A 72089-nucleotide genomic window follows, 5' to 3' on the forward strand; every position below is an offset into this window, starting at 1 on the left:
GATGGGTGGAAGAATTGCCACATGTCTTGTGGACATATCTAACTACACCATGAAGATCCACGGGAAAAACACCATTCTCTATGACTTATGGAGCCGAGACTGTAATTCCTCTAAAAACTGGGTTCCCAACACTAAGGACGAGCTCTTTCACTCCAGGCAGTAATGACAATTTATTGGAGAAAAGCCTAGACTTAGTTGAGGAACAGCGAGAGAATGCCCTGGTTCAGCTAGCTTATTATCAACACAAACTTAAGCAGGGTATGATTCCCATGTAAAGCTACGGACACTTGCACCTGGAGACTTGGTACTGAGGAAAGTTTTGGGCACTGCAAAGAACCCAGCATGGGGAAAACTGGGGCCCAACTGGGAATGACCTTATCGTATTACCTCAGTCGCGGGCATAAGGGCTTATAATTTTGAAAATCTAGATGAACATGTTGTACAACGTCCCTGGAATGTAAATAACCTACGAAGGTACTATTATTAAATGAAAGGCACTTCTGCCATTTTATTTTTATTGACACTGTATTGCGTTGATTATCATCTTTCTAAGTATCAAACTGAAGCTTGGTCATGCCTGGTTCTTGGACCACATACTTTGTCTAAATTGATATTTTATTAAGTGTTGAACAGAACCTCAGTTATGTCGGGTCCTCGGATCATCTACTTTGGGGAAATTAACAATTCAATTCATTTTTCTAAGTATCAAACTGAAGCTTGGTCATGCTTGGTCCTCGGACCACATACCTTGTCTAAATTGATATTTTTTAAAGTGTTGAACAGAATCTCAGTTATGTCTGGTCCTCGGATCATCTATTTTGGGGAAATTAACACTTCAATTCATTTTTCTAAGTATCAAACTGAAGCTTGGTCATGCCTGGTCCTCGGACCACATACCTTGTCTAAATTGATATTTTATTAAGTGTTGAACAGAACCTCAGTTATGTCTGGTCCTCGGATCATCTACTTTGGGGAAATTAACAATTCAATTCATTTTTCTAAGTATCAAACTGAAGCTTGGTCATGCCTGATTCTCGGACCACATACCTTGTCTAAATTGATATTTTATTAAGTGTTGAACAGAACCTCAGTTATGTCTGGTCCTCGGATCATCTACTTTGGAAAAATTAACACTTCAATTCATTTTTCTAAGTATCAAACTGAAGCTTGGTCATGCCTAGTCCTCGGACCACATATCTTGTCTAAATTGATATTTTATTAAGTGTTGAACAGAACCTCAATTATGTTTGGTCCTCGGATCATCTACTTTGGGGAAATTAACAATTCAATTCATTTTTCTAAGTATCAACTTGAAGCTTGGTCATGCTTGGTCCTCGGACCACATACCTTGTCTAAATTGATATTTTATTAAGTGTTGAACAGAGCCTCAGTTATGTCTAGTCCTCGGATTATCTATTTTGGGGAAATTAACACTTCAATTCATTTTTCTAAGTATTAAACTGAAGCTTGGTCATGCCTGGTCCTTAGACCACATACCTTGTCTAAATTGATAGTTTATTAAGTGTTGAATAGAACATCAGTTATGTCTGGTCATCAGATCATCTACTTTGGGGAAATTAACACTTCAATTCATTTTTCTAAGTATCAAACTGAAGCTTGGTCATGCCTGACTCCTCGGACCACATGCGTTGTATAAATTGATGTTCTTATTAAGTGTTGAACAGAACCTTAGTTACATTTAGTTCATGTATCTTATGTATGTTGATATTCTATTGATCAATGGTTATAATTTAATTATGATTGATCCTTGGCCTATTTATGTTTAACGTGAATCCAGGCCTAAGTTTGCCTTTCTGCTTGCAAAAATTGAAGACTCCCAAAAATAGTGATAAATGGATAGAAGCCCATAAGCATCACTTAAAGCATTTGTAAGTATATTGAACATATTTATTGCCTAATTCATTCCAGATTGCTTCCTTAGAATTGTTAATTAATTTATGAAAGGAAACAGACTATTGTTCTAGTGTGACAAACAAACTTCAAGTAAGATGAAAAGGATAACAGGTATAAATATAAAAAAAGGGTAGTAAATTTGAAATCTGTGGTAGAAATAACTTGGTCTTTTTCATTGATTTAAAATTCTTAAAAAGTACATTTGCTTGCAAGTTGTCAAAATTACAATTAGTAAAGATAAGGAGAAAAGCTGGAGAGAAGAGGAGCAATCATGGCTTCAGCTTTAACTTTAAAGGGCCTTTAGGATCTTTTAGAAGCTAAGGTTGCGCCGAGGAGTCAGCAGCTATCCCTTTGCCTTTCGGATCTTCCTTCAAGGTTACTGGAATTGTCGCTAAGACAAGCTCCATTGTTTAGTCAGTCTGTTTGTCCTTGGAAGATTCCTTGGGATCACTTGGAGGCTGTGTATCCTCAGGTGCCACCCCTTCTATTGGTTCAGCATGCTTTGGAAGCTGACTTTCAATAGAAACAGGGTCTTCAGCTACATCACCTTGTTTATCCTTAGCTCCTTGAATAACAGCACCATCCTTGATTTGGAGGGGGGCAGGGGCTCGAATTGCTGGGGGGAAGTAGACATTTTCTGCCTTCCAAAGGGTGGAAGAGGCATCAATCCCAGCTCGGGAAAGTGCCTCATTCCATACTTGAAGGCAGTAATGCCTACATACCTCGGGGACTTGAGCTTTGAAAGTTTCAGTGGTCTCTGCCACGCCGATCTCATAACCCTCTTGTTCAGCTTGGTCCTTTGCCTTCTCAGTCTCCTCTTTATCCTTGGTGGCCTCCTCTTTAGCCTTGATGGCCTCCTCCTTTGTCGTCTTAGACTCCTTTAAATCCCTTTTGAGATCCTCAATCAGCTTCTGTGCGGCAGCGAAGTTCTTATCGACTTGCCTAAGCTGTAGTCTTTGGTCCTCGGCCTGCTTCTCGGCTATTTTTAAAGCAGCATCCAAGCCGGACTTCTCACTCTATGCTTTGCCCAGATTAGCCGTGACCTCTTTTAGTTTCTTCTCTTGTAGGTCAAGGATCTTCTCGGTGTTGTTGCACCTTAATTCTTCAGCCTTGAAGGACTTGTACGTACTAATGACGATCTCCTCTGCCCTATGAGTAGACTGAACAACCTGTGCGTAGAAGATAACAAAGTAATAAAGCAAGGTTAAAATTTTCAAGTGTAACAGAAATGGAGGTAGACATAGCTTGGAGGAGATCCTTACCATAGCAAGTTCCTTCTTCAAAGTCATAAAGACATTCTGATCTCTCATTCTTCTGAGCTCACCCATGTCCTCGGGTAACAGTAAAGCTTGCTCCAGTGCGTCTGCTACGTAGGCGGCTGTTCCCTCATCAGAATTCCTGATGGATGTGTCAACAGTGATTGCATGGTCATCCATGGTCATCTCAAGGGCCCATATTGGGGCATGTACAGCCGCGTGAGACTCGGTCCGTCTATCTGACCTTGTCTGCATTGTACGGGCCTGTTTTCCTCATTTTTCAAGTTCAAGCTCCTTGGGAAGGGAGTCTTTCCCTCCCTTAATCACTTCTTTCTCTTTATGCTGATCCCTTTTTCTTTTGTGGTCAGCTTGGTTAGTGCGTTGAGATTAGATAGGAGGAGGAGGGAGCTTGGATTCAGGGAATTTCTCGACACCTTTATCTTTGGATTTGGTTTGAGGTACCTTAGGAAGCTCTTAGGTCCCCACTTGAGCTTCCAGTACATCCTTAAGACTCGGCTTTGGCTTGCGTTGGATACTTATGATATTAGATTGTTGGGTGGTGTCTTGTAGGATTGAGGAGGATGTGCCGAGGACAGTAACTTGGTCTTCAGGGGAATGAGGTTGATTGAAAACCTCGAACTCGTCCTCGGAATTAGATACTTCAAAAATCTCTTCTTCTTCCTTTATATTGGGTTGAGAAGAGGTTGCTTCGCCAGATGTGTGTTGAGTTGGAAGAGGGACTAGGGGAATACCGTCTGGTATGGGTTGTGGGGGTTGTACGGGATGTGTGGCAAATGTGCCTTGAGGAATAGGAGTTCCCTCAGGTAGCAGAAAACCCTCGACCGCAACGCTTATCCGGCATAGGCGCAGGTCCTTAGCTCTGATCACGCACTTCGGCGCTTGGAAAGCTTTAGAGATGGGTTCGTAGCTGAGGATTAGATGAGCTGCTCAGAGTTGGCCGTCTGAGTGCACAAATACTTCAGCCTACAATATTCTGTCTAATCTTGCGAAATCAACAAGATGAGGATGACAATCCGCTGCGTGTGGATCTACAAATCATTGAGAAGAAAAACAAGATTAGAATAAGTAAATGTTTTATACAAACCCAGGTTTAAAAAGAATGGTTATGAACAGTTCAACCAGATCCAAAACTTCACCTGGTATCCCCTCCCTTGTCGGACAAGGAACGCCATCATGCCAATCCCCTGATATGATTAGGAAGTCATTTTTCAAACCCTTGTTGGATTCAGGGAGGCATTGGATTAATCTAACTTCTGGATGCCTAGATTTTAGGTAATATCCACCTTGTTTCTTTAGGAAGTGGAGGTTATAAACCCAATTCTCATCATGATGGGTGAGTCCTAGGTCCATCTTTTCATTTAGGGCATCTATGGATCCCAAAATCCTAAACATGTTTGGGGCGCATTGGATAGGGGCTAATCTAAAGGCCCTAAGGTAATCCCTGGTAACGATCCTTATTGGGATTTTCATTCCTCCTTCTATGAACTCTATCATCGGGATTACTACCTCTCCCATTTGTCTTTTTTCATACCATTCCCCTTCCGAGCAGTATGTAACAGACACCCCCTGTGGAATTCTATACTTGACCTTAAATTGTTCTATTTTTTCCTGTGAATCTACTAATGATGCAAATCTACCCATTTGTGGGAGTAGGGTGTGGGTATGGTGGAAGAACTAAGAAAATAGACGAGCCGAGGAGAAAGAAACACGAGAAAAAGAGAGAAGAAAGAAAAATAATGAAAGATGGAGTCAGGGAGGACTTACTTTAAAAAATGAAAAAGTCACCTCGGCCTAGTTCTTTATAAAAGTGAGGGCGCGTGTAGATTGCAAAAGGTTGGCGAATACGTTGTATGAATGCAATAGTGTGTAAGAGAGTTTGAATTATTAGTATTTATATCAATGGGAATTACGAAGTGGGAAAATTCCCGCCTATGTCCCAATATAACCCTCATCTGTTAAAATCGTGACACGTTGCTGAGCGTGGGAGATAGGGAGACATCAGAATTCAATTTGGGGACACTCTGCATGCCGAAACGTCAGGGATGTGAGATGGGCAGTTCAAAGGTCGTCATCCCTGTCAGCAAAGATGTGTGGAGCACACAAATTAACAGTAACAGGTGTCGAGATCCTCCTTTCCTCCCAAGATAGCAAAATGAGTATCTCGAGGGGCTATTGTAGGGTCATTGGGCCCAGGAATATTTCTAGAGTGGCCCAAGAGTTTTTCTTTGTGCTAAAGGCCCAATCCGAGGACACTGAATGGTCCAAGAATGTATGAATGTCAACTCATAAAGCAATGCTAAATAGTAAAGAGGTAATGCCTGAACAAATATGTCCTAGTCCGAAGAAAATTATGTCCTCGGCTATACATAGCCGAGGTAGGAGAAGGGCTAGTTAACATCCACAAGTTATATTCTAGAAAATCCTATGGGTAAGGGTAAATATGGTAAATATGGAAGATAAGAAGAAGGGCGGTAGAATATCTAAGATAAAACTGTAACCACCGCCCCCGCATTGAATGCTCTGCAACTGCTATTCTGGCCGCATTAATGGGGAAGTGAGACCTGAGCATCAAATTTTAACCTGGTTCCTGTCTCCAAAGACTTCAGGGGAGGTGGATGAGATAAGTATCTGAACTAGCAACCTAACCCTAACGTGGAACATGAAGAAGAGGAGAAGGAGTGGATATAAAAGGAAGCAGGGACCTTCAGCAAAAGGGGGGAAAAACAGAGAAAAAACACTTTATACTTCACTATCCATAACTATATCCTATCTGAAGTAGAAATAATAGAAATCATCTTCGGCTGGTGTTCGAGGAGAGGATTCTTTCTTGTAAACAGTTCCTTGTCCTGTATCATTATGATTAAAGCCCATCATTTTTGTTATCTAACATCACTAGAACCTAGATTTCAAGCCCACTGCCATTTTTAATAACTCACATTTCTATACTTAAAAAAAAAAAATATACGTGAAAAATATATGAGGCTCCTTTTAATACGATTAGGTCAGTACCTCTATCTCTATTGTTGTGTTTTTGCCTCTTGTTTTGGTGTGGAGGTTTTGTTAACCAAACAAAGAAGTACTAATTATGGATGTCCATAGGAAAACAATAATATTTTGTGAAAGAGCATAGCCTCACAAGTCCTATATGGATCTACATAAGGAAGCAACTATAATGAATATCTGAGGATTTATTTGATTCTGCAAACCATTGGATAGCTTTTCGGAACTCAAGGGAGAAATAATTAATCAACCATAAGGAGAAAATTCAATGGATTCACAACCAAGTTAGTTCCAGTATGCTCTTCCAAAAAGGGGGAAAAAATTAGTTCTAGTCTAATTGAAAATGAACTTGTTCTTCTCATTCAAATACAAAATGAACTACTATTTCCAAGCACTTAGCCAAAGTTACTTGACCATTCTCACTAATTATCTACCTAAGATATTTTTCTCGTATAGTTTTTTTATTTCAAGTATAGAAATGCATGTGGGTTCCAATTAGCTCAATTTGTAAAGTCTCTGATGGTTGTATAAGAGATCTGGAATTCAATTCCTGCTTACATCAAAAACTGATTGGTGTTTTGGTCTGATGATAAAGAGAGCTATCATCAAGAGCAGACGTCATAGGTTAAAACTCTCTAAAAAAAGAAATGCAAGTTGTTAAAAATGGCAGTGTGCCCTTTAATCAACTGAAAGACAATAAATAAGGAGAGAGAGAGAGAGAGAGAGAGAGAGAGAGAGAGAGTGCTAGTATTAAGTACGAATAAGGTGGAAAGTAATAGCATTTATTGATATTGTTTTAGCCGTTAGATCTCTTAGAAATCTACGGTGTAAAAATGATGTAACTTTACAAGAGTTACACCACCCAATAACTTGATTTAGAATTCATATTTTGAAAATCTCACCGTTGAATTACATGTTCTATATGTCACTAACATTCATGCCAAATTTTATGTCAATTGGAAGCTATTTACCATTTGATCCATAAACTCATCTTTTATGCATTATTTTAAACTAAAAAAACTTGAATTTAAACAATTGATTGATGATATAAATATTAATTTTTGATCACCTTGAAATTTTGCAAGTATGGAGAATATACGAAGATAATGTAATCTAATGATATATTGTCAAAATTCGCATTTAATTAAAAAATATTGAGTGGTGTAACATTACTTAAAGTTACACTAGGTGTAACTTGAATCCAACCCTCTCTCTCTCTCTCTCTCTCTCTCTCTCTCTCTATATATATATATATATATATATATATATATATCATATTTTATTATTATCTTTAAAACACTTGTCTCTACTTCTCTCTTAGTACTATTACGAACACTTTCCTTTTTATATTTCTTCTTTATCTTATCAATGTTGAAGTCATCTCATTAGAATTAGTTAAACATCTCCAACTCATTCCGAACTTGACCTGCCCTGCATGGCTTTTCCTCACCTCGAAGAGGAGACAGGGCATGCACGGGACACTCATGATCCAATCCCCACCATGCTCCATTGCCATCCCTATGTAGTAGACACCAATGAAAAATTTCTCCAGTCAAATATAGGTTGTTTTATTAGTTATGTATGACTTATAAAGTTTAGGGCCTTCAGGGCTTGAAACAAGTATAGGCTGTTTTATTAGTTACGTATGACTTATAAAGTTTAGGGCCTTCAGGGTTTGAAATGATAATTTTATTATTAAGAAAAAAGAAGAACAAGAAGAAGAAGCAAGGTTTAATTTGTCACCATGGACAAATTATGGGCGTTTCCCCCCTAAGAGCATTCTCATCAGATGTTTCAAAAAAAATCTCATTTTGACACATCAAATACCTACTTTATCATTTTACCACATCATTTTACAATATTCCATTTATCAGATGTTTTATCCTTCAATTCTATACACTAAAATAATATTTACTACACATTAAAATAATATATTACTTCCTCCTATCATCATCATCATCATCATCAACAACAACAACAACAACGGCGGCACAACCACCACTGCCGCAACAACAGCCACAACCACCAACCCACATCCACGAAACCAAGCAAACCCACCACCGGCACAAACCCACTTCCACCAAATCAAACAAACCCACATCCCAAACCCACCACCGGCACAAACCCATTTCCACCACCAAATCAATCCCACATCCCAAATCCACCAAATCAATTATAAAATTAATTACAACGAGCAAGGATCGGACATACACCGAGACATTTTGGGTGGGTTTAATCGACGAGCTCTGCTTCAGATCGGCATGCTTCAATCGGCGAGCTGAGTTTCTGATCGGCGAGCTCTGCTTCAGATCGACGAGTCTGTCTAGCAAGTTCCTTTAATCGGAATCACCTTCTTCTTCGTGACAGGAAAAAAAAAAATAGAGAGAAGCGCAGAGAAAGGGAATGGAAAAAAGAAAAAAGGAAAAAAGGAAAAAAAAAAGAACCCGAAGCCATTGAAGAAGCTGGAGAAGAAAGAAGAAGAAAAAGGGAAGAGGGAGTGACTGAAAGAAGGAACAGGCAGAGGAAGAAAGAATGAAAAAGTAAGAGAGAAGGATGAAAAGTAATAAAAGAAGAGAGAGAAATGAATAAAAATGAATTTTTTTTAACACACCTGTCCGTACCGTTCCAAAGATGGAACAGTACTGTAGCATGTCTCAAATTTTTGAGACATTTGACACACCTGATAAAGCTCCGTTTTTGGTGTTTGATGTGCTAAATGTGTCATATTATAGCATTTAACACATTTAAGACACCTAATGAGAGTGCTCTAAAGACAAATTACTATTTATCTATATCATGTGTTTGACTTTTGATCACTTTACAATTTAGTACTAACAAACTTCGGATTGTTATAATTACACTTTTTAAGGTTTGGATTGAAATTAAATCACTAGGCTGCCGTCGAGAGATTCATTAACAATTCTAGGAACAAAAATTATGATAGTGCCAAACTATTTGAGTAAGTTGTAATTGGACGTTTTTCACAAAATGTAATTTTTGTAAGTTTGGACGAAACCATAACTATATGTTTTTTAATCCAGATTTTAGGGATTAAATGTAATAATTAAAAGTTTGTGAACTAAATTGTAAAGAGATAAATTTATGATAAAGAAGAGTGTTTGGGTGTACCTCTGCAAGAAGGATGTTGTGCATCTAAGTCTGGTCTCTTCAATTCTACTGCAACATGGAATAAATTGAATCCTAGGAAGCTGGCGGTCCCTTGGTAGAAATTGGTTTGGTTCCAAAGTGATGATGTTGAAAATCGTTAGTAAGCTGCACAATCCTTACATCCCAAACAACACCTGCACAATAAGAAAGAAAACCTTAAGAGAGTACTAGTGTAGTATTGGCCAAATACCCTCTGAAGGTTAACTCAGAAGAACTGTTACAACTCTAGAATGCTAGAGCTGGGATGAATTATGCGTACCTCGTTTTCTGAAGGTTTTGGCTTTTTTATAGTAGTAGGGAACCGACCTTGGTTCCTTGGTGAAGAAGAATATTTTCTTGTAGAGAAGATCTTCATAAATGTGCGTATTTTAAGGGATCCTTTTCCATATAGAGGCTCTACTGACTAGGGGTAATCATGGAGCACAAGTTATTGCCATTTGAAGTTCCTTGGGGACCAAATAAGCTACGTCATTGCCACGTGGCTTTTGCCACCGTCAGGCTTAACCTCTGTCTGAACTGTTATCCGTCTACTGCAGGTGACCATTCCCCACAGGCCATCCATTTACCTTTAATGTGCCATTGCTGTTTTATCTCTTTGTCCGTCGACCTATTGAAGCTAACCATGGTAGGTCTTGTAAATTTTGGCCGTCCACTTTAATTTTACCCTTTTCAGCTCCCCTTCACTCCATGGACCCGTTGCCTATTTTTGTATGGATCCATGGAGTGACGGTTTGCCCCTATCCTTGAGAAGCGTGTGTTGATTGACAGGCTAGCTTAGGGTCATTAATAAGGTAAGGACACGTGGCAAGCTCTTAGTAGTTGATTGCTTGGAAAAAAGCGTCCCTTCGTCTTCCGTCCCGTTCCCTCATTATATATGCTACTTGTCCCTTTCATTTTTACATTTCGAAAATTTTTTTCTGAGTAGAGTGCTACCGTCCACTCTTATTGAGTCGTCGCTTCGTCGACTTGGTGTCACCATTCTCTACAGTCTTCCCGTTGCCCTTCTTACGCCGTCAAGCTGTAAGTATTCTTCCTTTAATCTCAAGTTTTTTCTTTCTTTCATTTTATTCACCTGCTCGTCGTCTGTGTAGACCTATAGTCTTAGGATTCTTTCCTGTCACTTGTAGGTGTCATATGTCTAGTGAGGTGTTAAGTGGTCAATCGTTTGTCCGCTAAGGAGGAGGCTACGATGAGGTGTTTCCATCAACGAGGAAAGGGTTCCGTCAGCTAACTCACCTTCCATAATGAAGGATGAGGTGCAGGGCGAGGACGGGTAGAGTATGATTCAAATGACGATCTAGACGGTGTAGAGCCCTCAATTCAATCCATCATAGGCCCTGATGGATTTAGGGAATTTATCCTACTTCCCTTATGGACGATTAATGACTTCGTTTCCACCATCAAACAATCACACTTCAATACACTTAGGGAGAAATACCAGATACCCGACCACATACTCATCCGTCTACCCTTTAAGACTGAAAAATGTTACTATAGGGGTCTCGAAGACATCGGAATGTATGAACAAATGCTGAAAGCAGGGCTTCGTTTCCTATTGAGCGCTCATCACCGTCGTCTTCTCCAATACCTAGGACTGGCCGTCACACAGATCTCCCCAAATGCTTGGAGGGTCTTCCTGGGTGTGGAAATTTTGTACTGGGTGATGTCTAACGGGGTGCGCCGATTGACAGTAGAGGAGTTCTTCCATTGTTACCATTAGTCCAAGATGGCCCAATCGAAGGGTATGTACAGTTTCTTGCCGAGGAGTCCGTTGCTTAGGTTAGTATGCGAGATCCCGGACTCTAACAAGAACTGGAAGAGTCGATATTTTTTTCCTCCAAGGGGACAACTGGATGTGTCATCTCGACGACTAGGAGTACATGCCTGTGGACAAGACCTGGGGTATAATGCCCCGTCTGGTAGGTGTCTGTCCTTCTTAGGTTTAATTTTTCAATTTTTTAATTGTTTTAACCATCTCTTTTTGTGGCTAAGGACCGTCCACAGGTTAGCATTGAGCAGTTTGGTTTCTTGGAAAGAATCTTCACCACCAAGCTGTCGGATAGAACGTGGGTTAAGCTAGTTACTTTGGATACTCTCCACTAGTACTGTGATGGCCCTGAACCAACTACTGCTGCCCATCGATACCACGCACAAATTCGCCAACGTAAGTTCGTTGCCTACTATATATATATATATATATCTCTGTTTCCTACCAGCTCCCTTGATTCTTTCCAGTCCACTTTTATGCACAAATGGAAGATAGTGGGAGAAGAGCTTACATCAAGCAGCAAGCTGTTGCTAAGAAAACAGGAGGGGGGCCTTCCTCCTAAGACGGGCTAGGCTCACCCGTCCACCAAAAGACAGCCGTCCGAAAAATAGGACCATCATGCAAAGAAGCAAAAAGTGGTGATGAGGCTAGCTGCCGGGCAAAATTTTGGCGCGTTCAAGTTGCCCCCCAAGCTTGGCCTAGGGAAGGGTAAGGGCTTGATGGTTAGCCCATACCCCGTCAAGGAGAAACCTCCCATCCTTCTTCGCGAGGATTCTTAGTATGCCCTCAAGCAAATCACATCCATTATCAAGGACGAGGACAACGAGAACTTGGGCAACCATGCCACTGAAGCTATAAGGGAGACGGGTCTGTTCAACCTTGCACAGGTTTGTGTTCGTCCCAATACCTTTCCGTCGTATTTGTTTGTTACTTTCTTTATCTCATTTTGTTGTTGGTGCAGGGAGTCTTAATGATGAAGGGGTTGATGGAGCGTTGCCTTTCCCACAAGACGACATTGGATCGTGTTCGTACGTAGGTGAAAGCAATAAAGGAGGAGCTGACGGAGCCGAAGGCCTGGAAGGTTTGTCAGGAAGAGAAGCTCAAGGCGTCGGAGCAACTCTGGGGTGAGTTGGAGAGACAAGTGGAGGAGTTGGGAAATGTCCTAGAAGACAAAGAGGATAGTCTCCGTCAGGCAAAGATGGACACTATACAAGAGTATTGAGATTTTGATGCTCTTCTAAGCGAACTGGGCACATCCTTTGCTAACGATTTCGACAATTGCCTCTGTCAAGTCAAGGCTTCTTTCCCAAACTTGAATCTTTTGCATATTACCATAGATCCTGAAGGCCAGACTCCTGCCCACCCTGTTGACTCTGAAGGGATGGACGAGCTCTTTGGTGAAGACCCCAGTGAAGGCAATGCTCAAAAAGATAGTACAACAAAGTCCGTCGAGGATGGCACCTGTCAGCTCGAGGTCCAGATGCTTGATGATAAGGAAGAGGAAACCCTGTCGCCCCACAATAGTTATTTTTATTTTTACTTTTGTTCAAACTTGGAAACACTTGGGCGAACAGTACCTTTGTTTATCTATCGTCTGTCGTAGGCTTTTATGTAGACATTCCTTTATAACATTTTGGTTCTGTTTCATAATATACACCCGTCTACTTTGTGTTCGGCCTTATGTGAACTAAGCCAATCTATATATGTAATGGATCCATCCACCTTATGGATTTTGTGGATGAATTATTCTTTTGGGGTGATCTGTCCATTCTATGGACTTTGTGAATAAACTTCACACTTCTGGGGATGATCCGTCCGATTTGTTGTCTTAAAGAATAAATTTCATCCTTTTTAGGATGATCCGTCTAGTTTATGGGCTTACTGAATAAATTTCATCCTTCCTAGGATGATCCGTCCAGTTTATGGACTTACTAAATAAATTTCATCCTCCTTAGGATGATTCGTCTAGTTTATGGACTTAGTGAATAAATTTCATCCTTCTTAGGATGATCCGTCCAATTTATGGACTTGGAGAATTAATTCTGTGGAAAAACATTCAATGTGTTCTGAATAAACTCCTTTTATTATGATAGATATGCAAGTAGAATTTTGTTTATGAAAAATAAGAAAATTGCCCTTTGGGCTCTAGAAGTACTGTAGATAATAATAATAAAAACTAAAGGCATTAACTGGTAAAATGAACTGGAAATGAGGAGTGTCGTCGCTTGCACCCTTATATACTGGTAGTATTTCTTTAGGTGTTTCGCGTTCCAAGGATGCTGCAGCTTTTTTCCATCCAGTGTCTCGAGATAGTATGTGCTCTTCCTATGCCATGATGCGATCTTGTATAGTCCTTTCCAATTGGATCCTAATTTCCCATGAGAGGGGTCTTTAGTAGCCCCCGTTACCTTCCTCAAGATAAGGTCTCCTTCTTGGAAGTCCCTGTGTTTCACCCGAGGGTTATAGTGCCTGGCCATGAGGTTTTGGTATCATGCTAACCTTTTTTTAGCCATCACTCTGACCTCATCTACCAAATCAAGCTGTAGATGCATCGCCTCGTCATTCTTTTCCTCGTTGTGGTTCGCTACTCTATAGCTGGTAAGACCTACCTCAGCTGGGATGACTGCCTCACTGCCATATGCAAGTCGAAACGGTGTCTCTCTTGTAGGTGTCCTTGCCGTTGTCCTGTACACCTATAGTACGCTTGGTAACTCTTCCAGCTAGATACCCTTTGCCCCTTCGAGCTGAGTCTTGATGATTTTCAGCAAGGATCGGTTTGTGACCTCAACTTGTCCGTTGGCCTAAGGGTGTGCGGATGATGAATAGTAGTTCTTGATCCCAAGTTGTGAGCAGAAATCCCTGAATACGTAGTTATCGAACTGTTTCCTATTGTTTGAGACTAGGACCTTTAGGTATACTGTTCCTGCAAACGATGTTTCTCCATACAAAACTGCATACATTCTTCTCCGTGATGGTAGCCATGACTAGTAGGAATTTTAGCTACTTGACTGCTGTAGGAAACGGTCCCATGATATCAAGCCCCCATTGAGCAAAGGGCTATGGGGCCGTCAATGGGGTGAGTTCCTCCGTTAATTGCCTTATGAGGTTGCCAAACCTCTGACATTTGTCACATTTTCTGACATACGCTTAGGCATCCTTCTGCATAGTGGGCCAAAAGTATCCAGGCCTAATTAGCTTATGTACTAAGGATCGCGATCCCGAGTGGTGCCTGCATACTCCTTTTTGGACTTCTCTCATGACATAGTCCACTTCCTTGGGGATAAGGCACCTCAGGTAGGGGTGGGAGAAACCTCTTTTGTATAAAATATCTTTGTTCAGTATGAATCGTGCAGCATAGACTCTCAATTTCCTCGCAGCTCCTTTATCATCGGGCAACAAGCCGTCTTTTAGGTAGGAGATTATCGGTGTCGTACAGTTGTCCTCGATACCTATCTCCTGCACGCTGACTGTGTTTATTATTGGTGAGTTCTAAACAAAGAAGAGTACCTGACTGGGGAAAGTCATGTCATCTACTGATGCCACCTTGGCAAGACGGTTGGCTCGCTCATTCTTCTCCCTCAGGATTTGAACGAATTCGGCCTTGAGGTTGCGCATCCGATTCTTCACCTGTCCGAGGTACTCCTTCATCCATTCTCCTTGCATTCGTAACCACCGTTAATCTGACTGGTGACCACTTGGGAGTCACAATGCAATATCGCACCCGTGGTCCCTACCGCTTGCACGAGATCCAGTCCTGCTATCAACGCTTTGTACTTGACCTCATTGTTTGTTATGGGGAAGTCAAGTCGGACCATGCATTCGACCTCGTCTCCTTCTGGGCTGCGAAGTACTATATTGGCTCCTCCTACATGTTTATTTGTCGACCTGTCTGAGTGGATCATCCATTGTGGGCTCTGTTCTGCTCCCTATTCATCTGTGTGGGTGAACTCAGCAATGAAGTTGGCAATAACTTGCCATTTAATGGCCGTACGCAGATGATACTGTATGTCAGCTCGATCGCCCATAAGGCCATCCGTCCAGCTGCCTCTGGACTGCTCATTGCTCTCTGCAGGGGTTTTTATGTCAAGACAACTATAGTGTGGGCTTAGAAGTATGGCTTGAGCTTACGCGCTGCAGTTACCAACATGAAAGTGAGCTTCTCCTTACGTGGGTATCTTTCTTCTGCCCTTTGGAGTGCTTGGCCTGTGAAGTATACGGGTTTCTGAGCCCCGTCCCCCTGACTAGAGCTGTACTGATAGCAGTTGAGGAGATGGCTAAGTAGAGGAAGAGCTCCTCTCCTGGTCTGGGTGGGCTTAGCAAAGGTAGGGAAGAAAGGTAGGCCTTTAGATATTCAAGCGCTCGCTGACACTCGGTCGTCCATTCAAATGCCCTTTTTAATGTGCGGAAGAAGGGAAGACATTTATCCGTCGCTCTTGAAACAAATCTGTTCAGTGCAGCAATCTTACCATTCAAACTCTATACCTCCTTGGTAATTTTTGGTGGAGCTAACTCCATGATAGCCCGTACCTTGTCTGAGTTGACTTCAATACCCCTTTGGGATACCATGAATCCTAGGAACTTCCCTATCGTCACTCCAAATGTACACTTGTTTGGATTCAGCTTCATGTTGTAATGCCTAAGGGTCTCGAAAATCTCCTTTAGGTCATCTAGGTAGTTGTCCTCCCGTACGCTTTTTATCAGCATGTTGTCTACGTATACTTCGATGTTCCTCCCACTCTGGTGCGTAAACATCTTGTTCATAAGCCTTTGATATATCGCGCCTGCGTTCTTGAGGCCAAACGGCATCACCTTATAGTAGAAGAGACCCTGGCTTGTGACGAAGGAAGTCTTCTCCTGGTCAGCTTCGTACATCTTAATTTGGTTGTACCTAGAAAATGCGTCCATGAAACTCAGCAGTTGGAGTCTTACCGTTGAATCCACTAAGATATCAATCCTTGGGAGTGGGTAACTGTCCTTGGGGCATGCCCTGTTGAGGTCTGTGAAATCGACGCACATCCTCCACCTTCTGTTAGCTTTCTTGACCATCACCATGTTGGCCAGCCAATTGGGGTAGTACATTTCTCGTATAAATTTCGCTTCTTGAAGCTTGCGAACCTCCTCTGCTATGGCCCAGTCCCGTTCTTGAGCGAACACTCGTTTCTTCTGGCGGATGGGGGGGAAAGAGGGCGATATGTTCAGCTTGTGGACCATGACGGAAGGGTTGATTTCGAGCATGTCTTCATGGCTCAGGCAAAGACGTCCTAGTTTTCTCTTAGAAATGATATTAGGGCCTGATGAACTGGTGGGCTAGCAAGAGCACCTATCTTTGTCTTCCGCTCGGGTTTGGAGTCGTCAAAGAGCACCTCTTCTATCCTTTCTACTGGTTCTGCCACCATTCACTGTTCCTTTATGCACATTGTTGGTAAATGGTTGTCCATCTCTAGCATAGCGATATAACATTTGTGTGCCGCTACATGATCTCCCCGTACTTCTCCTACCCCATACTTGGTGGGGAACTTGATCATCAGGTGGTAAGTGGAGGTTACGGCCTCCCATGAATTGAGGGTAGGGCGGCCCAAAATGGCATTATAAGCAGACGAACAGTCTACAACCAGGAACGTAACATCCTTGGTGATCTGCTGGGGGTAATCGCCAACCGTGATAAACAAGGTAACTGCGCCTACTGGGTACACTCTTATTCCTCCGAACCCAATGAGTGGTGCGTTAGTTGGAATCAACCATTCTCTTCCAATCTTCATTTGCTGGAATGCTTGGTAGTAGAGTATATTGGCAGAGTTGCCGTTATCTACCAAAACCCTGTGAGTGTTGTAGTCCCCAATCTGTATACTCATAACAAGCGTGTCGTCATGCGAATGATGGAGACGTCGGGCGTCTTCCTCTAAGAACCCGATCACTGGGTTGTCGATGCGCACCATCTTCGAGACAAAACCAGTCAATTGGACGTTCTGAACCATCCGGAGGTACGTCTTGCGCGCCTTCTTGGTTGAACAGGAAGTCGTGGTGCCCCTATAATTATCCTTATGTCCCCTATGGGTGGTTTAGGGCGCTTATTTTCTCTCCGAGAGCCCTGCTCTTATGGCTGGTCCGCCTTCTCTTTGTTGATAAACCTTTGCAATTTCCCTTGCTTGATCAAGGCTTCTGTTTGTTGCTTCAAATCGTAGCATTCGGATGTATCATGGCCATGGTCTCGATGGAAGTGTTAGTATTTGTCCCTGGACCTCTTGTTGGGGTCACCTTTCAGCTTGCCAAGAAACGTCAATGATCCTTCGTCCTTGACCTTCATAAGTACCTGGTCGATGGGAACATTTAGTGGGGTGAAATTTGCAAACCTTGCCATGGGGGCCTTGGAGTGTCTATCCTCTCGTCCGTCTCCCGTCCTCATGGCCTTCCGTCCTCTTTCCTGTCTTGTTTCTTTCTGCCTTTCTCTTTTCCTAGGCTTTTCTTCTCGCGCGAGTAGCCCGTCTTCTGCGTTCATATATTTGGTAGCCCTGTAAAGTACGTCCGACATGGTCTTCGGGTCGTTTTTGTATAATGAAAACAAAAACTTACCCTTCCGTAGTCCATTGGTGAACGCTACGAGTATCTTATCGTTTGCTTCATTGATCGAGAGGGCCTCCTTGTTAAAGTGGGTGATATAAGACCTTAGCATCTCATCCTCTCGTTGCTTGATATTCATTAGGCACGTCGTCGGCTTCTTGTACTTGTGCCCCCCAATAAAGTGCGAGGCATACTCTTGCAAGACCTCTTAATGTTGTGGGAAAGGCCCGGCACATGATTTTGTTTGCTACACCTTGCAGGTGCATAAGGGTCTTGAACGTCTCCAACTGGTCTAACGGGTCCTTTGACCTGTCGTAGGCCTCTATTTGCGGCATGCGGAACTTTGGCGGGAGAGGGAACGAAGTAACGGGTGTAGTGAAGGGTGAATCCATCTGGTGCACAAGTTTGTCAAGATCACTCGATATCCATCCCCTGAGGGCGTTCATCATCAGATCCATCTATTCCCTCATCATCTACATATTTGCGACCAGGTTTGGTGGGGCGATATCTGTCGCAGTTGGCCTACTCATGACATTACTGCCATCCAGCCTTTCTCGATTCTGCCTATTGTTATTGTGCTGAAGGCTGTTGCCCTCCTGCTCCCTCTCTTGGTCTTGGGGTTCGAAGTTCCTTTGGCACAATTGTTCTTCCAAGTCATGGTTTTGTTTGGTAAGACGTTTAACCGCCACGGCGAGTGTCTGAACCTGTCTGTCAAGGGCTACGGCATGTGGTTCGTCTCCTTAGTTGTTGGTGTTGGTTGCCATTGAGCGAGTAAGCACCATGCAACTCTTTGTCTGAGAAGCAGCAACACAACTCACCTATGGTTCTTCCCCATAGACGGTGCCAATTGATGATATCGAAAATAGTTAGTAAGCTGCACGGTCCTTACGTCCCAAACAACACTTGCACAATAAGAAAGAAAACCTCAAGAGAGTACTGGTGTGGTAAATACCCTCCGAAGGTTAAGTCAGAAGAATTGTCACAACTCTAGAGTACTAGAGCTAGGATGAATTATGCATACCTCGTTTTCTGAAGGTTTTGGCCTTTTTTTTGTAGTATTGGGGAACCGACCTTGGTTCCTTGGCGAAGAGAAATATTTTCTTGTAGAGAATATCTTCATAAATGTGTGTATTTTAAAGGACCCTTTCCATATAGAGGCTCTACTGACTAGGGGTAATTGTGGAGCACAAGTTATTGCTATTTGAAGTTCCTTAGGGACCAAATAAGCTATGTCATTTTCATGTGGCTTTTTGCCACCATCAACCTTAACTTCCGTCTGAACTGTTATCTGTCTACTGCAGGTGACCATCCCCACAGGCCATCCGTCCACCTTTGATGCGCCGTTGCCATTTTATCTCTTTGTCCGTCGACCTATTGAAGCTAACCATGGTAGGTCTCATAAATTTTGGCCGTCCACTTTAATTTTACCCTATTCACAAAGCACTTCCAACTAGATATGGATTGATGAACTGGGTTATCTTTGTGTCTTTTGCAGAGGGTGTGTTGAATCTAGAGATCAATCCTTCTATTATTGTTCCTTCACTAAGAGAATTTTTATGTCATAATGTTTGGTCCCCTCCCCCTTGCCTGACATGGCCTAACCTGGTGAATGGAGCATCCAGCACCTCAAGGAAGAGAATTAATGGCTGTTAATCGTAAATTGGCTTGGTGGGCCTCTTTGTACAATATTTGGCTGCAAAGGAATGCGTCCACCCACAATGTGTGGATTCATATTAACTCAAATACAGAATAACAAAGATGTCAAAGCAAGAGCTGATTTTGCTTGTCGAGATACATTCACCCCCATTAACAAAATCATCTGCTCTAATTGGTGAATCTCTATTTCAATCCTCCAAACGAGCTAAGATTTGCTTAAAATTTGACTGCTGTGCTGATAAATGTTTGGTTGTATGCCTGTTGTTAATTGTACTTAATCAAGTAGGTTCCCCTAGTTTGTGGGTGAACTGTTGCTTGCCTTTTTGGCTGTTTGTTTTTTTGGTTCCCACCCTGCTTTTTTGTCAGGGTAGGCTAGGCTCTTTGTATTGGTTTGTTGGGTTCCTTAGGTACGGTTGTGTTGTAGTTTGCCATTGTTTTTGGCTGTGCAGTATTCTGTTCCTGCTGTGTGTTTTATGCAGAGCAGGTTTGTTTCCTGTGTGCACTAATACTATTTGCTGGATTATCAAAAAAAGCATATGAAATCCCTTAAATCCATGCTATCCGCACAAATAATTTATTAGAATAGAGTATTTTGATGAAGTGAGCTAACTTTTCCACATGCATCTCATGTAATTGGAAAGCCAAAAATTAACCACCAAATGTCACTTACAACAGAGAAGAGTGAGTAAAAATAACTACTAATATATATATATATATATATATATATATATATATTTTTTTTTTTTATAAAAAAAAACTACTGGTCTTTAACTGTAGGCTACACTGCAATGGCAGCAACCACACAGAAAGGATTACATAAGACTCAACAGGTATAGCTGATGACCTTTTTCTCCAAATTGTCAACTGAATATTTCATCTCATCAACCATCTGGGTGGACAGTTCTTCCTCTTTCATGTCTTCAATGATATCTTTAGCACTCAAGAAGCTCGGCTGATTTGTTGAAGACAGAAGCCTAGCCCACATTCTATCAGTTATCACAACATTGTTCTGCTTCTCAATAATCCGCTGCAGGCCAACAATAAGTAACCCAGTGTTAGGGGAAATAAGTGTTGCTACCATGAAAAGAATGTTGCAGTTATGGAGAGAGATTTCTATTCATTTTGTTCCGAATGCAAATTGAAAAATCAAAGGTTCCACCTAACTCAATTATTATACAACAGAAATGATGACCTTGCCATAACAAATGACAAGAAATTGACAAAGATTATTAGATGAAACATATATGATCTTTTAGATATAGGAAGAAATTTCATGATTACAATATGGTAGATTAGAGTATCATGTAAGAGAAAAGCTACAACCATGAAATATATCAAAAAGGGGAAGCATTATCGGATATAATTTAAGCAAGGGGAAGACTCACATAGAAGGGTATGTAAGAATGTCTTCCATTGACAGGCCCAACCGTGAATCCTGTATAGCCTGCCATTGCTCCATGAACAGCACTTTGAGCAAGAAGTGTGCAATATACATTGTCTGAGGCATTGCTTGGAATAGCTCTGATCATATAAGTAGGATCTGCCGAAGAAGTAATGATTTATGATATTAGAAAATTGTATTATAGGTAATATTCTACACAAAGTATAAGGAAGGCAATGCCAGCCAGAACATCTTATACTAGAAAATATTACTAACCTATATATTTGAGGTTTATGACCATCTTATTTTGTTTGGAAAAATGATCCTGCAAAACCAGTAATTAATTTAATCTAAGCGTATTTGCACAATAGAATCTCAAAGAAATACATACAATGCAAGAAAATTTACTTTAGATCCACACCTTAATTTTCTGCGATATCCAAAGCCCGACATCTTGGAGAAGCTTGTTTCCAGAAGCATCCTGCTTATCCAGGGATTGGATGCTCTCAGAAAGCAGATCCTGACCAGCGCCTTCAGCTATGACAAGAACCATATGCCCATTTTCTCTGAGCCGTTTCTCTATGAATTCAAAAAGTCCACCTGGGCCTTCAAGATAAAAGGGTGACTCAGGAATCAAACAACAATCCACGTCTCGGCTGGCAAGAGTAGCATGCATTGCAATGAACCCTGCACCATAGCTATGTAAACTTAGTACAGTCTCATGAAAATGAAATTCAATGGCTAATTCTATCAAGAAAGAGAAACACACACTATACAAGTATGCCAAGGAAACAATAAAGTGTTTGGGAAATTTAAAAAAAAAAAAAAAAAGATTTAACCATGGAAGAGCAAATCAAGAACCCCCGTCAATTTTCAATTTGTTTCCATGAAGAGTAAAGAAATCTTGCAATTTAACATCTGAATCAAGGTGCAGAAATTGATTGTTACATCTAAATAACATGACTGATTTCTTAATGATTACTATAGACTGATGGAAGTGAAGGCTACTCTAGTTAGGTGATGAATAGAGGATGGCAACATATACAAACAGAAAACTTACCACTGTAGCGACCCATTAGCTTCACAACCCCAATACCATTCTCAAAACTTTCAGATTCAACATGCGCTGCATTAATAGCACGCTGAGCCTCCTCAACAGCAGTGTCAAAGCCGAAGGACTTGTCAATAACCTATAGTAGCAAGAAATAGCATGCATTCAAATCTATAACTCTGGTAGTAATAGCTGCGGGATAATTAGCATTATATTTAACATAGCGAATCCAGCACTTTGGCAACCCAAGAGATATACCGGAATATCATTATCGATGGTTTTGGGGATTCCAGCGACTGCAACTTTGAGACCACGCCTTCTAATTTCCTGTGTGAATTAATAATCGTTTGCATAAGGTAATGGAAATCAGCTATACATCAAATGCACCTTGACCTTTTCTTTTTCTTCTCTTTTTTTTTTGGGGGGGGGGTGTCAAGAATCTCAAACAATTGAATAATTCATAAATGGATTTTTGTATTAGCAATTCTAAAAATGGAAAAATCACCTCAAATATGACAGATGCCCCTTTTTGAGTTCCATCTCCTCCAATTATGTAAACCTGAGATCCAGAGAGCTATAAATAAAATGCCCACAAATTTGAGAGGCACATGTAGGTCACACGAAATGCATATATCAAACTCTTAATTGGTGGTCAAACTAGATTAAAAACATAATATATACCTGGTTTATCCCCCGATCTTGAATGCTGTCAACTATCTTTGAGGTATCATGGCCACCTCGTGACGTCCCAAGGATAGTTCCACCTCGTTTATGGATATCATTCACAACCTTAGGAGTTAAAGGAACTGTATTTCGAGCATAAAAACCCCTGTATCCTCCCTAAAGAATCCATCAACTTCATTACTTATTGATGCCACCAAATTATGTAATTTGAAATCAATTAATACATTATTCAAGTGCTTCTAAAGGCAAAATGTTGACAAGATGAATTTACAAAATTGCGCGTCTTCCAAGCCAGGGAAGGCATTAAATTCATGTGGGCAATGAGAAGGCCACTGCATTTATTTATTTATTTATCTATTTATTTTTATTTAGGAAAAACAGCAAATTAACTCAAATGGCAATGATGCCCTGCACCAGCAGGGCACCACGTTGACCAATGTCATTAATACTACAATGAATTTTGAAACTATCTTTTTCCAACAAATATCCTGATTCATTTCTAGTTCTAGATATTAAATGCTTATGAGTGCACAATGAATGATTATATTATAATGAAGTACCACATGAGTGATTTATAGGAATCTAAATCTGCCAAACCACTGTAGGGGATTTATTGAAACCATTGAATTCGGAATATGGTAATGTAACTCCAGGTTGGGGAACTACTCCTTTGAAGGGTATCGCAACCGCATCTATCCTGCCATTACATTTAGGTGAGCCCACCAGTTGCTAGTATGAGCCTTTGTTCATTTCTCTAGTACCGGAATCAGACAATTCTAGAGGATTATAGAACGTGGCTACGAACCACGGTGCTGGGGGTTTGAATCCCTTCTCGACCAGACGAAGGAGATATTAATTCCATTCAGGCGGGTAAGGGCTTGGCTTGACCCCGTGTTCTCTCCTGGTTGGGTCGAAGGAGAAATAGACTGAGTTGTAAGGTAATTAGTCTCTCTTTCTTTGTTAATAGTAGTTTAGTGCAAAAAAGCCAAACTATCCCATCAGGAGAGAACTATGCAATAATGCTTGTATTAGCAGTTCCCTTAACATTAACTAGCCTAAGCAGACTTCTGGAAAGGAAAAATGTAAAAAGGGGCAATATATGTCAGCGAAATATACAAAATACCCCTCAGTTTTAAATCAGGGAAAAAGCTTGGTCGCTTTGGTTTTCATTTTATCCTACTGAATGCTAACTACATGAAAGGTATTTAACCTGTCCCCATTAATGTTGCAATCGTGACTGATTACAAATTCTTTATCAAGCAATTCAGGGCATTTTCTTTTCATTACCTCTGTGTGTGGGTGTGACTGTGTGTGTACCTGTGAGGGTTGGTGAGGGGGTTGCAATAAGATCTATATCAAAGGTACTAAAGAAGAGATTGTAATAATCACTTACATCAATCCCCAGAACTTTCTTTACGCCATACATATGGTGCAAGCCACACACTATTTCCCTGATCACTGTGTTCAGGCCAGGACAGAGACCCCCACACGTCACAATACAAGCATGAACATCGTCTGACTCAAAATACACCTGAACAACGTTAAACAACAAACATCAATGACAATCATACGGTTTTTAATTAGTTCAATTCCTATTTGTAAAAAGCACACAAAACAAACAAAAAGACATACCCGTTGACGGGGTCCAGCTCGTCGAAAATGTGTCCCTCTTGGACTATTCTTGTGAACAACAATCTGCAAAAGCAAAGACAAAGACAAAAAATCTATGAATTTTAAAATTATTGCTTCTAATCCACCAATTAACCAAAAAAAAAAAAAAGGTAAATAAACTTGCATCCTATTCCTACAACAACTTGCCTCCCATGTATTTGGATCAGAGGGAACCTACTTATAACAGATACCTTTCATGCCGGTCATCCATACCCAGAAGTTTGTGGCATAAACATCCAGGCAGGCCAGGCCCTCTTTCAAACATTTTTACTTTCAATAATTAGCTACAAAGTACAAAGTCAAGAACATCATTGATTGCATAATGTTCTTTTCTTTTTTTGCCCCAAAAATCATAAAGATAATATATGAAAAAAATAATCCTTCCTGGGAGGTAACAAAATGAGTCCAATGAAGAAACTGACCTTCTGAGCAACAGTGTCATCCACATTGACAAAATACTGCCTGGCAAATGGCAATACACAAATATCTCAATTTGAATCACCAATTCTAACCAAAACATTACCGGGAAAAAACATGCAAAGTTAATTATATAACAGAAATCTGTGGAGCAAGCAACTCACTTAACAACTGAGTATGCAGGATTGTCTTGCAATGGATTCGAGTAGGTCTGTCAAATAAAAATCACCAATTTAACCACACTAATGAGTACAAGCTAAATTGTTTTAAGGCCATAATTTAAAAAATGAAATTATTAAAAATGAACCCAAAAAAAAAAAAAAAAAAAAGGTTCCTAGTATTCAAGATTAATAAAAGTGAAACAAATTCTACAAAATAAATTATAATAGCCTTAATATATGGAGAGTACAGAAACCGTTAACTCCGACTAATTTCGGTTATAGCAGAGAAACTTGACTTGTTTACTTTCCACAGCCAAAAAAAAAAAAAAAAAAGAATGATGAAGAAAGAGAAGAGAGGACGTACAGGAAGATGAGGAATATAATCAGTCAAATGAGGAACATCTTCGAGAACATAACCGGCGGAACCGGTAGCGATCTTTGGCTTACTACTACTGTTACTATTACTATGACTATGACTATTACTATTACTATTATTGTCAGCTGCAGCCATCACCACCACCCCAACGCTTTGAAGTTTTTTTTTTGAGAAACGAACGCTTTGAAGTTGAATCAATAATTATTAATTAAGCTTTAGCCTTTAGACTTTAGCCTTTAGCAGAGAAGAATCATAATCAATAATAACGTTCAAAGAGTCCCATACTTATATCTATTTGTTGTTGACCACTCGTCCATTCAAATCTAATGGCTTGAAACGCTAGCTTGTGCTCTGGTTTTAGTTTTCGCTGGGTTTGAGAGAGAGAGAGAGAGAGAGGTTTTCGTTGAAAAGTAAACAAGTGGGTTCTTATTACTACTTTTCTTTCTCTTTTTTTTTTTAATTTTTTTTATTGGTAACAAAATAAATGAAGAATATACGATATCAGCTAAAAAAGGTATTATCAATCACGGTTGGCGTTGGGAGACTACAGAAGATACTTGGAGAAGAGAGCGGATGCTTATGGAAAATTGCGTGGGTGTCAAGTTGGTCAACTCGTTTCTTTTCTTCCTTTCTTTGTAATGGAAAATCACTGTTGTCAATTAATTCACGTTTCGTTGCTTTTCTGATGCCGTAGCAAATTTTAAAGAAAAGTCGCTCTTTTTTTGTTTTTGTTTTTTGTTTCTTGTTTCTTTAGTACGTGTTTGTCTTTCAACAGCGCAGGTTCTATTCGGACATTTATTTATGTTTATTAATTATTTTTAAAATTTGTTAGAGACAAGACAACTCTTTCATTCTATTAAAAAAAAAATATTAAAAAAGAGAGACCAGCCACCAGCGTGATTAGAAGGGCCAAATATATTTATGTTGCTTCTATGCGACCGAGGGGTGCTTGTTAGTGTTATTTAAGTAATATTTTTTAGTATTTAAATAATATTATACGTACTTTTATATATATTTTTATTTAGATATATTTTCATAAAATAACAATAATGTTACTAAAAATCTTTTACTAGATGGGCTCTTAGTTTTACAACCTTTTAAATCTTACGTTTTATTCTCTTAAAATTTCTTTTTAAAATAAAATTTTGGATTAAATTGAAATGCGGTATTTTAAGGAATTCATTTTAATCCAAACCCTTAAGAGTAAAAAATAACAATTAAAAATTTGTAAAAATTAAATTGTGATAAAGTCCCACATGGAAATATTAATAATTTATTTTTTTTAATTGATTATATGAAATCGATTATTTTGTTCAAGTTTTTTTTTTTTTTTGTAATAATTGCCAAACCAAATGGATATTATAATATAATTTTAATTGATTATATGGAAATGATTATGTTGTTAGATTTTTATTATTATTATTTTATTTATAAAGGCCAAACCAAATAAATAAATTATAAGGTACGAGGTTGGGAAGGTGCTAAGCACCCGATCTCATGTGTCCCGTAAGCTAGCTTTTACTCATTGTGTTCCATATTTTAGTTCTATTAAAAAACTCTCTAAGGCTATCCTCTCTCTCTCTCTCTCTCTCTCTCTCTCTCTCTCTCATACAAGCATCTTGACGTATATCTAAGCACAAATATCTAGACATGGCAACATGAGCGGGTCGGGTCGGGTCAATCGGATTTGCAGGTCAAATAAGTCACGGGTCAAAACGGGTCAATCGGGTTACGGGTCAATGAGTTACGGGTCGGGTTGACCCATATTTTTCAAACATGTTTTTTTTTTTTCAATTAGAAAAACAAATCAATGACAATCTGTTTTGAGAGAATGAATAAAATCAATTAAGCAAACGAATTGCACTTAATGCCATTTGTTAATATCCTTCCAATTCTAATAGTTTTGAGCATAACAAAAATTATTTATAGTCATAAATTCATGATGGAAAAAGTCTTCAATGTTAATAGTTCACTGTCAAAATGCATATAATTACAAGTTTACATCTTCAAAAAGAGATAGATTTTAAAACAAACAAAAAAAGTAAGCCAGCAAAGTAGCAAGCTATCGGTCTTCTTAAGTGCACATGTTTCTATTGCATTAAAATAATAGTAAATTTAGATTACTTAGAAAAATAAACTAAACAAAAAAGATTTAAAAATAAACGTAACATATTAAGTAAAGAAGAATAAGTAGATATTTTATAAAAATTACACATCAATCTCAATCTACTCAACGTTGGTAGCAGATTTAGCACTGCAAATATTCATACTTGCAAATTGTAACTCAAGTTGGCCAATTTCGTCAGCATCTTCATCTATAATACAATATTTAAATATAACTTAATGTACCATGAAAGCAAATCAATAAAGAATTAAAATTGTATAATTATGACTATAAAAAAAATAAATAACCCCTAAATCCATATAGCCAACTTTTAGTACACAACGTAGCTTTCACATTCTCAGGTAAAAGACGTGATCAATACGGAGTAAGAATTTTTTTCCCAGTGCTAAAACTTGATTCAGAAGCAACAGTGGTTATCGGAATGCTCATGAGATCCCGTGCCATTAAAGAGAGCTTTGGAAACCGATTGTAATGCTCTTTCCACAAAGAGAGAACTTCCAACTTTGGATTGTCCTTTTTGTTAAGTCTAGACTCTTCTAAATATAAGTCTAACTGAGATTTTTTTGTTTTGGTACCATGAACACTTTCATAATGATCAAATTCCTAACCATTAAAAAAAATTGCAATGAAAAATAATACCACACAACATTACAATCTTTATTATTAAAAAAACATAGTACAACATATACCAAACAAAATGCAATTTACTTACATCATCTTCCTCATCTTCATCATCATCAGGATCATCCACAGCACTGCTAGTATGACTAGAACTCCCAACACAAGATGAAACAGTGGTCATAGGCTTGAGGCATTCATATTCTAAAAAAAGCTTATACAATGTAGTCTCAACGCTGTCCACCTTCATTTTAGTAATGTGCTCAATTGGCTCTATTTTCTTCAAAATATACTCCACATAATCCAACTTATACCTTGGATCAAGAACAATGGCACAAGCTAGCACCACACTATAACAATCCCAATATTTGTCAAATTTAACTTTCGTTCGTTTTGCCATATTACTGATAAATGAATCTTGGCTCTCCATTTCTTCAAGTAAGAGCAATTCAATTTGAGACACTCCTTGAAAATATAGATTTGCTGTAGGGTAATCAGTTCCAGAAAATAGAGTTGTAATGTCATAGAAAGGTTTCAAAAACTGAGTTATCCTTTCAACTCTAATTCATTCATCCCTTGATGGACAATGCTTGAAATTAGCATCTTCCTCTACTAAACGGTTCAACACAGAACAATATCTCATAACACTGTCAATCATGTCATATGTTGCATTCCATCTTGTACACACATCTAAACGTAAACCCTTTGTTCTCTTCATACCAACTAGTTTTGCACATTCATGAAATCTGCACATTCTATTCTCTGATCCTTTAAGATATTTCATAGTTTCTCGGATCTTAATCATCGAGTCATCTATTACTTTCAATCCTTCTTGAATAATAAGATTCAATATATGAGCACCACAACGCACATGGAAAAAGATACCATCACATAACAATAAACCCCCATTCTTTATGAAATCTTGGCAATTATCATTATTAGATGCATTATCTAAAGTAATGGAAAATATTTTCTTCTCAATACCCCATTCTTCCAAGAAACTTAAAATTTTCTCGTATAAAAGAGTTCCCGTGTGTGGAGGTGGCATATGAAAAAAATTCAAGATGATGTTTTTCAATTCCTAATTCTCATCCACATAATGTGTTGTAAGACAAATATATCCCTCACTTGTAACAGAGGTCCATAAATCTGAAATCAAACATATTCTACCAGGAATTGATTTCAGCTTATTTTTAACACCATCCTTCTCTCTCTTGTAAAGTTTTAGAATATCAGCTTTTGAAGTATTCCTAGAAATATGTTAAAGATTTGAATTTAGATAACTAAAAACTTTTCTAATGCTCTCATACTCAACAAAGCTAAATGGTAAATTATGTTTAATAATAGCCTCCGCTAAAATCTCACGAAACTCTTCTTGAATTATCTTGTTTTGTAACACCCTACCCTCTTCTTCACCATCTTGTTTTACTACATTTTATTTTAAGCATTTGAGAAGATGGCGATGCAAGTTTGATGTTCCATGATGACTATCCGGCAAATAAGTTTTCCTGCACCATTGACAAGTAGCCTTACTTATCTCTTCTTCATTAATAGGCAATTTCACAAATTCAGTCCAAACTGGAGAAGTTTGATGTTTTTCCTTTTTATTTTTCCCTGTAACTCTTTTTGGTTTCTTAAACTTTGATTTTGAATTGACTCTTAAAGATGGTGAAGGATTAGAAGTATCCATAATTGTAGCATCATCATCACTTTCCAAATTTACAGTCGGTGAAGCCGCTGTACTCTAATTATCAAAGCAAAATATATAATTAAAATTAAAATTCTAGTCTATTTAAAACATCTAAAGAAACTGTGAACATAACTACATTCTACATAAGTGATAAGACATTCATCCAAATGACACAGAGGCAGAGCAGAGGCAAAGGCAGAGGCAGAGCAGTATACTATATTTGATGACACATTCATCCAAATGACACATTCATTCAACGATTAAACACACTAACAATTAAATATAATGTTAGCAGAGGCAGATCATTATACTATATTATTATTGCTAAATCATAAATTCATAATATTAAAAAATCAATCCAAAAACTAAAAATATTTAGGGATTTAAGAGAATGATAAAAATGATTTAACTTACCTTCACCATAGTTGATGATTTGTGCTCTTCTTAAATGGGTCAGCAGCTATGTGGGTCGTGTGGCCTGTGGGTGGCGAGAGACAGAGAACTGAGAGAAGTGAGAAAGCAGAGCAGTGGAGAGCAGGCCAAAGTCGCAAGAGAAAATGAGAACTGAAAGACAGAGAGTAAAGCTAAAGTACTAAATTGAGGAAGAGGAACTTTCAGGTTTGTGCAGGCCGGAGGCGCAAGAGAAAATGAGAACTGAAAGACAGAGAGTAAAGCTGAAGTACTGAACTGAGGAAGAGGGGTTTGTAAACTTGTATTGTGAATTTTGTCATTTAGTGTCTTTGTTTGGCTTTGAAAATCCGAAATGGACTACAGCTAGGTAGCAAGCATTGACCAATGACCATTGAATGAGATTTTTTTTTTTGAATGGTTGTGATACAGCCAAAGCCTTGTCAATGTTGTCATTGTGTAATGTGTTGGACAGATGGATCTGTTGGTGTAACCGTGTAAGGTGTTGTGCTTGTGAGTTGTCAATTGTCATGACATGACAATTGATTCAATATTTTATTAGTTTATAATTTTATATGATTATATTTATATGAAGTATTTAGGTGCTTTATGCACCTAGTATCAGTATATAATTTAAATATTTTTTTAGCGAATTTTTTTAATGGATCGGGTCACGAGTCAACCCGTTTTTGCTTTGGGTCAAAAAAATCGGGTTTGGGTCAGGTATTTTTCGGGTTGGGTCGGGTCGGGTCAAAAAATTCTGACCCGTATTGCCATGTCTACAAATATCCACATCACAAGACATCATCATATCTCATCATCTCATCCTTATCATCACATGCATTCATGTCACATGGCATCAAGCATATATCACATGGTATCAACTTGTTCATCATCACATTCATACAACCATGTCCAACAAATCATTACATTCATCATGTTCATCTCATTAATCTATGCATATTCATGTATTTATGCATGTACTTACCATTGTTAGACGCCACAGCACCCATACACATACACATATGCATGTTCATATTCATATTCAAGTACATTCAAATTCTAATCATTAATCTAAACAAACTACGCAATCGAAGCATGTAATACATGTTATCTATGGATCACAAACCCAAAAACATGTCATCTAACATAAACAGAAGCTAAACCATGTATTTAAACTAACTAAAAAGCAATAAAATAAAAAGAACAAACAATTCTGGGTATTATGGGTTTACTCTAACCTAGCATGCTACTAACTACTAAAGCAATAAACCTAAGCTTAAAGCAGTAAATTAAAGCAATAAAACAAGATAAAAACTAAGGAAAAACAAGGAAATTACCTTAAACAAGAAACTCCTAGAGCTTGATTTTGACAGTACCTTTTGCCAATCTATAAAATAGAAACCCAAAGGGTTAGTCAATGTTTTCCTAGAGGGCTTAGACCAAGAAATGGAGTTAGCCAAGAAAATTTTGAGTTAAAGGTATTTTAAAAGAAAAACTATCTCTTGGATCACTAATTTGAAAATGGCTTCTCTGTGTTTTGAGAAAAGAGCTTAAGAAGGGGGGGGGGGGGTAGGGTTGCAGGGCTTTTACCAGGCAATATGGGATTAGCTCTACAAGTATTTCCATAAAATACTTTCCTTACATAACTCTACTAGCTTTACTGGCATACAAAAGGCTATGGTCCTCCAATATTTTTAAAGCACCAAAACATCCTTCAACTTAAATAGTTTCCTTAGCTAGGCCTTTGACCAATCATTAACCCTTTAATGATATCACCATTGGGGAATGGGTGCTTGAGTCATAAGAGATGCAAAATAACTAATATGTAGTGGAAAATAAATTAACAATGTGATTTGTTGACAAATGGGGAAAACCTCTTGCAAGGAAAAAACCTCACCGGGTGAATTTAAGGTCGCTATTCTCAAGAGTCTACTAATCAATAATCAAGTGATTACAAGTATGAGGAATCTTACCACTATCCTGGCCTATTCCAAAATATCAACCTACAGTTGAACCGTTACTCCAATACCCAATTTGACTTGATCACATAGCAAACTTCTTTCCTTTGTTGCACATATATCCAATCTATGACTAACTCCTTTGCATGGATCATAGTACGTAACTAACTCCAACAACTTGATTGATTGTTGTTGGCTACAAAGTTCTTCACTTCATAAATGATGAAAATTAGGAAGCACTTGGTTACAAGTACTCATACAAATAAATCATGTCCCAGGAACCAAATTTGAACCGGTGACACGAGGATTTTCAATCCTCTGCTCTACCCTAATGCTCACAAATACAATAACTTCTTACAAAGTGTATGAGTTCTAGATCTTTGTTTCCGTGTATAATGACTTTCAAAATAAGCCTTATGTATGATTAAGGTTGTAAGAAGAGAAACCCTAATCATTCAAGTCATCATGGGCCTAATAATTCAAGTCATCATGTTTCAAAATTATTAAGCTGGAATGGCTATATACAAATAGGCAAGATATTTAGATTTATTTATTACATTTATTTGCAATCTAAAATGACTAGAAACCACTCATTTTTTGGAATCTATAGATGACCAAAAATATGAGGACTGAGCAGATTTTGTAGCAAGGGTTTTTAAAATAAGATTGAATGAAGTATTACATAATTTGGGGCATTAATCTCATTTTGGAAGAGTTATTGCAATTGTATATACAATTAAATTCCAAAAAAAAGGGTTGTCCCCTAGATCCAAAGGATAAATGTCCAAGTCCAACAGATATTGATCGTATCATTATGACTGAGATACCATATCCAAATGAGGACATGATTGCTTATGAAGCCGTCAAATAATTTATGATGAATGGTTCATCTGGATCTGCAAATCCAAAATCACTGCGTATAATGAATGATAAATGTACAAAACATTTTTCATAGATATTTTTATGAAAAAAACAACAATTGACGAAGAATGCTTCTCAATATATAGAAGGCGAAATAATGGAAGAACTATAGAGAAGAATGAAATTATTTTGGATAACCAATATGATATGCCTTATATTTTAAATCTATTTGTGAAGTACCGATCACATTGAATGTAGAATGGTTTAATAGATTTCAATAGATCAAATATTTGTTTAAATATATAAACTAGGGATCAGATAGAACCACCGTTGTTTATAAGAGAATTTGCCAGATGTTGGGAGTGATGGACAATAGACCAACATATTTGGACTGTAGGTATATTTTAGCTTCAAAGCATGTTGGATAATATTTGAATTTCCAATTTAGTTTCGATATCCACCCATTGAAAGATTAAATTTTCATTTGGAAAATGAATATCCAATCATTTATCTAGAAAATATAAGCTTGGAAAATATTTTACAAATACAAGATATCGAAGACAAAAAGTTTACGAAATAGATGAATAAATGAGGTTTTCAAAGATACTAAAGAATTCACTTATGCTGAATTGCCTACACAATGGGTATGGCATTATTTTGACAAACAATGACAAAGAAAGAAATCTAAATATTGTTTTGGTAGTGTGTATTACGCACATCCTTCAAGTGGAGAAAGATTTTATTTGAGAACTTCACTTAACATTATCAAAGGCCCAAGAAACTTTGAAGAATTAAAGACTGTAAACAATGTTACTTATCCAACTTATAAGGATGTCTGTTATGCACTTGGACTTCTTGATGATAACAAAGAATGACATGATTTCCTATTTGAACCTTCAAATTAGGCCAGTGGGCACCAGATAAGTCAACTATCTGTTACTATACTAATGTTTTGTGAAGTAGCCAATCCATTAAATCTTTGGGGATCCAATTGGAAACTAATATAGAAGATATACTTAATAGGGAAAGGTGTATCCTCCAATTCCAAGAACTAACTCATCAAACAAACAATTGAAAATTTATGGATTGTATGAAATTGAACGAATACTCCAATAATATGGGTTTAATATCACTTACAGATTATCCTTAAATGCCCCAGCTAGATATAGATCTTATTCAAAATGGGAATAGACTTATTCAAGAAGAAATGTCGTATGATGTATCAAGTTTGAAAAAGGAACATGAGATCCTGATTTTAAGCCTGAACAATGAACATAAAATAATCTACAATTCTATAATGGAAGTTTTTGATACGAAAAGAGGGGGAATGTATTTTGTCTATAGGTATGGTGAAACGAGAAAAAAAAAGGTATCTTTATAGAACCATTCTAGCTAGTATAAGATCAAAAGGCAAAATTGCTCTTATTGTTGCCTCTTTCGGGATTGCTACTTATTTATTTTTTGGTGGAAGGACTCTTTACTCACAATTCCACATTCCTATTAATGCAAATGATGACTCTACATGTGATATAAAGTAAAAAACACAAACGGTAGAACTTCCTTTAAGCACAAGTATTATACTTGGGATGAAGCACCAATGACACATGAATTATTTCAAAGCTGTTGTGCACACTATAAGATATACTACAAATTAAAGATTCTTAAAATGCTAAAAAAACCTTTTGGTGGTAAAGTTGTGATTCTACGTGGAGATTTTCGACAAATACTTCAGATGTGAAAAAGGGAAGATGAGAAGTTATTGTCCAATCCACAATTAATAAGTCATACTTATGGAATTATTGTCATGTTTTTAAACTCCAAACAAATATGAGACTTTGTGAGAGACCGCACCCCCGGCTTGAACCTTCAATGGTTTTGGGCTGTCCCATGTGAATGAGATGGAGTCGTGTTGGTTGCCTCTTAAGAGACAGTAAGGTGGTCTTACGGTTGTTTTTCTACCTCCTAGGTCAAGGGTTTTACAATGGAGTCACTACTTATTTGAATATAGAAAATAAGAAACTAAATTAAAAAATGCATCATTCTTATTAATGAATTGGAAATTGTGCATCTCTTGGATAATAACTAAAAAATTACATCGCTCTTGTCCTAGATGCAATCTAAGACAAAGTACAATGCTTTGATTCCTAGTTACAATATAAAAAGAGAAGATTATAAGGGAAAATCTTAATCTACTAACCCTTGATCTTGATGGAAAAATACATGTTTGTATCGCATGCAAAACATACGCAGCGAAAAAATAACGGATCTACTTCATTCATAAATGTTAACATGTACGATGTAAGTTTCAGAATATAAAAACAAGAGAGTGTACCTTGGATTGGTGAATTTCAAAACTGAAGATCAAAAGCACTTGGGAACACTTTCAATCTTCACTCCGATTTCACTAACGCCCATGATGTGTGGTCTCTCAATCAGTTTTCAAAGGGAGAATGTCAAAGTGTCTAACACTAACATACACACCTTTTCACAATAGTGTTATTATTTTTCACACTAGAAAATTCTGTATGTTTCTTCCTTTGTATCGAACTAATTATCCAATTGGGCTGGTCTTTTGGGCCTTTCCAATTGGCCTTAAATGTGTGTCTTGGAGAATGACCAAAAAGGACCAAGAAGACACTAGCTCCAATGCGTCTTGAGCTTTTCTGTCAACTCTTAACAAGTCCAAAGTTACTATTAATTATATTTACTACCACTATATAAATATAATTGCACTCTAGGCCTTATTTATAAATTATATCCCAAGACTTTATTGTACATGCAACCCCTTCATAAAATATTCGTAGTAACACAAAGTTATGAATGTAGACTGCCACTTTGTAGATTGCTACATCTTAATTCCTTGAGTACCGGGTTTAATCATTTAAAGTTATTCATCATATATTTATGAAATTCAATTCCATAAATATATATACTTTAGTAACTCCTTACTAAAGTGGTTAGGCTTAACTCTCTGAATAACCAACCCATTAAACTTATCTCAAGGGAATATTTTGTATCTCCGTCAAGAGATTATGAATTCCATTTTGAGAATATATGTTCTATCAACACTAAATGTGGTTGCCCAATATACTGAGGTTTTGACCATAACTATATATCTCACTCCTAATATATCAAAGCAACCTACACTTCATGATTAGGTTCATTATTCTCTCAAGATTAAGAGTTCATGTAAATATAAGTTGTGAGTTTATTATTCATTTGACAGTCATTAGAAGAATAATAAACCTCAAAGGGGTCCAGTTCAATATGTCTTAACTCTTAAAACATATCAACATATCAATTAGAAATCTCAATTTCCATGATCAAAACAAATCATCTTAGTTGATATGTTATAGTCTTCGCAGATGAAATGTCCAATTTTATCACCGACTACGAATTACAATTTTGAGTTTACAAAGAACTTGTGAATTATATTTTCTGTGACTTTTCACATAAATCACATACTATGCATCTCATGGACTATATGATAATATCCCAATATTCATGTTACCATTATTTTAGATAATAATAAAACAACTTTATTAGACACAACATTAAGTCGTATATAATGTCATACATAGCATCATACAATAGGATTTAAGGGCACACATCCTAACAATCTCCCACTTGCCCTAAAGACTATTGTGCACTAATCTAACTCTCATCCCCTCCAAATGTGACTCGAAAGTCCTTTGGGGCAAGACTTTGGTAAAGGGATCTGTTAGATTCTTTGCACCATCAATTTTTGCTACAACTACATCTCCTCGAGCAACAATGTCTCGAATGATGTGGTACTTCCTTTCTATGTGTTTTCCTTTCTTGTGATTTCTTGGATCCTTGGATTGTGCAACCGCTCCACTATTGTCGCAGAACAATGTAATAGGAACTTGCTCAATTTTCACAATACCAAGATCAGAAAGGAATTTCTTAAGCCAAACAACCTCCTTTGCTGCTTCACAAGCAGCAACATATTCAGCTTCTATGGTGGAGTCAGCAATACAAGATTGCTTAACACTCCTCCAACTTATGGCTCCATCTCCCAAGGTGAATACACAACCCGAAGTAGATTTTCTGAAATCTAGATTCGACTGAAAATCTGAATCTGTATAGCCAGTGGAAATAAAATCCTCACACCGGTAAACAAACATATAATCTTTCGTTTTCTTAAGATACTTGAGAATATGCTTTACAGCTTGCCAATGTTTTGGCCCTAGATTTGATTGATATCGACTAACCATGCCAACTGAATAACAAATATCTAGTCTAGTACATAGCATGGCATACATGAGACTTCCTACTGTAGAAGCATAAGGAACTTGTCTCATCATGTTTTCTTCCTTAAGAGTCTTAGGCCTTTGGTTATCAGACAGAGGAACTCAATGTCTAAAAGCAAGTAATCATTTCTTGGAGTTTTGCATGCTAAACCGTTCTAGAACCTTATCTATATATCCAGCTTGTGACAAGCCTAACATCTTATTCTTTCTATCTCACCAAAGCTTGATATCTAGAATATAGTTAGCTGATCCCTAGAATATAGTTAGCTTCTCCCAAGTCCTTCATATCAAATTGGCTTGACAACTAAACTTTAACCGATGACATTACTCCTACATCATTTCCAATGAGTAGAATATCATCAACATAAAGCACTAGGAACATTACTACTTTATCTCTATGTCTTTTGTACACACATGGTTCATCCCCAAGATTTTGTTCAAAACCAAATGACTTGATTGCTTGATCAAATATGATGTTCCATGACCTAGATGCTTGCTTAAGTCCATAAATGGACCTTTCCAACTTGCATACCATATGCTCTTGGTTCTTTACTATGAAGCCTTCTAGTTACATCATATAGATTTCTTCTTCAAGATTGCCATTAAGAAATGTAGTCTTGACATCCATTTGCCAAATCTCATAATCATAATAAGCAGCAATGGATAAGAAAATTTTGATAGATTTAAGCATTGCAACTGGTGAAAAGGTTTCTTCATAATCAATACCTTCTTTTTGTGTATACATTTTTCGCCACTAGCATTGCATTAAAGGTTTCAACCTTTCCATCTATCTCTCTCTTCCTCTTGTAAACCCATTTGTAACCAATAGGTTTAATGCCGTTAGGGGCCTCTACAAGATCCCAAACTTGATTGGAATACATAGAATCTAATTCAGATTTCATAGCTTGGACCCAATGATATGCATCTATATCATTTATTGCCTCCTCATAAGTGTAGGGATCCGATTCAGCCTCTTCTGAGATAGCTTCATAAATTTCTCCCAAACCTATAAATCTCATAGGGGGCCGAACAATTCTTCCACTACTACAAGGCACTTGTGTACTAGACATATCATGAGTAGTATCTTGTGGTGTATCTAATACAACCACATTATCCCTAGTTTCATCCATTGGTTGTTTAACTACAGGTTCATTCATTTTAGCCAAGACAACTCTTTTTCTAGGAGTAAAATTATTCATATAGTTATTTTCCAAGAATTTGGCATTTGTGCTAACAAACACTTTATTATCCTTATGACTATAGAATAAACCTCCAACAGTTCCTTTTGGATACCCTACAAAAAATACCACTTCTGTTTTAGATTGTAACTTGTCAAACTTTCCTTTCAACACATGTGCTGGACAACCCCAAATGTGGAGATGTCTCATACTAGGCTTACGCCTATTCCTCAACTTTACAGGTGTTTTAGGAACAAACTTCGAAGGTACCAAATTCAAAAGATACATTGCAGTATTTAAGGCATATCCCCAAAAAGAAATTGGCAGAATTGAATAACTCATCATGGATCTAACCATATCTAAAAGAGTTCTATTCCTTCTTTTTGCTACACCATTTTGTTGTGGAATTCCAGGTGCAGTCAATTGGGATATAATATCATTTTCAGTCAAGTAATCCTTGAAATCCCCAAAAAGGTATTCGCCGCCTCGATTAGATCGAATGGCCTTTATGTGTTTACCTAATTGATTCTCAACTTCAGCCCTAAACTCTTTGAACTTTTCAAAAGCTTCGGACTTCTATTTCATTAGGTACACATAACCAAATCTAGAGTAATCATCAGTGAAAGTAATGAAATACTCATAGCCACCTCCTGCTTGGATCGACATAGGACCACATACATCTGAATGTACTTGTTCTAGCAAATCTTGGGCTCTTCTACCTTTTGCATTACAAGGTCGTTTGGTCATTTTACCTTCCAAACAAGATTCGCAAACTAAAAAACCATCAAAGTCCATGGGTCTTAAAAGTCTATCTTTGATAAGTCTTTGAATTCTGTTTAAATTAATATGACCCAAACGCAAGTGTCAAAGATATGCTTCACTAGTAGAAGGAAACTTTCTCTTTAGTGATTTCACATATGAATTATTATCTAATTTAGAATAAAATAATTCATACTTATTAGGAGTTAAAATATAAAGACCATTAATAATATTGCTAGAACAAATAAACACTTTACCCTTCTTTATTACAATATTGTCTTTAAGGATAACACAATATTCATCTTTACCTAAATAAGTTGCAGAAATTAAATTCCTACGAACATTAGGTATATATAGACAGTCTTGCAATATTAAAACCCTAGACTCAAAGCATAAATTAACAACACTAACAGCTACAACCAGAATTCTACTCCCATCAGCCGAAGTAAAAAACAATTCCCCTTCATTCAGCTTTCTGGTCTCCTGAAACCCCTGCAAAGAATTGCAGATATGATTAGTATAACCTGAATCCACACACCAAGAATCCGTGGAATTCTGTACCAAACATATTTCAAAAAGAAAGGAACTTTTCATACCCTTATTTTTGGCAGCTTTGAACTTTGGATAATTTCTTTTCTAATGTCCTTTCTCACCACAATGGAAACACTTTCCTTTGATCTTCTTTCCTTTGTCGGCAACCCCTAAGGCAATTTGCTTACCCTCTTGCTTAGTGAAGTCCTTCTTCTTCTTCTTCTTCTTACCCTTGCCTTTCGACTTAGGTTAAGAAGTAGAGGCTTCACCCATATTGGCTTCAACACTAGAAGTACCACGGATGCATTTCGCCTCCACTAACTCATTCATTAATTCAGACAAAAAATAAATCTATTTGTTCATGTTATAATTTAGTCTGAATTCTTTGAATGATTTTGGTAGTGACTGAAGTATCATATCCACTTGGGATTCTCCATCAATGTCGGCACCTAAAACTTCTAATGTTTTCAAATTAGAGATCATTGTAAGACAATGCTCTTTCACTGAACTACCTTCAGCCATTTTGGTATTATAAATTTGCCTCATGGTTTCTTGCCTTGATGAATGGCCTTGCTGAATGGCCTTGCTCACCAAACATCTCCTTCAGACTTAGCATAATGTTCAAAACTAGTTCTACATCCTGCATTTGATGCTGTAGAACATTTGAGATAGATGCTAGGATGTAGCACTTAGCCATCTCATTAGATTTCTGCCAACAATCATATCGTTATTTATCCTCAAGAGGAGCATCTAATGAAGGAAAGCTAGGACATGGTTGAGTAAGCACATATTTGTGCTCTTCAGCAGTTAAAACAATGTCCAAATTTATTTTCCAGTCAGTTTGTTTTGATTAAGAATAGAAACAAGCGGACTAAATGATGCTATGTTCAAATATGAAAATAATAAACATGAATATGATAAGTAAATTGGACATTATCAGTTTAGCATATAAACATATAGTATGGAACTTTAATAAAACCACAATATAATATATGCAACGACAACCCAATCTCATATTCAATATCCCTTAGCATAGAGTGAACATTAAATACTATGATTGATTGAGAACTATTCTCATTATTAGTGCTATCATGATAACTCTTATCAAACACTAATAATATGCCGTTTTACATTTAGCCTCTAAGTAATAATAGTAAGAACTCAGTATAGAGGATACTATAATACTTAGTCTAGTGTATACCATTGTCTAGAATCATGTGTAGCCACATTTCATCCCTTTAACAGGCTTATTTTGTAGTACCATGATACAAACACCCTTCGTATGGAATGCAAAGCTCGAAACTAAGACAAGGTGTTTAATCAAACCACTATAACCAGGAAATTCAATCTTGTAGGACCATGAAATAAATACTCTCCACATGGAATGCTAAGCTCGAGGTAAAGACAAAGTATATATTTCACACTACTATGAATTAACAATGTAAGCCGTGAGATCCTACCCTTGTATCTCTCTCCCACTAGATGTTTTAAAATAAAGGTTTTTAATTTAAAACATGCATAAACAAATTACACATTGCCTTGCTCTTTATATAGGTAAAAAACACTTAGAAAAAATTCTATACCCTTAGTCCTTGATCGATCGAGAATGTACCTTGATTGATCGAGAAAAGTTCTGGCTACTCGATCGATCCTCGACAGATTCTCGATCGATCAAGAAAAATTCCCCGAAGCTTGATTGATGCTTTGACAGATCCTCGATCGGTCGAGAAAACTCCTGCTAGCTCGATCGATGCTCGACGGATCCTCGATCGATTGAGTGTCGCGAATTTTGAATTTTTCAGAATTTTTCTAAGACATTTTTTTTAACGTTTTCATGAACAAAATGACCATCATACGATCATAATGAATAGAAATTGATATCAAAACTGAATTTCATTGATGCTATAGCCTTAAAGTTCAGTTTAACATACTTAAACTAAAAATTAAACAACATCATAACATCAATATTAGTTTTTATCAAACAATAATTTCAACAACCATGCAGAAAACTAATTTCTAATAACATGAAACTATTGTCAATAATTCCAAAACTCAAAACATGTTAAACAGATACAAAAATGAGGACCTCTTTGATACCATTTGATGGAAAAATACATGTTTGTATCGCATACAAAACATACGCAGCGGAAAAATAACGGATCTACTTCATTCATAAATGTTAACATGTACTATGTAAGTTTCAGAATATAAGAACAAGAGAGTGTAGCTTGGATTGGTGAATTTCAAAACCGAAGATTAGAAGCACTTGGGAATACTTTCAATCTTCACTCAAATTCCACTAATGTCCAAGATGTGTAGTCTCTCAATCAGTTTTCAAAGGGAGAATGTCAAAGTGTCTAACACTTACATACACACATTTTCACAATAGTGTTATTATTTTTCACACCAGAAAATTCTGTATGTTTCTCTTTTTGTATCTAACTAATTATCTAATTGAAATAGCCTTTTGGGCCTTTCCAATTGGGCTTAAGTGTGTGGCTTGGAGTGAGACCAAAAGGGACCAATAAGACACTAGCTCCAATAGGTCTTGGGCTTTTCTGTCAACTCTTGACAAGTCCAAAGTTACCATTAATTATATTTAATACCACTATATAAATATAATTGCACTCTAGGCCTTATTTATAAATTATATCCCAAGACTTTATTGTATATGCAACCCCTTCATAAAATATTCGTAGTAATACAAAGTCATGAATGTAGATTGCCACTTTGTAGATTGCTTCATCTTAATTCCTTGAGTACCCGGTTTAATCCTTTAAAAATTTTCATCATATATTTATGAAATCTAATTCCATAAATATATACTTTAGTAACTCCTTACTAAAGTGGTTAGGCCTAACTCTCTGAATAACCAAACTCATTAAACTTTTCTCAAGGGAATATTTTGTATCTCCGTTAAGAGATTATGAATTCTATCTTGAGAATATATGTTCCATCAACACTAAATGTGGTTGCCCAACATACTGAGGTTTTGACCGTAACTATAGATCTCACTCTTGATATATCAAAGCAACCTACACTTCATGATTAGGTCAGTTATCCTCTCAGGATTAAGAGTTCATGTAAATATAAGTCGTGAGTTTATTATTCATTTAACAGTCGTTAGAAGAATAATAAATCTCACAGCGGTCCAGTTCAATATGTCTTAACTCTTAAAACATATCAACATACCAACTAGAAATCTCCATTTCCATGATCAAGACAAATCATCTTAGTTGATATGTTATAATCTTCGCAGATGAAATGTTCAATTTCATCACTGACTACGAACTACAATTCTAATTTTACAAAGAACTTGTGATTTATATCTTCTGTGATTTTTCACATAAATCACATACTATGCATCTCATGGATTATATGATAATGTCTCAATATTCATGTTACCATTATTTTAGATAATAATAAAATAACTTTATTAAACACAACATTAAGTCATACATAATGTCATACATAGCATCATACAATAGGATTTAAGGGCACACATCCTAACAATCTCCCACTTGCTCTAAAGACTATTGTTCACATCCTATTCTTAGGCATGCATATTGGATATTGAAAGAGATGGTAAATATGTGTGTGATGTGTGACAAACCCTAATCTAAGAGCATGTGAACATGTGAAGGAAAACCTTAAAGCATGTGAACATGTTAATTGAATTGAAAACCTTAATCATGGTGAGACTAAGAGCATCCTAGATCTATAACTTGCTAACAAACAGGAGCATGTGAAAAACCTAGAAATTAAAAACATGCTTTATCTATAAAATAAAATAAAAGAAATGAAGGTTTAGAAACCTTACCACCATGCATAGCACTCCAATACCTCACAAACTAAGCAATGCCTCAAGAGGGAGAGAAGAATTCTGAACCTTAAGAGATTTTTGAAGGGATTTCCCAGATCCTTTGAACTGGGGGTGAAAGGGGTATTTATACTAGGAGTGGGGGAGCTAGGACTAGGTATCTAGGCAATGTGGAACTTAAAAATTCAGATTTTCTAAAAGGAAAACATGGGGTGCAATGTCAAATTGAGTGGGGAGCAAGCCAAAGTAGAAAAAGGGAAGAAAATCTGGAGATTTTGGTCCAAGTGTCGATTGACACTTGGTTCCAGATCTCCATGATCTTTTCTTTTTTCGGTTATTTTGTTTCTGTTTTCACTTTAGATCTAATTTCCTCTGAGTTTTGACTTTCTTTTTTGATTTTCTTGATCCTTAAGTTCAACAAATTAATTCCAAATATGTTCGATTAATTAATCAATTTTTACTTATTTTTCAAGGAATCACTAAATACTTTGACCTGGATTAAATCCGATGCATGCAACGTTACCATAAACCCTTCTTCCAGCCAATAGGATCACAACACATTGTCTAATTTAAATTAGTCTAAAAATAGGCTAATCAAAACTAATAGATAATACTCACATATGGTCGGAGTCTAATTTATGCAAATGCACCTTACCGTTAAATTTTGTTTATTTGATATCTTCTAATTTGATGCTTCGATTAATGCTCATGAACTATCGTTTTGATCGTTATAATCTCAATATTTGTTTTATGAAAAGTATTTGGAGATTAAACTATCAAAACCACAGTCTTACCTTGGAGACATGAAATGGTGATGATATGCAATGCAATATGAGTCAGGTCAAATGGGAGGTGCAAAATGTGGTGTCTACAGACTTATGCAAAACAATATGAGTGGAATAAAAACATCGTTTATAAAGGACTTTAGTGAGTGGATTCTAAAAAGAGGTAATGGTGAATTGGAAGAAGGAGATGGGGATAACAACATTACAATTCCAAATGATCTAAATATCCAACATTCAGAGAATTCAATGCAAAATATTATTGACAATACTTATCTTGGTTTGGAAAGTAAATACACATATCCAAGTTACCTACAAGATAGGTCAACTTTTTCCCCTACAAATGAAGTTGTTGAAGAACTAAATGACTACATTGGGAATATTTAAATGACTACATCATCAAATGTTGTTGACCTAGATGTTTTGTATACTGTTGAATTTTTTAACACGTTAAGATTTCTAGGATTGCCGAATCATAAATTGACATTTAAGGTAGTTTTGCCTATAATGTTGTTTAAAAATTTGAATCAAAACGAAGGTCTTAGTAATGGAACAAGACTCATTATAACAAGATTGGTTACATGGGTTATAGAAGCAAAACTCATCATTGGCGCTAATATAGGTGTGCATATGTCCATTCCGAGGATAACATTATCTCAAAGTTATTCAAAGTGGCCATTTTTTTAAAGAAAAGAAAATTACAAATTTCAGTGTGTTTTGTAATGAAAATAAATAAGAGTCAGAGATAGTTATTGAAACATGTTGGAGTGCATTTGCTAAGACCTGTTTTTAGTCAGGAGAAATTATATGTTGTTGTATCTAGGGTTACAAGTAAAAATGGATTGAAATTCTTCATCAATAATAATGAGACTAAAAAAATATCTTGAAACAAAAAATATTGTGTACAAGGAAGTTTACCAATTTGACAGGGCTGGCCCTAGGCCTAAGCCATATAGGCCGTGGCCTAAGACCATGGAAAGGCCCCCAAATATGGGGCCAATAAGGGTTTTTTTTTTTAATTAAAGAAAAAATGTGAGTTAGGGTACATTTTTTTCCAAGGCCTAAAATATTAGAGTTATGGTAGTATATTAGAAGTTTTATTACATAAGTCGTATAAATTGATATGTCACTAATCACATAAAGTAATTCAATACTCATTTATTCTTTTGTTGAAGTGTTACCTCATTGCTACGTCAGTTTGCAAGCTTTTTATAATAAAATTTATAGTAAGTTTAACATTTTCTCTAATACACACACACACACACACACACACACACACACATATGAATTAATAGAAATGCAACCTAATCTCCATTAAGTAAATGAAAAATGCTAAAGCTCATACAAATTTTACGACAAAAAACTTATAAACTAATGTGAAAGTAATATGATCGGTGTCATTTAAACAGTACAATAAATGAATGTTTGAATATTTTTTTTAATTGGTGATTGGTAGTTTATAAAACCTATATAGTTAGTATCATTAGCTCACTTTGGGTGAATTAGTCATATTAATAAGTATGAATTAATAATATGTTAGACACCTCAATTAGTTGTATTACTCTCTTGTGATAGCTGGCCTCAATTACTAGTGGGTTAGTTAGGGAATTAGTTGGTTAAATGGGTTGCTTAGCTAATCATTCTGTTAGTTAGTTAGCTAAGCTAGGTTTACTTGTATAAAAGGAACAAAATGGATGGTATTGATGGATAGAAGGAATAACACTGAGATTACACTACTCTCTCTTTCTCTCTCTCTCTCTCTCTAGTCCTCCATCTCTGTCTTTCTTCTTTTAAAGGCCCAGACCCCCTCGAAGTGATCTACTAGAGTCTACAACTCTACTCAATTATTTAAGTGCTTAACATTTGGTATCAAAGCATTGATCCACAATTTTCCCACCATGACTGAAATATGATCAAATTCTCAAAATTCTGAAAAGATTGCAGCTTTATCCAAAGTTACTGATAGCCACAAGCAAACTTTACAAGGAATCCAAAAATAGTTACAAACTCTCACTACCTTCATGCAGAAATGGGTTGAGTCTAAAGAGAAACGCCAACAATCTTCAAGCTCAAGGGGTTACTTGGTTAACACTACCAGTAACACTGTTGCCCAGGAACCATTGTTGATAAGCCCTATCAAGAGTTTGAAGCTCGAATTTTAAAGATTTCAAGGTGAAGATCCAACTTGTTGGGTTTATTGGGCAAATCAATTTTTTTCATATCCTAGAGCATCAAAGGGTAATCATGGCTTCATATCACCTAGATGGAGATGCTTTGATTTGGTTCCAAGATGCTAAACAAGCTGGGGGCTTCGTAAGTTGGGAGGTGTTTGTTAAGGTTGTGCATATTCGATTTGGGGTTACAGCTTATGATGATCCTATAGAGGCACTTACGCGACTCAAACAAGTTTCTTCTATGGCGGCTTACAAAGGTAACTTTGAAATTCTATCTAATAGAATCACTAAGTTGTCTGAGTCTCATAAATTGAGTTGTTTTTTGATTGGTTTAAAGGATGAGATAAGGTTACTAGTTAGGATGTTAGTTCCTAAGTCTCTGAATGAAGCTTTTGGGTTAGCTAAAATTCAAGAAGAATACTTACTTAGTAGTAGGAGGGGGTTTAGGAATGTGGCTAGTACTGGGAAGGCTTAAATCTTGGGTTTACCACCTAAATTGGAAGCTAAGGCTGAATCAAGAATTAAGTTTCCTTTGCAAAGGTTGTCTAGTGCACAAATGGAAGAAAGGAAGAAACAAGGGTTGTGCTATGACTGTGATGAGAAGTGGCAGGTTGGGCATAAATTTAAGGGTGTAAAATTATTCTTACTAGAAGGGTTAACCATGGAAGTGGACTCCAAACCCCCTAGTATACAATTGGTGGAGATAAATGAAGATCAGGTAGTGTTAGGACCTCAAGATGGTGGTGTAGATAACTCTGCTGAGATTACCTTATATGCTTTAATAGGTAATCCATCTTCAAATACCATGAGAGTAAAGGGAAAAAACAAGAATCAAGATGTGGTGTCTCTTATTGATTCTGGGAGCACTCATAACTTCTTGGATGCTTCTGTGTTGCCTTCTGTACAGTTACAACTTGATACCTCTCAGATATTAGAGGTTAAAGTGGCAGATGGCACTATTATTAAGACTCTTGGAGTCTGTCATAAGGTTCCTTTTTCTGTTTAAGGGTATAGGTTTGTTGTGGACTTCAATGTGCTCCATTTGGGGGGGTGTGAGGTGGTTCTTGGCACTCACTAGTTGAGTACTTTAGGGGAGATTAGCTAGAACTTTCACCTATTGACTATGAAGTTTGTTTATCTGGGTAAAGCAGTGTTTTTTGCAAGGTCTACAGCCTAGTGATTCCACTATTTTGGAAGCTGATAGATTCCTCAATGGTTTAGCAAGAAAAGGACTGGTCCTCCAACTTTCTCCTGCCAATCCTGCTATAGAAGTTCAGCCTCAAATCCCATCAGCCTTGTCTGATTTGTTGAATGAGTTTTCCAAGGTTTTTGAAATTCCATCAGGTTTGCCACCCATCAGAGGACATGAGCATAGTATCACTTTAAAGGAAGGCTCTTAACTAGTATGTGAAAGACCATATAGGTATCCCTACTTCCAAAAGTCTGAAATTGAAAAAATTGTAAATGAATTGCTAAAAATAGGCTCTATACAACCAAGTCAAAGTCCTTTTTCTTCACCAATTCTGCTTGTGAGAAAAGATGATGGTAGTTGGAGGATGTGCATAGACTATAGGGCTTTAAATAAAGCTACCATTAAGGATAAATTCCCAATTCCAATTGTGGATGAACTGCTGGATGAATTAGCAGGTGCTTCCATTTTTTCTAAGTTGGATTTATGGTTAGGGTACTATCAAATCCGTACGAAGAGTGAGGATGTCCCAAAGACTGCCTTTAGAACCCATGAAGGTCACTATGAATTTTTAGTGATGCCCTTTGGTTTGACCAATACTCCTTCTACATTTCAATCCTTGATGAATACAATTTTTAGGCCTTATTTGAGGAAGTTTGTATTAGTTTTCTTTGATGACATTTTAGTTTTTAGTCGTTGCTTGACTAATCATTTGACCCACTTGAGAACTGTGTTAGAAGTTTTACTCACTCATCAGCTCTATGCTAAAATGTCAAAGTGTGTTTTTGGTTGCAATGAGGTGGAATATTTGGGTCACATTATCTCTGGAGAGGGTGTTAGGGCAAATCCTAAAAAAACTTCTACTATGGTACAATGGCCTATTCGAACAAATGTGAAAGCCTTGAGAGGTTTTTTTAGGACTTACTGGCTACTATAGAAAGTTTATTAAAAGCTATGGAACTATTGCTCAACCTCTGATTGACCTTCTTAAGAAAGATTCTTTTCAATGGAGTGACAAGGCATTGGTAGCTTTCAACCAACTGTAACTTATCCTCCTGTATTGGCCCTTCCAGGTTTTTCTAAACCATTTAATATTGAGTGTGATGCCTCAGGTTGTGGGTTGGAGCTATGTTAATGCAGGGTCAAAGGCCTATCGCCTTCCACAGTCAAGCTTTGAAGGGTAAAAATTTACATTTGTCCACTTATGAAACTGAGTTGTTGGTTTTGGCTACTGCAGTACATAAATGGAGGTCTTATCTTCTTGATAGGCCTTTTATAGTCAAAATTGATCATCAAAGCTTGAAGTTTCTGCTTGACCAAAGAATTGCAACACCTGCTCAACAGAAGTAGCTAATGGGGTATGCCTTTGTGGTGGAGTACAAGAAGGGCAATGACAATAGAGTGGCTAATGCCTTATCCAAATAGTCTGAGTTTCAATCTGAATTGTCTCAACTTAATGGCAGCCTCAAGACTTGTTGTTTGTTCCTATTATCAATTCTAGGCCCTACTTGGTTGGACATTCTTAAGGATAGTTATTCTTAGGATGTGTCTATTCAACAAATCATTCATTCTATCTAAGATGGTGCTTCACCTAAAGGTTTCACCTTCCAAAATGACATACTTTTTTACAAGGGTAGGTTCTATCTTGGTCCACCATGTTCTCTTAATCCCTAGATCTTGCATCATGTCCACAACAGTCCTTTAACTGGTCACTCAGGGTTCTTAAAGTCCTACCAAAGGGCTAAAAGAGATTTCTTTTGGCAAGGTATGAAATCTGGCCTCAAGAAATTTGTTAAGAATTGTGATGTATGTCAGAGAATAAAATCTGAGACTTCTTCTCCAGTTGGTTTACTTCAGCCATTATCCATTCCTACTACACCTTGGACTGATGTAAGCCTAGATTTTGTGGAAGGGCTTCCTAAGTCTCTGGGTTTTAAAGTTATCTTGGTAGTGGTGGATCAGTTGACTAAGTATGCCCATTTTGTCTCTGTTTCCCACCCTTATATTGCTGCCAAGATTGCTTCTCTATATATGTCTCACATATTCAAGTTACATGGGATGCCTGCTTCCATAGTGAGTGATAGGGATGCTACTTTCACATCCTTGTTTTGGTTTGAGTTATTCAGGCTTCAGGGTACTGATTTGGCCATGTCCACTGCATATCACCCTCAATCAGATGGGTAAACAGAGATTGTCAATAAAAGCCTGGAACAATATTTAAGAGCCTTTTCCAGTGATAGACCTCATCATTAGGCAGAATGGCTTCCTTTAGCAGAGTTCTGGTTCAATACTTCCTTTCATACCAGCTTGAAATTGACACCCTTTGAGGCTTTATATGGCTTTCCTCCTCCAAAGCTTCAAGCTTACATACCTAGAACTACTAGAATGGATGCTCTAGATACCCTTCTTAGCCAAAGAAAAGTTGTGCTTGATACTTTCAAGGGTAATTTGATTGCTGCTCAAGATAGAATGAAGTTCTATGCAGATAAGCACAGACAGGATAGGTTTTTCAAGTAGGAGATTGGGTTTTCTTGAAGCTGTAACCCTATAGGCAGAAGACTTTGGCTTATAAAGGTATGTGGAAGTTGTCACCACGATATTTTGGCCCCCTTTTAGGTATTGTAGAAGATTGGCATAGTTTCTTACAAGTTAGCCTTGCATCTTGAGTCCAAAATCCATCCTGTTTTCCATGTTTCCTGTCTTAAGTTGAAGTTGGGTCAACATGTCACCCCACTACCCACATTGCCACCAATTGATGAGGAAGGGCAAGTACTTTCAGAACCTATTGCTATGTTGCAGACAAGAACCAAGACCTTAAGGACCCGAATTATCACTGAAGTCTTAGTGCAGTGGAAGGGCTCCCCTCCTAAAGATGCTACTTGGAAATCCCTGCATCACCTCCAACTCTCTTTCCCTTACCTTATGGGCAAGGTGTTTTGAATGGAGGGGGTAATGTTAGACACCTCAGTTAGTTGTATTACTCTCTTGTGATAGCTGGCCTTAATCACCAGTGGGTTAGTTAGGGAATTAGTTGGTTAAATGGGTTGCTTTGCTAATCATTCTATTAGTTAGTTAAGCTAGGTTTACTTGTATAAAAGGGACAGAATGGATGGTATTGATGGATAGAAGGAATAACACTAAGATTACACTCCTTTCTCTCTCTCTCTCTCTCTCTAGTCCTCTATCTTTGTCTTTCTTCTTATGGAGGCCCAAATCCCCTCGAAGTGATCTACTAGAGTCTACAACTCTACTCAATTCTCTAGGTGCTTAACATAATAGATTTGAAATAAAAAAATATAATAAAAAACTAAATATTATTTAATTGATATTTAGAGTAAAAGGCTTCTTTAAAATTTCCGCCTTAGGCCTCAAACTATCTTGGTTCGACCCTGCAATCTGAGTCAAGGAACCAATTAATAGAGATAACAAACAATTTTATATGATTTAGTGGTGATATATATATTGAGAACCATGTGTAATCTAATAGAATGTTTATTTTTTTATTTATGAGAAAGTATACTGCTTTGCTTTGTGGTACATGAGTTTCCACAACTCAAAGGGTAGTTTTTGGTTTGCTTTCTATATTTATAATATTTATAAACTCTAGGGTTGAATTCTTTTGTATTATATTTGCTACGTAGTCTTTATTTTATGGAGTACTATTCGAATAAAAGTTTGAATTTTTATAATGTTTCATATTGAATAATCTATACAAGTAGAGATTCGAGATCAAAAAATGACACAATATTCTCTCCATAATCAGCTTTATAAAAACAAACAAAAAGAAATTTGGAAATTCAATATTAGTATATCAAGGATGTGGGATGCAATCAACACAAAAAATAGTGAAATTATTAGTTTAGATATGATTTTTGATTGATGAGCATATATATTTTTTCTTTTATCTCTTTTAATATTGTTTGATTGCTATAAACTATGTACTTTATCTATATGAAACTAACGCACTTTACTTGCAGAAAAATACAATACATGCTGTCATTTGAAATAATATTACTAAAAAGTTCAAGCATCTTCTACAAGAAGGATAATTATATGAATTATCTTATTTTGAAGTGGTTGATGGCAATGAATTGTATAAACCAATTCAAAATGAGTGCAAGATCATTTTCATATTGAAAACTAGCATTATGGAATTAAATGAAACTGAAGTCAATATACAATGTTATAGATTTGAATTTGTTGACTATGACACAATACATGAACGAGTCAAAACATGTCCAGCTATTAGCTCTCTCTCTCTCTCTCTCTCTCTCTCTCTCTCTCTCTCTCTATATATATATATATATTATGCATTATATTTATTGTTGTTAAATCATACATTGTATTATTGTTATATATGAAAATAAGTACATAAATATCCCTATAATGCCTAGATATCATTGTGAATGTGGTGAGTGTTGGACATATTAAGCAACCTTGCATCAAAGGATCAAATATTTCAATGAGAAACATGCTGAAAAATGCTAATCACACCCTAGCATATGTTTAGAACCCTAAAACCATTTTTAATTAGCTTAATCATTTTTATTCTAAAACTAACAATTAGCCAAATATAAGTGATTAACTTAATTCCATATAACAAGCATATAGAAACTAATTACAAAAGCAAGTAAATAGAAATATGGAAATGCGGAAAATAATGCAAACCAAAGCTAGACATAAGTAAGGGTTTAGGAATAGCAAAACCCGAGCCTCTGGTTGGAAAAATCTCTCCCCTGACCACATCATCAAAAAATATCTATTAGTTGGATAGTTGCAATACATTAGACACTATGAACCCTCTAAGACCATATCCCTAATGTACTTGAGCCCTCCAAGCTCTAACTAGCAATCAACTATGCTAAGTCCTTTCTCCACCTAGCTTCTTGGAGACACCTCTGTTTAACCACCAATGAATAACCATCAATAAGATTGGATTTAAGAGAACACCCTAAGTTTCCATAGCACCACTCATACCTCACAAGGGTCTACTATGTATATATGAGATGAAGGGAATAAAAATCTCACTTAAGGGTGTCAAGGTTGAGAGAAATGGAGAAGAAATGATGAGAGTGTTTAGGCTCAAAGGCAAAGGTTCTCTTTTTTCTAAAATGTGAGATGATAAAAATGAGGTCTTGCAGTGAGCTTATACTCTAATCATTCCTTATAGCCACCTCCAACATGCACAGAGTGTGAGTGTTGGATTATATGAAGTGGATAGAAAAGCAGATTAAGAAAAAATAGATTAGTCTGCTAGCATGCAGTTTGCAATTTTGTTGTGACGTAGCTAGGTCGCGAAGTGGTCATGACTTGCATAGTCAGTAGTCTCTCTGGATCTTTTGCCATGTGTCACTCATGAGTTGTGTAGGTTGGAGGAGGTTGTGAGATGGTCCAAAAGAAAATTACACTGAGATCAACAAGACCTAAGTACTTTCGACCACAAATACAATTAAGCCCATAAAAATGCATTAAAAGAGAAGAAATACATAAAAATTTGTTAGTGAATAAAACCAAGAAAAACATGAACTTTACACATAAATGTCATGACTGCATAGTATGTTTAATTTCATTAATTTACAATACATGCACTTATATTATACGAACTTACACTATCCAAGTTTCTCTGTGTTTAAAAGTGGGGTTTTTTCTCTCTATTTCCTTTACACGGTAGAATTAGAGTGTCCCTTCTTAGAAGGTGCTTTAGTATCCTAGGAGTAATACTGTTATTCCTAGGCTTGTTGGGTATTTTTTGGGGGTTTGGGAAACAGTTTTAAGCGCTAGTGAGGATGGATGATTTGGCTCAATCATGGAATCGGCTTATTCTTTCTGATAGGGAGGGGCAAGGCTGTTGTTTACTTGATGATGAAAAAGTTGAGAATTTCTCCATTGCTACAAAGTTTTTAACCAGACGAGCCATCAATATGGAGATTATAGGTAAGACTTTCACCCCATTATGGAGAGCCAGAAATGGTTTCAAGATTCAGAGTTTTGGAGACCATAAAATTCTTTTCCCTTTCGACAATAAAGAGGATGTGGACAGAATTTTAGAAGGCGAACCATGGAGTTTTGACAAACACCTGGTGGTGATGAGTTGATATGAAAATGAATCTCCGCTGGAAGACATACAATTTGAGAAGACTAAAATTTTGGTTCAGGTACATGGAATTCCGATTAAATATATGACACTTGAGGCAACGAAGAAAATTTGTAGTGTGCTGGGAGAGGTCTCAGCTTCAAATGACCCAAAAATTTATGATGGTGGTCACTTTATACGTGTTCAGGTTTCCATCGATTTGTCTTTACCTTTGTGCTGTGGAAGATTGATATTTGTTGGTGAAGGAGGTAAACAGGTGTGAATTTCTTTCAAGTACAAGAGGTTGCCAAACTTATGCTACTGGTGTGGGCGACTTACTCACGACAACAGAGATTGTGAGTTATGGATTGACAGTGAGGGTACACTTAAAGTAGAGCAGTGTGAGTTTGGACCACAATTAAGAGCACCCTTCTTTATAGCTGCTAGGAAAAACGCAATCATGGTCCTTGGTTACTGTGCAGCGAAGAAGAAGAAGAAGAGTTCAGGAGCATCAGATGACCGTGATTCTGGTCGGAATTCAGTTTCAAGTAGAGTAAAGATGCCAGAGCAATCACAAGGTGTAACGGCTAGCATTGAAGACAGCAATAATGGTGATAATATTTCCTCATTAATACGCAATAAGGTGGATGGAAATAGGAAGGAGGATACGGGTTTAAAAAGCCAAAATTTATGAGGAAATAACGGTGGAATTAAACAATACTAATGAGACCGAATCTGATTTGGAAGCAAATAATGAGGAGGTTTGTTTGGCTAAGGAGTTTGGAGCGGCTACACTTTTGGGGTCGGGCAAGAAAGCAACAAAAAACCCTAGCTCATGTGACAATTTAGGTGATTCCTTACAACTTAAAAAGTCACGTGACTTTCTAGAAGCTAGGGCTCTCCATTTAGAAACAAATCGTGTAGCTCCTACCTAGACACGCAGAGAAAGAAAAACAAAGAGCAACACGGCAGGGACCTATCAACCTCCTGGAAAAAAGAGAGCTACAAGAATAGAGGAAGACCTACCTGAATTGTTAGCAAAAAGATTTCAAGCTGACCCCAGGAACGAAAACACACCTTCAGTAGTGGCAGGAGCTGTTGTTCAACTCCGCCCAACAGTAATGAGCTATTTAGCTTGGAACTGTCACGGGCTTGGGAACCTACGCACAGGGAGGGAGCTCGTTGAAATCATACGGGCAAAAGATCCCGTTGTGGTGTTTTTAGCTAAGACACTTACAGATGATGCAAGGCTAAAGTTTGTTCAGAGTAGTATTGATTTTGATTATAGATGGGTTGTACCAAGAGTGGGAAGGAGTAGAGGTTTAGTTCTTTATTGGAAAGCTTCGATTAATTTAACAGTGGAAGGTTCTGATAGATACTATATTGATGCGGTGATTGATAAAAATACAGAGAATGAATGGAGAGTCACAGGTTTTTATAGTGAACCCGATACAGCAAGAAGACATAAAGCATGGAGTAAGCTAAGGAATTTAAATTCACAACAAGAGAAATCTTGGCTTTGTTGTGGGGACTTTAACGAAATTATCAGACAAGATAAGAAACTTAGGGGTGCACGAAGACCACATTATCAGATGCAGTAGTTTAGAGAAGTGATTGAGAGTGTGAATTTATGGATTTGGGTTTTGAAGGATCAAAGTTTACTTGGGGTAAGCACTTCGAAAGTGGAGTTTCAATTTGGGAGAGGCTTGATAGATGTTTGGTCACAAATAGCTGGTTCATGAAATTTGCAGGTTCAAGAGTGTACCATTTAACTTGTACGTCATCTGACCATGTAACTATTCTTATCTCACTCTCAGGTTTGATTCCACCTATTCGGAAAAAACTCTTTCGTTTTGAACAAATATGGCTCTCAAATTTAAGCTAGAAGGAAGTAGTATACTCAGCTTGGGGTAGTGGAAGTGGGCTAGGGGCTGACGGAAATATTTTGAGAAAAGTGGAAAGATGTGGGAAGGAATTGGGTCGGTGGGAGAAAGATGTTTTTGGTAATGTGAGGGTGGAGTTGAATCGGTTAAAGCAGGTTTTAGCTAAGGACAAAAGGACAGCCATGATTAGTGGGAACAATTTTCAGGTTAGAGAGATTGAAAGAGATATTGAGGTTTTACAAGATAGGGAAGCAATAATGTAGGCTTAACTTTCTAGAGTTCTTTGGGCAAATGAAGTGGATAAAAATACTAAGTATTTCCATTGTTATGCCTCAAAGAGATTCCGAAAAAACTCTATGGACAGAATTATAGATGAGGATGGGGTATGGAGAACTAGTCAAGAAGAAGTAGGTGAGGTCATGGTTAAATACTACAAGTCACTCTTTACTTCAACAGAGGGTAGTGTTCCAGCTAGCATGTTAGAGTGTGTGCCTACAATGATAAATGAGGAGATGAATGCAGTCCTATGTAAGGACTTTAAGGCATGTGAAGTTTTTAGTGCTCTCCAACAAATGGCCCCCCTCAAAGCACCTGGACCTGATGGTATGCCACCGCTCTTTTATCAACATTTTTGGAGAATGGTAAATCATGATGTCACATCATCCATATTGTCTTGGTTGAACTCAAGTACCATACCAGCTCCTTTAAACCATACTTTTATTACACTTGTTCCAAAATTAAATTCTCCTGAATATGCACACCAATTACGTCCCATCAGCCTTTGTAATGTCCTTTACAAAATCTACTCCAAAGTCCTTGCAAATCGCCAAAAAAAAAAATACTTCCATCCATTATCACAAACACCAATCGGCTTTCACTAAGGATAGATTAATTTCGGATAACATTTTGGTGGCTTTTGAGACCTTACATAGTATAAAGAAGTATAAGGAGGGCTCTTATGGGTATATGTAACTAAAACTGGATATGAGTAAAGCATATGACCGAGTGGAGTGGTATTATTTAGTAGGGATATTGAGGAAGATGGGTTTTAGGGAGAGATGGATAAATCTAGTGATGGGTTGTGTGAAAACAGTTTTGTATTCAGTTTTGGTGAGTGGTGAACCATGTGGATTGATTTTTCCTACAAGGGGGATTAGGCAAGGAGACCTACTTTCACCTTTCCTATTTCTTCTTTGTACAGAAGGGCTGAATGGTTTGATAAAAAAGGCCGAATTACAAGATGATATCCATGGCTACTCCCTTTGCGGGAGACCCCCAAAACTAACGCATCTGCTCTTTATAGATGATAGTCTTATTTTTTGCAGGGCTACAATAGAGGAGTGTGACAAGGTGATAGACATACAAAACAAGTATGAGGAAGCCTTGGGACAAAAAGTAAACAGAAGTAAAACCTCTTTGTTCTTTAGCAACTCTGTATCGGAAGAAGTGAAGGATGAGATCAAGGTGACCTTGAGAGTTTTAGGAATCATGCAATATGAAAAATACCTTGGGCTGCCCTCCTTAGTTGGTAAAGGAAAAAAAGAAGAGTTTTAATTACATAAAGGAGAAGGTATGGAGGAAACTTCAAGGGTGGGAGGCAAAATTACTCTCCCAAGCCAGAAGGGAAGTGCTCTTAAAGACAGTTATTCAAGCCATCCCTACTTACACTATGGGATGCTTTAAATTGCCGGTAAGTTTGTGCAATGAGATTGAGGCCCTTATAAAGAAGTTTTGATGGGGACAAAGAGGTGACCATCGAAAAATTCATTAGGTTAAATGGGAGGACATGACAAAATCTAAAACCATTGGTGGAATGGTTTTTCGAGATCTTGCCATGTTCAATGACTCTCTTCTAGCTAAGCAAGCATGACGACTCTTGCATAATAAGATCTCACTTTTCTACAAGGTATTTAAACCCCGTTTCTTCCCAAATTCTTCACTTATGGAGGCTGCTGAATCAAGGTTAGGATCTTATGCTTGGAAAAGCATTCTTAGAGGGAGAGACATCATTCAAAGGGGGGAAATTTGGAGGGTTGGAAGTGGAGAAAAAATTAATATATGGCAGCAACACTGGTTGCCAAGAAAACACCCCCTACGACAACCAATTTGTCCAATAGAAGGTTTTGAAAATCATACGGTGGATTCACTTATAGATCCATTCACAAGAAAATGGAATGAAGAGCTTATTAATGGTCTATTTGTTGAAGAGGATGCTGAGTTGATCAAGACAATCCCTCTTAGCCGCACAGTAACAAAGGATTCCTTATATTGGCCTTACTCCACTTCAAGTCACTATACATGTAAGTCTGGATATAGGTTCCTTAAGCAAGAGTCTGAGCCGCAATTAAACCCACAAGCCCCCCCAATCTGTGACAAACAGGTCTGGAAGGAGATTTGGCAGATGCAAGTTCCACCAAAAATAAAAAATTTCCTTTGGCGAGCTTGTCATAATGCTCTACCAGCTAAATAGGCGCTGATGAGGAGGAAGATTGTAACTTATCCGATCTGTGTGAGATGTAATTCTTCTGTGGAGGAACCTGAGCATGCATTATGGTTATGCCCGGAGTTGGATGTGGTGTGGACTGATCGTGGAGCATGGGATTTCAGGTTTGAGGTTGAGTTTATGGATGTAAAGGAGCTATTGTCTTGGCTGATTGCAGAAGGGAAGTCACTAGTACTGTTTGCATACACAACTTGGATGGTGTGGAATCAGAGGAATAAAGCCCGACTGAACTTACAAGCTGTTTTGCTTCATCAAGTGGCAAAACAGACGAAGGAAATGTTGGCACAGTACCGAGCGAATCTGCAGATTCCAGACGTCCAAGTAATAAACAGTGGCAGTGGAGGAACAAGGTGGAGTTGTCCACAAGCTGGGTTGGTGAAAATAAATTTTGATGGTGCTATATTTGGTGAATCAAGCATGTCTAGTATTGGAGTGGTTATACGAGATAGTAATAGAGTTGTTTTGGCTTCTGGCTCAGAAAAAAAAATCCTTCAAGCATACAAGGCTGAAGAGATTGAGGTGTTGGCAGCACTCAAGGCTTTGTCTTTTGCGTTTGAGTTGGGTTTTCGAAGTGCTATCCTTGAAGGTGATTCTCTTGGACTGATTCAAGCTTTAAAGTCAGAGGAGAGTAGCTTATCACCAACGGGTTTATAGATAGAAGATGTGAAAATGTTTGCTAACAATTATATAAGTTTGTTCTCACATTAAGAGAAACGGCAATAGGGTTGCTCATAGTCTGGCAAGAAATGCGTTATGCATACCAGATTTTTCAGTATGGATGGAAGATGTCCCATCGCATATTGTTTCGATTTTACAATTAGATGTAGTTGAAGTACATTAATAAAATCCATCAGTTTCTTTCTCAAAAAACTTTATCAAACATTGGAGAATTTGAACAAAGTAAAAATAAAATAAAGCTTACACTTTTGGGATCAATTGCAAATCAAGTTGAGGACAACTTTTTACTGAAAATCTAGGCCTTTTTATTATAGTCGTTACATGTTTAATTGTCAAGACTTTTAAAGGCAAACTCATTTATCTTCTCTATTTGTGTTTATAAGAACTTAGGCACAAACAAAATTGTTCTATATGTTAAACGCAGGAGAGTATAACTTATTGTTGACAAGTGTAACAAAAGTTTATATTAATTTGGAAATTCCTGAGGCTGCTAGGTTCAAATATCAGTAAGTTCTTTATTTTGAATTCAAAAACCATTTTGAATATATTTACAATATCTACAAGTTTATATCAAATTTATTTATGCAATATAACAAGCAAGTGGAAAATAACCAACCAATTGTAGAAATGCCAAGACAATTAAATTAACAAATGAAAATTCAAGAAGATATGAACATAAAAAAATAATAAATAAAAAAATGAAATAGAAAAAATGGAATGGAAGTCTGATAATGAGGTAAGGAAAAAAATTGAAAAAGAACATTGTATCCTTAACATTGCTTTCCATGGCATTTTGTTGATAACGTTCAATTCAAGACATGTAGGAATAGCAATTGCCATATAATACTTTATCAAGTGCATGATAATATAAAAATAAAAACAATCACTATAGACCAAATGAGTGTTACAATTCATTATATCTACTGCTTTCACAAACTTTTGCTATAACATTGTGAATTGATTGATAGTCATTAATTAAATTTCAATTTATAGGAAACTGTCTTCACCTATCATGAAAGATAATAAACGTTGAGGTAGATAATTCTGGTTGGTACTTTATCTCTTGCGAAGTGTATTGTAAAAAGGTAAAATGAAGAGATGAATGCTTATGGTGCAATCATTTCAACAAAAAGGCATGCTTCTCAATCTCAAGTTACACATAATAAAAAAAGTTTACTTTCATATTAAAATTAAAATTATAATAAATAATAATGTGGTATTCACATTATATATGTCACTTAGTTTTTCAAGTACATAATTCCACGAAGGTTGAAGATAGCTCAGGAACGTTTATATTCATTTTATTTTATTCTGAAACAAAAAAATTGACCAACATATTAGCAAAATACCTTTTAAACAAATGTTTAAAGGTATAAAAAAAATGTAATACAAATTTAGTTTTTAGTATCTTTTTTTTTTTTAGCATACAATTTGAAAAATATTATTTTTGTTAGGTGTTTGAAAAGCTCGACCTATCTATGCATGTAGAAAGTTTTAATGGAAAAACATTTATTTTCCAATTGCAACTAAATGAATATAATCTCAAAGTTGGATGGGAATTCTACACCGTCAAGAAATTTTTTGAGTCTATTATAAAAACTGACAAAGCAATTAGAAAATGACAGAAGTATGTATTTTTTAAATATTACAAAATCGCAAATTTGGTATTTTACCCCTACATGTCGTAATACATTTCTTAATGTGTTCTATTGACAGACTTATATTAGTGATACTTCAAATGAATGTGAGAGCAGCTTATCGAATGAATAGGATGGTGATTCTACAAATTTTCAAAAAATTGAAATTGAAAGCAATGTACAATTCACACCAACATTTGCACTCAAGGAGAACAAAGAGAGACTACGAAGCAACAAAATAAAAAGATACAAAATATACTTTAAAATTATCTTTCAATTTATTAGAAATTGACATTTTAATATTTTAAAATTTATTGGATAATTGAGAATATTGGGGACTAGAATCGTAATTTTTATTTAAATTTTTGTTTGATTGATATTTTCTATTTAGTAGTTTAATACTTAACATCAAGGATATAAAATTTTGAGATTGAAATCATAATGTGCAATCAAAGGGGAAGAAACAAAAAATTGTTCAAAATTTCTTACCTTATATTGCAAAACATTCAAAGAAGATGTTATTGAGATTCCGAATGAAGGACGCAAAGAAGGGATGGAGAGTTGTGCACTTAGTATGATTGGGAAGTTTCTTACTTGTCGGCCTTTCAATAGAAAGGCAGCCATAATTACGCTGAAGGCATGGGGTTTGGAGGAAGGAGTCCAGATAATTGAGGTGGGAACAAATCTATTTCAACTCAGATTCCAATCTGATGCGAACCTCAACCGACACGCTTTGAGACCCAACAATCAATATTGGAATATTTAACCCAGGAAAGCTAAAAATCAGATTTATGATAGAAACCCTGACCCAACGTTTATAATTGAAACGCGAACCAAAGGTATAAGTTGACCTTGACCCAATGATTATAAAGAATCACGAACCAAAGGTATAAAGTTTAAACGCCACAAGGAGAATCCTTGATAAGTTCACAGTTCTTGAAGAACCAAAAGAGAGCAAAGCCTCACCTTTTCTGAATTTTATTCAATAATATTCTATAAAACGTTTACAGACTTCAGGGCCTATTTAAGGGCTCCATAAAACTTGACAGACAAGAAAATATATTCTAAAATAACTCCTAATTGATACCTTACCATACCAAGAATCAAGTTTGACCTAAAAAGCATTAAATGTACCTAAAAACAAGGAAAATACATAAAAAAACGTACTAAATAATAAAACCCTAAATAAAAGTTGATTTGGTTTGAAATTAGCAAATCCAAAATAGGAAAAAATCTGCCTTAACTGATACAGAGCTGGAAAGTCAATCAGCCATTAATTCATGCCATAAATCACTCCCAATTAAGTCAGATCAGCCCTAAATAGCTTGAATTAAATTTATTACGCTTTCATCTTCCTTTGGGCCAAGCTTGGAATTTCCTATATTAGAATCAACCCAAATCTCTTGAATCAGCCCATTAAGTGCTTCTTTAATCTTCTTGGATCTTGCTCTTGTAATAGGCCCAACTGGAACATGCAATGGATCCTTGAATGCTTGTTGATTCTCATCACAATCTGAATTTGAGATGAATCGTGTGTTTAAGGGTGGGTCGTGGTCTTTTGATAACCAGGTTTTGATGTTGATTCAATGGAAGGCAGGGATGACGGCAGACAATGTTAAGTTTGAGTCGGTTTCCTTTTGGGTGCAAATCTGGGGCACTCCGTTTGAGATGGTGTCACCTAAAATTGCAGAGACAGTGGGAAGTAGATTGGGTTCGGTGGTTGAAGTTGAGAAAAAACAAAAACTTGAGGGAAAGAGCTACTTTATGAGGGTTAAAGTTGTTATCCCAATAGCAAAGCCGATCCGAAGAGGGGCTTTTTTGGCTAGTTCAAATGGCACGAGTCACTGGGTTACTTTTAAATATGAGCGACTTCCCTTGTTTTGCCATTACTGTGGTTTACTGGGACATGATTTAAAGCATTGTGCTTCACATTTTGCTCGAGGGGGAGGTAGTTTGTCAATACGAGGACTGGTTGAAGGCTACGGGTGGCCAAAATAGATCACCGACTCGCAGAAATTACGATAGGGAAAAGGTAGCAGGGTAGGTTAAACGAAGGGAGGACCAGACTGGCCAGGTCAGTCACAGAACAGAGACGGTGGACGGCGGAGTAACTGATCAGAACCCTAGGGAGCAGGATAAGATATGTAAGGGAGAAAACTACGAAAGTCAGGGAACAGATTTGGAAGGGACACACGTGGCAACCGAAATTAATGGGATTGAGGAGATTGATAAGGAAGGTGTGGGATTTGGTGTATCCGATACTACAATCACGACGCCAAATTCAAATGCAGGGGATAGTGTTGAAGTGGAAGACTCCATGCACATGGTGTTCGTGGACCTAGGAGTTGGGCCTTAAAGCCCAAAACAAAAGGAAACTTGGACTAGGCTTAGACGTATGGAAATTGGGCCTGTGGAATTTATTAAAGAGGGGGCTAAGTCTGTCTTGGGGAAAAGAGTTACAAGCAGAGAGGAGAGCTACATGGCGGGAGATGAGCAACATGCAGTGGTGAAACGGGTAAAAAGCAATAGTGATTCTAACTTAGAGGAAACGACGGGGGTGCCCATGCACCCTTGCCAAGCACAATGAAGCTTCTAAGTTGGAACTGCCAAGGGCTTGGGAACTCTTGGATAGTTCAAAGCATTCACAAGTTAGTGAGGGATCAAGCTACCATAGTTTGCTTCTTAATGGAGACAAGACTGGATAAAAAAGGTTTTGAAAAACATGGTAGAGAGTTGCCTTTTCGGAATAAGTTTATTGTAAAGAAGCCTTATTCTGGGGGAGGCTTAGCATTGATATGGAAATTTGAGGTTCAACTAGATGTTATTAATTTTACTGAGAATCACATATTGGCGAAAGTGGTCGAGGAAGATGGTTTTACTTGGTTTCTCACAGGTTTCTATAGGTGGCTGGAAGCAAGTGAAAAAAAGAAATCGTGGGCGCTATTATCACATATTTCTTCATTTGTGGATGGGCCATGGTATTGTGTAGGAGATTTCAATGCAATTCTTCACCAGTCAGAAAAGCAAAGCAGACATCCACCTCAGTACAAACAGATGGAAGATTTTCAAGTAGCATTGGAGTTTTGTAATTTATTTGATTTGGGCTTTCAAGGGTATAAATTCATGTAGAACAATAAAAGACCTAGTGTAGCAAATACTAGAGAATGATTGGATCAAGCCGTTGCAAACCGTGAATGGAAGGAAAAATTTTCTGCTAGCACTTTAAGCCACGGGTTCAGCCATGCTTCTAATCATGTCCCGATTTTTCTTCAAACCAAAACTGACCGTGATTTCAAGGGAGGAGGACCACGTTGTTTCAGATTTGAAGAATCTTGACTGATGTGGGCTGAGTGTGAAGAAGTGGTCATGGATTCTTGGGTCAATTCGGGTGGTGATGCAGCTAGTTTATGTGCAACAGTCAACAAGATTAAGAGCTGTGGAGCGGAATTGCTGGCCTGGGGTTCGTCCAAAACAACTCCCAATACAGATGAGATAAAACAAGTAACTAAGAAGATTGAAAGAATGAATGAAGAAGAGTTAACGAAGGAGAGCAGAAAGAAAGTCCTGGCAGCAAGCAAGAAATTAGATGATCTTTTCCTTAAGCAAGAAATATTTTGGGCGCAAAGGTCTTTGGGTATCTTGGTTAAAGCATGGTGATAGAAATACAAAGTTTTTCCACTTAAAAGCTTCCCAAAGGCGTAAACAGAATTTTATTCATGGCATTAAAAATCAACATGGTATTTGGGTAAAGGACATTAGAGATGTGGCGGAGGTGGCTGTTAATTGTTTTGAGACTATATTTCATTCAAGCACATGTGAAAGGATGGAGGAATGTCTTAACACTGTTCCTCAATGGATGACCACAAATATGAGGGAAGAGTTGTCCAGGCTGTATAATGTGGGGGAAGTAAAAGCAGCATTAGTTCAAATGGGACCTACTAAAGCTCCGAGACCCGATGGTATGAATGCTCTTTTTTATCAAAATTTTTGGCATATTGTTGGTAATGATGTTAGTTTTGCTATGTTGGAATTTCTGAATTTTGGCATTATGATACCTGAGATAAATTATAATCATCTTGTTCTTATTCCAAAAATTTAGTCTCCGGAGAAGATGACAGATTTCAGACCCATTAGTTTGTGCAATGTTTTTTACAAAATAATTTCTAAAGTGCTAGCTAATAGGTTGAAGATAATATTACCTCAGATGATCTCTCCCACCTAGAGTGCTTTTGTACCAAGCCGCCTTATCACAGATAATGTACTGATAGCCTATGAAACCTTACATGCAATGCACGGGAGGAAAAGGGGGAAAAAAGGAGCTTTAGGTTTGAAACTAGATGTCAGTAAGGCATATGACCGAGTAGAATGGGCCTTTTTGAGGGGAATGATGGTTAGATAGGGATTTCCTGAGGATTGGATTAATAGGGTGATAAGTTGTGTCACCACACCTTCCTTCTCGATTCGTATTAATGGTAAAGCATATGGAAATATTATTCCACCGAGAGGGCTCCATCAAGGGAACCCTCTATCACCTTACCTGTTTCTTTTATGTATAGAAGGGTTTACTTCTTTGCTCTCCAAAGCTGAATATGAAGGGAATCTTCATGGTGTTCAGATTTGCAGAAGGGCACCTAGTATTTCTAACTTGCTTTTTGCAGATGATTCTTTGATTTTCTGCTAGGCAAATCAGGAAGAAGTGCAGGTGATTTCTGATACATTGCAATTGTATGCTAAAGCCTCTGGTCAATGCATTAATTTTGAGAAGTCGTTAGTATATTTTAGTGGTAATACATCTAAGAGACAGAAGCAATGGATTAAACAAGCCTTGGGAGTCAAGAAAGTGGATAGGTTTGATTCTTATTTGGGTTTACCAACTTTGGTTGGTAGGGCCAAGTACCAAACATTTGTATATATTAAGGAGCGGGTTTGGAAAAAACTTCAGGGATGGAAGGGTAGAATGCTTTCTTGAGCAGGAAAAGAAGTTCTGATCAAAGCAGTGGCCCAATCAATTCCAACGTAAACTATGGGCGTGTTCTTGTTGCCAGCAAAACTTTACAATGAATTAGATGCTCTTTGTGCAAGATTTTGGTAGGGGCAGACTGGTGATGAATGGAAAATTTATTGGAAGAGTTGGAGTTTCTTGACGAAACCTAAGAAGGATTGTGGTATGGGATTCCGAGATCTCAGGAGCTTTAACTTAGCTATGTTGGCCAAGCAAGGTTGGCGGATGTTACAAGACCAAAATTCACTCTTATCTAGGTGTTTCAAGGCCAAGTACTTTCTGAGATGTAGCTTTATGGAGGCGGTAGATTGTCCTAACAGCTCCTATGTTTGGAAGAGTGTGCTAGCTGCTCAACAAATATTGAAAAAGGGGTGCTACTAGAGGGTGGGAATGGGTTTCTCAATCCGAGTGATGGAAGATAAGTGGATACCGAATCATCCCACTAATAAAATTCAGTTTCCTACTGAATATGATGAATGGGAATGGAGCGTCTCAAATTTAATTGATTGGAGAGTGCATCAATGGGTTAGGGAGAGAATTTACATGATATTTAATCAGTTTAATGTGGAGGCAATCCTTAGAATTCCTTTGAGCTGAAGGCAGGTGCAAGATAAGATGGTGTGGATGTACTGTCGCAATGGAAAGTATGCAGTTAGATCGGGGTACCATGTTGCTCACATGCTACCTGAAGATGCTAATGGAAGAGAAGAGAGCTCGGAACAAAGGATAGATCATCGGGTTTGGACTCAGATTTGGAAGCTCTGGGTGCCTTGAGAAATTAAAATCTTCGGATGGCGGGCTTGCCTTAATATTCTACCATCAAAAGTGTACTTGGTTCAAAGAAAAATTCTAACAGAGGATAGGTGTGGATTGTGTCAACGATGTCCAGAATTTGTGCTCCATGCAATATGGGAATGCAGCGTTGCTCAAGATGTGTGGGCTGGGTCTACTGCTCAAATACAGAAGTGTGGCAGAGAGGGGGATGATTTCTGCAACTATTTCAGTTCATGATGACCAAATCTCCGGTGGAGGAACTTGAGGCATTTTTAGTTCAAGGGTGGCTTATTTGGCATCGTAGGAATTCTCTGATACATGGAGGAATAATGCAACATCCAGGGTAACTATATCAGAGAGCCACAACCTTTTTGAAGGAGTATAGAGATGCTCAAAGCTCACTTGTAGTAGGATCGGTCTCACCTGAAATTATGCAAAACTGGAAGCCTCCACCGGGTCAACTGTACAAGCTGAATTTCGATGCGGATACGTTTGCAAACGGTTCGAGGGTAGGAGCAGTGATTCGTAATGCAACTGGGGATGTAATGGCAGCTTTATTGGCAAAGGGGGCAGCAGTGGTTGAGAGGAGGCGGAAGCTTTGGCATGCCGGAAAGCAATAGGTTTGCTATTGACACGGGGTTCTCAGAATTAATTGTTGAAGGGGATAATGCGATGGTAATGAGTGTTGTTTCCTCCACGTCTCCAAATTGGTCTCATCTGGGTGTGATTTATGATGATATTAGCTACCCTATCGCTATGTGGCTTTTAATTGTATTAGGCGTAGTGCCAATTCTGTGGCCCATTCTTTAGCACGTTATGCCAATGTTTTAGATGATGAGGTTGTGTGGTTGGAAAATTTGCCACCACTAGCTCGTGATGCTTTGTATTTTGATTCCTCTTTTTTAAATGAATGAAGTTTGATTGGGCTTTCAGGAAAAAAAAAAAAAAAAAAACAGGTCAGTGCCTAGTAAACGTGTAGGATTGATTACTTGTCAATGGAAACTTCTCATCATTTCTAAGTAGGAAGTTTGGGTTTTATCAAGTAACAAGTATAAAGATAACTTTAGGGTTACCTCATTGTTTATTATTGTAGATTTACAATAATAAAGAAATACTTGGCAGAAAAAAAACACTTTCCAAGATCTTGGTCAATCAATGACAAATATAATTTCTTTTTTTTATTTGAGGCATATTCTTTTACATGGCTTCAAATAAGTAAAAAAAAAAAAGTTATTTTTTATTTATAGAGAAATATGTAGAATTTAAGGAGGTTTTCTTTTGCAACAAGAAAGAATACAAGATAGTTGTTGCCAAATCAAACAAAAAGTTCCGTATAAGTCTGATTTAAGGAGGTTTTCTTTTGCAACAAGAAAGAATACAGAATAAAATTTTCCAAATCAAACGAAAAGCCCCTACTGTTTGATAATTTTTTAAAAAAATTTCTCTGTCAATTATTATATTTAAATTAAATCACCATTAGTTATTAATTATCTATAAATAGAATCCATAAATATTATACTTTTTTAATTAAAATATTCTTTTTTTTTTTTTTTGCTAAAATACAAAAAAAAAATCTTATGTCGATATAGATCATATTATATGCTTAGTACATTCTCAAAAAAAAAAAAAAAAAAAAAAAAAAAAAAGAAGAAGAAGAAGAAGAAGAAGAAGAAGAAGAAGAAGATATGTCTTCATTCTAGTACAAAATAAAGATGTTCGATAAATTATGGCTACAAAGTGCATGCATACACCAATAATCTTGATTGTAGGGGCTTTATCGGTCCTTAATTTTTAAGGTTATAGGGATAATACTTTTCTTTAAGAAAATGATGCCAACAATTAAAGATTAAATTAATCTTTTATCAAATTTTGAGATAAACGAAAAGTAGACAAATTGTTACTAAAAATTTTAGCGATGAGTTATTTATTTATAGACTCATATGTCATGATATTTATTTATTTATAGACTCATATATCTCATGACATCTAGAAGACAATATTTTAGAATCTTAATCCTTCCATTCATATTAAACAGTACAAATTCAAACCAGTCTAACCACGGAAAAGCAATTTTATGTGTTATATTTGACTGGGAAAGGAGTAACTTTATCAATAAATTTTTTTGAGAGAATTATCAATAAAACTTAAATATAATATTTTCACAACAAATTTTAAGTAAATTTTTTATAAATAATATATAAAAAAAATTTAGATTACAAATTGTTCGTGGTAGATAAAAAAATGATGTCACAAAATTTTAAAAAAAATTATAAAATATTTCAGGAGTATCAATGCATACTTTTCCTCTCACGTGATTGAGTCCTGAGACCTATTATAATTTTATTAATAGGACAGAAAAACACACATTTATAATATTTAAAAGAGAATTTATTTTACCGTTATTTTAGTGAAAATATTATAGCGGCAGAGAATAATTTTGTCTTAGATTAGTTGCACACGTAGAGTCATATACCAGCGTGGCAGATCTAGAAGACAGAGAGTCACAGGTGCTACGTGATAGAATAGGTGCAAAAGACGCGAGGTTCAGGGAAGGTGATGAGGTGGAGAAGTTAGACTCTTTTTTTTTGGAAAAGTGGAGGAGAAGTTAGACTTTAAGACCGTGTATCATGTTCCATCTCTTCACTCAAAAAAAAAAAAAAAAAAGGACCGTGTATCATCTAGAAGCACGTTGTTGGCCAAAATTTGCTGAGTTGTACCATTTTAAAAACCATTTTGGTGAATAGTATATGAATAAAATTAATTAGTTAAGTAAATCGTTGATACTGACTGAAACTCGAGTACTTTCAACTCAAATTCGAGTTTAACAAACTTAAATTCTAAAAATAGTATACTTAACTAATTAATTTTGTCTGTGTGCTACTTTCATAATGCTATTCAGCAAATTTTGGCATGTGTGTTATATTGTATCTTCTAGAAATCACCCATGGCCACTTTTCTAGTGCCTAAAAATTGACCTCTGTAGAAGTCAATAAATGAGGTTTATTACATACTTGACTTCTAAAACTGGTAGAAGTCAATAAATGAGATTTATTACATTCTTGACTTCTAAAACTGGTTTCCAAAAAAAAAAGACAGAGAGAGAGAGAGAGAGAGAGACTTGTAAAACTGAAAACTAAAAAGTATGGTTGTTTTGCTTTAATTTTTTCTTCAATTTTCCGGTCTAACCTGTACGTCACAAGACTTTTCTTTCTATCGAATTCTCAATTTCTCTTTCTAAATTGACTAAAATAGTAAATTGAGGATTTTGTTAGTAATGTTCTAAAAACACAGTTTTGATTAAGTATAAAATTTAGTTATAAAATTGGTTGTAGCTTTAAGGCATAACCTTACTAAATAGAATAAATATTACTACATATTTTAAAAATCTAACTATTAAATTGTATGTCTTTGTTTCTTTAAAAAAAAAAAAAAATTGTTAAGATATTATTTACTATAAGACAAAGTTTAGCTACAAAATTGGTTGTATCCTAAGGCTGCAATCTTACTTAAAATAAACATTACTACATATTTTGAAAATCTAAACGTTGAATTACAGAATCTATATGCTCTTAATATACATGTCAAATTTTATGTCAATTGGATATTATTTACTATATGATTTATAAGTTTATATTTTATGAATAATTTTAAACTACAAAATTTGCAATTTAAACAACTTATTGATGACATAACTATTGATCTTTAATTTTCTAGAAATTTTGCAAGTATGGAGAATATAAGAAGAAGATGTAATCCAATGGTAGATTTGTTAAAATTCACCTCTAATAAAAAGAAATTGAATAAGATTATAGCCTTAGGCTACAACTAATTTTATAGCTAAATTTTGTCATTTACTTTATGGTCTTTAAGTTTATATTTTATTCATAATTTAAAACTACAAAAATTTGTAATTTAAACAACTTATTGATGACATAACTATTAATCTTTAATTTTCTAAAAATTTTGCAAGCATGGAAGATATAAGAAAAAGATATAATCCAATGATGGATTTGTCACAATTCACCTCCAATAAAAAGATATTGAATAAGGTTGTAGTCTAAAGTTACAACCTATTTTGTAGCTAAGCTTTGTTCTTTAATTAATTTTTCGTTATATATATATATATATATTGGTATTAGAATAATGACGTTTAAAATTATGAGGACACAAAAACTTACAAAAACTATGTGACAATATTTTGAGGTCATTTAAAAACCAAATGTCTTCAATTATATGATAGAAGATAGATACAAGCACAATCATAATTAATATCTATTACTAATTATCATACTTATACATTTAATAGTTCATATAAAACACACAATAATAATCAACACCTGATAATAATAATAATAATAATAATAATAATAATAATAATAATAATAATAAGGACACAATTTGTACCTAAGCCCAAAAAAAGAAGGGAATAGACCCAAAGAGCCCAATACATTGAATTTGTAGAGAGTGTGTTTGAAATTTAAGTTCTAATGAGTTTTTACATCAGTTGCAATGGGCCAAGGTGACCAAAAAAAATAAAGATGAAACAGTTTTATATAAAAAAAATCATCGTTGGTTCTCCTATATATCTCACTCAGAGACAGATTACAAATATTGTTCTTTAGTCTACATTATTTTTCTCTCTTTTTTCTCCGATCCAACATTCTAGGGGTTTTCTCTGCCTTTTATACAATCCTCCATCCTTTCTATATCCTCCATGTATGGATCACATTGTTAGTATGGATACTTTTCCCATCAGCACCTCCCTGAAGCTTTTAGGAGTAGCTGTAAGGCTGTACACTGCTACTCAGACATCACCTCCTCATTAATGCGGCCAGAGAGTTAGCTGTAGAGCATTCAATTCGGTGGTAGTAGCTTTCTCTTAGATATTTCATAGTCTTCCCTATTCTGTGCTCTTACGATATATATCCTCACCTACAAGATCTCCTAGAACGTTGTTACTGGGTGGCAGGCCGTACCTTCCGACCTCAACTTTGCTCAGCCGAGGAAGTATTCCTCCTCAGATCACCTTCTAGGACGATCATGATTAGACTTTATTTCTTAACTTACCAACACGGATTCTTAGGAAGATATTTGTACATTCTCGGACTACTTAATGTCCTCGTATTGGGCTTCTGGCCCAATATATACTCCTGGACCTATCACTCCAACAACAACAACAACAACAACAACAACAACAACAACAACAACAACAATAATAATAATAATAATAATAACTTGAACAAAATTTGGCTACAAATATAGTTGTAACCTAAGGATACAACTTTCATTAAAAAATTAATATAGTTACATAATTTGAAAATCTAACCGTTGGATTGCATGTTGTTTATATCTTTAATACACCTGTCAAATTTCATGCCGATCAGATGTTATTTACCAGTTGATTGATAAACTATTTTTTCATTGCATGATTTTAGATTACAAAAACTTAAAATTTAAATAATTAATTAATAACATAGTTATTCATCTTTAATCTTCTGGAAATTTTGCAAATATGGAGATTATAAAAAGAAAATTAAATCCAACGTTGGATTCGTCAAAATTTCCATCCAATAAAAAGAAATTAAGTAAAACTGTAGCTTTAAGCTACAACTAAGTTTTTTTGCCAAACTTTGTCCTAAATGAATACCATAATTATCAAAATTTTATACAAACACAATCAAAATAAATTTCTATTAATAACTGTGGGGGAGTAGGATAAATACGAGAGGCCTAAAAACCTAAAGCCAAAAAAAAGGAAAAGGAAGAGAGAAATCTTGGGCTAGGTCCAAGGTAAGCATAGAAAAAAAGAAGCAACAATAGAACACTACTAAGAAAAAAAGGAAAGAAAAGTGGGTTCCAGTTAGCTCAACTGGTAAAGTCTCTGATGGTTGTATAAGAGATTTAGGGTTCAATCCTCGCCTACACCAAAACCTGATTAGTGTCTTGGTCTGATAATAAAAAGCTATCATCATGAGCAGATGTCATAAGTTGAAACTCTCTCTCAAAAAAAAAAAAAAAAAAAAAAAAAGAAAGAAAGAAAGAAGATTTGAATAATTGGCCTTGCACGGCTTGAGGAAGAATCCCTTC

At 36.7% G+C, this 72089-nt stretch overlaps 6 protein-coding genes across 6 annotated transcripts; 4 read left to right on the top strand and 2 right to left on the bottom strand.

The window, feature by feature from the left end:
* Nucleotides 1-16523: 16523 nt before the first annotated feature.
* LOC142626364 (uncharacterized) lies at nt 16524-17063 on the bottom strand. Its single transcript, XM_075800190.1, has one exon. The coding sequence runs from the start codon at nt 17061-17063 to the stop codon at nt 16524-16526; it is 540 nt and encodes a 179-aa protein (XP_075656305.1).
* A 2807-nt stretch (nt 17064-19870) lies between these two features.
* LOC142641609 (ATP-dependent 6-phosphofructokinase 3-like) lies at nt 19871-25460 on the bottom strand. Its single transcript, XM_075816077.1, has 13 exons — nt 25071-25460; nt 24710-24756; nt 24551-24590; nt 24090-24152; nt 23851-23988; nt 22455-22613; nt 22279-22332; nt 22032-22100; nt 21783-21912; nt 21144-21409; nt 20999-21047; nt 20727-20881; nt 19871-20368 (listed from the first exon to the last, which is right to left on the bottom strand). The coding sequence occupies exons 1-13, from the start codon at nt 25215-25217 to the stop codon at nt 20165-20167; spliced, it is 1521 nt and encodes a 506-aa protein (XP_075672192.1). The 5' UTR covers nt 25218-25460; the 3' UTR covers nt 19871-20164.
* A 20873-nt stretch (nt 25461-46333) lies between these two features.
* Nucleotides 46334-46738, top strand: LOC142626382 (uncharacterized). Its single transcript, XM_075800210.1, has one exon. It carries the CDS (start codon nt 46334-46336, stop codon nt 46736-46738), a length of 405 nt encoding a protein of 134 aa, XP_075656325.1.
* A 7908-nt stretch (nt 46739-54646) lies between these two features.
* On the top strand, nt 54647-55671 carry LOC142626403 (uncharacterized). The gene is made up of 3 exons (XM_075800228.1): nt 54647-55001; nt 55175-55317; nt 55411-55671. Exons 1-3 carry the CDS (start codon nt 54647-54649, stop codon nt 55669-55671), a joined length of 759 nt encoding a protein of 252 aa, XP_075656343.1.
* Nucleotides 55672-55764: 93 nt separating this feature from the next.
* Nucleotides 55765-58565, top strand: LOC142626412 (uncharacterized). Its single transcript, XM_075800239.1, has 3 exons — nt 55765-56011; nt 57562-57788; nt 57879-58565. The coding sequence occupies exons 1-3, from the start codon at nt 55765-55767 to the stop codon at nt 58563-58565; spliced, it is 1161 nt and encodes a 386-aa protein (XP_075656354.1).
* A 4244-nt stretch (nt 58566-62809) lies between these two features.
* Nucleotides 62810-63355, top strand: LOC142626423 (uncharacterized). Its single transcript, XM_075800248.1, has one exon. It carries the CDS (start codon nt 62810-62812, stop codon nt 63353-63355), a length of 546 nt encoding a protein of 181 aa, XP_075656363.1.
* Nucleotides 63356-72089: the final 8734 nt, after the last annotated feature.

Source organism: Castanea sativa, chromosome 1 (genome assembly GCF_040712315.1).
Source record: "Castanea sativa cultivar Marrone di Chiusa Pesio chromosome 1, ASM4071231v1".
Taxonomy (NCBI): domain Eukaryota; kingdom Viridiplantae; phylum Streptophyta; class Magnoliopsida; order Fagales; family Fagaceae; genus Castanea; species Castanea sativa.

Bases quoted from the DNA above. Each gene is read 5' to 3' on its own strand.
- LOC142626364 (XM_075800190.1), bottom strand. From the start codon at position 17,063: ATGGTGCGCATCGACAACCCAGTGATCGGGTTCTTAGAGGAAGACGCC.
- LOC142641609 (XM_075816077.1), bottom strand. From the start codon at position 25,217: ATGGCTGCAGCTGACAATAATAGTAATAGTAATAGTCATAGTCATAGT. The intron at 21,913-22,031 runs GTATATCTCTTG...TTGCTACTATAG, and splicing joins CCATCGATAATGATATTCCG to GTTATTGACAAGTCCTTCGG. The intron at 20,882-20,998 runs GTTAGTAATATT...CTTCTTCGGCAG, and splicing joins CATAAACCTCAAATATATAG to ATCCTACTTATATGATCAGA.
- LOC142626403 (XM_075800228.1), top strand. From the start codon at position 54,647: ATGAGCTATTTAGCTTGGAACTGTCACGGGCTTGGGAACCTACGCACA. The intron at 55,002-55,174 runs GTAAGCTAAGGA...TGGGTTTTGAAG, and splicing joins AAGAAGACATAAAGCATGGA to GATCAAAGTTTACTTGGGGT. The intron at 55,318-55,410 runs GTAACTATTCTT...AATTTAAGCTAG, and splicing joins CTTGTACGTCATCTGACCAT to AAGGAAGTAGTATACTCAGC.
- LOC142626412 (XM_075800239.1), top strand. From the start codon at position 55,765: ATGGACAGAATTATAGATGAGGATGGGGTATGGAGAACTAGTCAAGAA. The intron at 56,012-57,561 runs GTATGCCACCGC...ATTCACTTATAG, and splicing joins CAAAGCACCTGGACCTGATG to ATCCATTCACAAGAAAATGG. The intron at 57,789-57,878 runs GTCTGGAAGGAG...CCAGCTAAATAG, and splicing joins CCCCAATCTGTGACAAACAG to GCGCTGATGAGGAGGAAGAT.
- LOC142626382 (XM_075800210.1), top strand. From the start codon at position 46,334: ATGGCTTCATATCACCTAGATGGAGATGCTTTGATTTGGTTCCAAGAT.
- LOC142626423 (XM_075800248.1), top strand. From the start codon at position 62,810: ATGAAGCTTCTAAGTTGGAACTGCCAAGGGCTTGGGAACTCTTGGATA.